The 60948-nt window shown below is 59.5% G+C and overlaps 2 protein-coding genes across 3 annotated transcripts in view; both read right to left on the minus strand.

Annotated features, from left to right (window-relative positions):
• Positions 1-1101, minus strand: part of EHD2 (EH domain containing 2) — a 17707-nt gene extending 16606 nt beyond the window's left edge. Inside the window, exon 1 of one of the 2 annotated variants that reach the window (XM_056135928.1) lies at positions 987-1101. The gene's annotated coding sequence lies outside the window, so the exon portion shown is untranslated. The remainder of the gene's footprint in view (positions 1-986) is intronic. The other variant, XM_056135929.1, reaches the window with a different exon arrangement.
• Positions 1102-9347: 8246 nt separating this feature from the next.
• On the minus strand, positions 9348-57291 carry BICRA (BRD4 interacting chromatin remodeling complex associated protein). Its single transcript, XM_056136223.1, is given in 16 exon segments — positions 9348-9595; positions 9597-10561; positions 10980-11082; positions 11175-11269; positions 11381-11529; positions 12069-12130; positions 12374-12468; positions 12637-12817; positions 12912-13550; positions 19639-19815; positions 20336-22279; positions 24268-24333; positions 25489-25531; positions 25664-25709; positions 26706-26807; positions 57039-57291. Coding segments are annotated over 14 exon segments (4674 nt in total). The 5' UTR covers positions 25705-25709; positions 26706-26807; positions 57039-57291; the 3' UTR covers positions 9348-9481.
• Positions 57292-60948: the final 3657 nt, after the last annotated feature.

Below are 60948 nucleotides of genomic sequence, written 5' to 3' on the forward strand. Positions count from 1 at the left end.
GACTGGAGTTCTGCATGGAGTGTCTAGGCACCCATTCCCATTCCAAGAATAGTGGAGGGCTCTCGGAGAAAAGACTTGTTAAGAGCAGTGAAAGACAGAGTGAGGGGCTGGATCGATAGTACAGTGGGAGTGGGGCGGAGGCATTTGCCTTGTACGCGGCCAACCTGTGTTTGATTCCCCGATATCCCATATGGTCCCCCAAGTACTGCCAGGAGTAATTCCTGAGTGCAGAGCCAGGAGTAACCCCGAGCATTGCCGGGTGTGACCCAAAAAGAAAAAAAAAAAAAAGGAACACAGTGAGCCAAGGGCAGCTGGGGAACCTTGGGGGCTTGTCCCAGGGACTCAGGACCCCTGTGGGCCAAAGAAGGGGCCATCTGAGCATGAAAAAAAATAATAAAAGTGCAAATCAAATCTGTTCAAAGTAATTTTTAAAAAGAACACATGATAACCTCGGGGTCAGAATGATAGGATAGCGGGGAGAGCTCTTGCCAGGCACACTGCTCTCTGGGTTTGATCACTGCGCCCCATAGGGCCCGCCAGCAGTGATCCCTGAGTGCAGAGCCAGGAGTCAGCCCTGAGCACCGCTGGGTGTGGCCCCCAAAACAAACAAACTAAAAAAAACCACCCCCCCTTGAAAAAAAGTCATGATAACCTAAAGCAAAGGGAGTCTGGAAGGTGGTGGGGGCACCCCAGGCTGCAAGGGGTCCTAGGTGGGGAGGAGCCCAGGTAAGCGTTGAGGAGACTTAGGGGTGTCCAGGAGGATTCCTGGGGGCCCAAGCGACCAAGAACGACAAGTGGGCTGGGGATGGTAGAGACCTCAACCAAGGGGTCCCCTGGTTGAGAGGATGGGGTGGGGAAGAGACTGGGGAGAGGGATTGGGGGGGTGGGGGACAAGGGGACCATCCCGGGCTGAGGGTCGCTTCGGCGCGCCCGGCGGGCGGGCAGGGGCTGCGGGCTCTGAGCTGCAATCTCGGGGCGTCACTCACCGCTGGGGCGCGCGGGCCGGCTGGACGGGGGTCCTCGGGGTTCCGAGGCGCCCGCGGAGCGGCTGGTGCTCGCGGTCCCGTCCGGAGCCGTCTGCGCCGGGCGCGGCCGAGCGCAGCGAAGGGAAGGGAGGGGTGGGGGGGGCGCAGGGGTGGGTGGGGCGGGACGAGGGGCGCCCCCAACCCGCGCCCGGACTCTGGCGCCCCCTGGCGGGTAGTGGGCTGCGCCGAAGAGGCGGGGAGGGAGTTTCCAAGTTCGGGGTTCGAATTCCACCTCCAGCTCCCCGGGGTGTAGCAGATGGAGGACTCCGGGTTCGACCCCAGCACCGCCAAAAATAAATTTATGTACAATGTATTAATTTAAATAAATATAAACTATTTTATAAACCAAAGTACATCAGTACATCAGGATCCTCCGTGAGCTGTATTACGGATTCACCACCAGGATCTCACCATTCTACAAGGAAGTGATCATCGAGGTAAAGAGAGGGGTTCGGCAAGGTGATACCATTTCACCGAAATTCTTCAGTGCCACCCTCGAGAACATCATGCGATGACTGGAATGAGAAGAAATGGGAGTGAAGATAGACGGTCGGCAACAACACCACCTCCGCTTCACTGATTGACATTGTTCTAATAACACCAAACATTAGCCAAGTGGCACAAATGCTGGTTTACTTCAACCTTGAGTGTGGAATGGTCGAACTGCAGCTAAATCTCACCAAAACAACGTTCATGAAAAACGAACTAGTCCCTGAAGTTCCATTTGCTCTCATCTCCGAATGCAGCAATTACGTGTACCTGGGTCAAGAACTCAACGTGAGGAAACATTTGGCGCCAGAACTGCGCAGGAGGAAGAGAGCAGCGTGGAACACCTTCAAGACCATCGAAGAAGTAGTTAAGAGGACAAAGAACCTCCGGCTCCGGGCACATCTCTTCGACTACACCATTCTTCCTGCACTAACATATGCCTCAGAGACCTGGGCCCTACAGAAACAGAATGAGAACATTATTTGGGTCTCCCAAAGAGGAATCGAAAGAGCTATGTGTGGAATATCACATTTCACTCAAGTGAGAGAAGGAATCCGGAGTTCCAACCACCATTGATGATCAAGAGTCAGGGACGCTGTCTCATTTGCCAAGGTGTCGAAAATCAGATGGGCCAGACACAAAATGCGATTTAGAGACGACCGCTGGATTAGAGCTGTTACCGACTGGATTCCATGGGACCTCAAAAGGATGCGTGGCCGCCCACCTACGAGATGGTCAGACTTCTTTGTCAAAACCCTGAACAAACGGTTTGAGGCTCTTCATGTTCCTGGAGCGAGCAGATGTCATTAGATTACACTAGCATGAGACAGGGACAAATGGAGACGTTACTGGCGCCTGCTCGAGGAAATCGAAGACCAATGGGATGACAAGTGATACAAGTGATACAAGTGGTAAATCAAAGTATTTTATATAATATTAATTTAAATGCACCTTGCTTTATTTAATATTAATATATTTATTTAAATAAGTATAAAATTATATATTGGGGCTGGAGTAATAGTACAGCGGGGAGGGCATTTGCCTTGCATGCAGCCTACCCAGGTTCGATCCCCGGCATCCCCATGTGGTCCCTCAGCATCACTGGGAGTAATTCCTGAGAGCAGAGCCAGGAGCACTGCTGGGTGTGGCCCAAAGACAAAACAACATATATTACAACCACCCCCCCATCTCCAGCAGTTCCTCTCTGCTCACTGCCTATGGTTCCTGTAAAGAGAAGGAGGACCTAGGGAGTCTATGTCGGTGGGCCTGTCTCTAAACAGCATCTAGAACATTCTCTCCGCAGCCTTCTCGTCCTGCTGCCCCAGTCAAGCAGACCTGGATTTGGACATTTTCTTAATGTTCCCAAACAGGGATGGCATTCCAGATCTGAGCTGGCTCCTTCCCCAGCCTGGAACTTGGGTCTGCACAGTCCTGGAGAAGTGAGAGACAGTCACATATCATGGTTTATGTATGAAGAATCGTGGCTCTTTGGGAAAAAGCTGGAAGTGGTTTCTAGAAGTTTCTGCACCAATCCAGGGGCTACAGGATGAAGAGATAATAGGTGGGGAGGCACCCCAAGCTCAGAGCCAGAGGTAAGCCCCTATCACTGCTGGGAGGTGACCCCCAGACCAAAGACATAAAAAAAATTCAAAAAGAGAAGTGTCCTGAAATCTCTTTACCTTTGTGGGATTGGTTCAAATCCCCTGAAAATAATAACCATTTTTAATGACTTTTCAGAAATATTTACATAGAAGGTATGGGCTTAAGTTTCTACTGTCAGACTAAAAAAAAAAAAACTAGACTCCAAACTCCTACATTTTATGTATTTATTTGTTTGAGTAAGCCCTGGCAGTACTCAGGGCTTACTCTTGGCTCTGTGCTCAGGTATCACTCCCACTAGTGCTCGGGGGACCCTATGGGATGTTGAGAATTGAACCAGTGGCAAGGCAAACGCCTTCCCCACTCTACTATCACTCTGGCCCCTGAAGTCAGATTTTACTCAGGTACATTAAAATATTTGGGTATTTGGGTACCAATGAGTCCTCTTCTTCTCCTTCATCTTCTTCTCCTTCCCCTTCTTCTCCTTCCTATTCCTCCTCCCCCTTCTCCTCTGGCAATGCTCAGGGGTTTCTCCTGGCTCTGCACTCAGGAATTACTCTGGGAGGTGCTCAGGGGACCATATGAGATACCTGGATTGACTGTATGCAAGTAGGTGCCCTACCCTTTATACTATTGCTCCAGCTCCCTCCTCCTCCTCCTCTTTCTTCTCCTCCTCCTCCTTCGTCATCTTCTTCTCCTCTCTTTTTCTCTCCTCACATCTCTAAATTTCTTTTAATAAAACTACTTTTTTTCTCTCTCATATTCCTCCGCTCCTCTTGGAGAGCCCGGCAAGCTACCGAGGGTATCTCACCCGCACGGCAAAGCCTGGCAAGCTCCCCGTGACGTATTCGATATGCCAAACACAGTAACAACAAAGTCTCCAATGGAGACATTACTGGGCCCGCTCGAGCAAATCGATGAACAACGGGAGGACGGACAGACAGACACACACACAAGCACATATTCTACAACACATTGAGAAACAGAATGTGGGGAGTGCAGTGAGTAAGGCACTTGCCCTGTGCCTGACCCGGTTTCATCCTCAGCACTGCATGGTCCCCTGAGCCCCTCCAGTGCTCAATCCTGAGCACAGAGTCAGGAATAACTTCTGAGCACTGACAGGTATTCCCCTATCCCCATCCCACCCCATAATGTTGTGAGAGAGATGTGGGTTTATTAAAGCCAGTTATGGTTATTCATATATTTCATTCGTTTTTGTTTTTTGCTTTTTGGGGTCACACCCGGCATTGCACAGGGGTTACTCCTGGCCTCAGGAATTACTTCTGGCGGTGCTCGGGTGTCCATATGGAATGCTGGGTATTGAACCCGGATTGGCCGCGTGCAAGGCAAACGCCTTACCCGCTGTGCTATCGCTCCAGCCCCTATTCATATATTTTAATGATTCGTGCTTAATACAGTTTTTGTTTGGGGTTGGAGTGATAGTACGGAGAGGAGGGGCACTTGTCTTGCATGTGGCCACTTGGATTTGATCTCCAGCATTTTATATGGTCCCTTGAACACCACCAGTAGTAACCCCTGAGCATTACCAGGTGTGGCCCATAAAGCAAAACATTTAAACAATAAAATAAAAATTCAGTATCTAAGGAGCTGGGGTATGACTCAGGGGTCAAATGCAGGTTCTACATGTATCAGTCCTGGGTTCCTTCTCCAGTAATGCAAAACAAAATTGTTTTGTTTTGGGGACAAACTCTGTGATATTCAGGGATTACTCCTGGCTTTATACTCAGGAAATCATCCCTGGTGGGACTCAGGAGATCCTGTGGGGTGCCAGGGATCAGAAACCCCCCCCCCCCCCCGCCTCTACCCCTGTCAGCTGCCTGCAAGACAAACGCCCTCCCTGCTGGACTGTTGCTCCAGCCCGGCTCTCAGCTCTCTGTTGCATATGCTGGTCAGATTCTCAGCGTAGCCCTCAGATTGGGGCTTGTTATCCGGGAGAAATGAGTTTACAAACCCAGAGAAGCTGTTCAGGATTTAGTGCCCCTATTGGACCAGAGCAGCCGCGTAAGAATTTCAAAAACTGACCCCTCAGTGTGCTGAACTGAGGACATGCTTCACTTCTGGAGGTCTTGGTTTGAACCCCAGCACTGCATGCTGCCCTGGGCACTGTGAGGAGCTTCCCTTGAGCACAGAACCAGGAGCATCCACTGAGCACCGCCGGATGCGGTCTCCTCCAGAGAGAGAGAAAGAGAGAGAACCCACATGAGCTGGTTCAGGGGAGATGGCTGGGAAGTACCAACTTCCATCCACAACACTGCGTGGTTCGCGGGTGGCCCCAGCATTGCTGGGCTGGAGCATTAACCCAGTGGATTAAGTATTGGCAGGGATGGCCGGCAGTCCAGTTTTTTCGACTAGACATTATTATGGTTGTGGGGACCACGCCCAACTATGTTTGGGCAGGTGGTGCTGGCCCTTGGCACGGGCTCACGGGCTACCCCCCCTTCATGGCTGCCCCTGACATTTGGATTTTAGCCCGAGATCCAGGTTTCCTGCGGCTGCAAAGCCTGTGCGCGTGTGGAACCCGATAGCTCTCAGTCCCTGGGTCTACACCGTGGCGGGGCTGTCTGAACCCCCACAGGCGCCCACCAGCTGCTCCCAGGATCTGGTGGGGAAACTTAACTCTAGGACCCCAGCCTCGATTTGCCCATTCGCAAGACGGGGTTACTAATTCCCAGGCAGGGGATAATGTGGGGGCCAAATAAGGCACCCCGCGGTGGCCAGGGTGAGCGTCCATCAGCTTTAGTGACCCTGCGCATGCAGCTGCGGTCCAGCCAGTGGGAAACAGCGGACAGCTCTCTGGCGCCACCGCGCGGACGAACAAGGCTGTTGCGCTCTTTCCTCGCTTGAGTGCACGCGGCGGCAGCAGGCCTGGGAGCGCTCCCGCAGAGACCCCCATATATCATCTCTGACCCCAACAATCCTCAAGGGGCCAGCACAGAACCAGGTCGCCTAGCCCGTCTGGCGGGGTCCCTCTCTTTCCGCAGGAACCCTGTCGCTTCCACATGCAGCCACCAGAGGGCGCCGCGGAACCCGCTAAATTTGCTCTGGGTGAGGCTTGAAACTCCTGTTTCACAAGTCATGGTTGAGGGGCGCAGACTAACACCTTAATTACCGCCCCCCACACCTTGTTCTCTCCGATCTCACCTCGTCCCCCCACCTCCCCGCCAGCCTCCAGATACCAGTTCCCTTTGCTTTTCCTCAAGGCTCACCCTGCTCCGCCTCTTACAAGCTCCTGCCCTGGGACCTTGGAATTGGTGAATCTTTTTTTTTCCCCCTTTTTGGGTCACACCCGGCGATCCACAGGGGTTACTCCTGGCTCTGCACTCAGGGATCACTCCTGGTGGTGCTCAGGGGACCATATAGGATGCTGGCAATCGAACCTGGATCGGACACGTTCAAGGCAAACACCCTATCCGCTGTGCTATCGCTCCAGCCCCCTGAATTGGTGAGTCTTTGGGGGTGCTCTTCCCACCCTCATATTTCCCCCATGGCTCCCTCCCTCTCTTCTGCGTGTCTCTGTTCAAATGTCCTTGCCTCACATCTTCCTTTTCCGCCAGCTCCTTCCTGTACGTTGGGGCCGGTTGTGCAGGTTGCACACTGCACCTGAGAGGGGAGGGAGAGCACGGTGGTGCTCTGCTCATTGAGCTCCTAGTAGCTGGGGGTGTTCCTTCGCTCACACGAAGGCTTTCTAGCGACAGACCAACAGCCACTGTGCCCCTCTTTGATGGATACATACCCTAAACGGATGCCCATGCCTGTCCCCCCAAACAAGATCTTATTTGGTAGTAGGGCTAAACAAGTTAAGATGTGGTAGTAATAAGACAGGTGGTGGATGAGGCGGGTGAGGGGTGGCAGTGCTTGGGGGACCATATAGGATGCTGGGAATTGAACCCGGGTTGGCCACGTGCAAGGCAAATGCCCTAACCGCTGTGCTATCACTGAGTCGCAGGGGGCAGTCAATGTCCTAGCTGAGGATTTCCAGATTCCTTCCCGTGAGTAAAAGTTTATTTCATGAGTCCAAAGATAGTAGAGGGAGGGGTGGGGGAAGGCTCCTTGCTTGACATGCAACTGACCCTTGGTCAGGCTCCCACACCCACATATGGTCCCTACCGGGGGTCATTCACTCCTGAGCACAGAGCTGGGAGTCCCCTCAGAGCACTGTTGAGTCTGACTCAACCCAGCCCCCCCCCAACGAAAATGCAATTCTGTCCTGCATTGTTGGGGGGGGGGCACTTCTGCACATCCTGGGGCTCCGTGGGGCTGGAGATGGAGCCCAGGACCTCACACACACGTGGCCCATGTGCCACGGCGGAGTCCCACCAGTCCCTGCATCTCTTTTCCTTCCAGCACCTCCCCTGGGGGATGGGGGTCTGGAGTCACAGCGAACAGGACAACCCCCCTCCCCCTCCCCCCGCTGGCTTCCTCCCTGTTCTAGTCTGACACCCTCCCTCCCCACACCAAACACACACGTTGGCATGGAGCTTGTGTCTTCAGAAGCCACCTGTGAGTTATCCTGTGAACAAGGGTCTGGACCCCCCAAACATTGAGTAGGCAGATTCTTCCTACTGTGGCAAGTAAGGGTCTGCTCTGAGCTTTAGAGTGGGGTGGGACCGCCTCTTTTTTTTTTTCTCTTTAGGTCACACCCGGTCGAGGTTGCTCCTGGCTCTGCACTCAGAAATTACTCCTGGTGGTTCTCAGGCAACACTATGGGATGCCAGGGATCGAATCCGGGTCAGCATGTGCAAGGCAAATGCCCTGCCTGCTGTACTATCTCTTCAGCCCCCTGGGGCAGCTCTTGTGCTCTTTGTGACTGTATTACTATTTATTGGGGAGCTCTGGGGGCCACACCCGGCAGTGCTCAGGGAGGCGCAGGTGGTGGCGGGGATGTAAGTGGGATCAGTCATGTGCAAAGCAAGTGCTTCCACCTGTCCCTGGGCCTGACTGATGTTAAATGGCCCTCGCGTTTAGGGTGTCATGACAGAAATGCCAATGGGTCACTGAGACTCTACGGACCAGCCTGGCTCAGACCACGCACACCACAGGGGTCCCCATCAGGTGTTACTGGGCCGAGCAGGTATGTGAAGTTCAGTGGACCCCCCTATGAGCCCGCACTCAGACCTCCCCACAATCCCACCAGCCCGATCTCTCACTCTGGGTGTGAAAGGGCCCCCTGGGCGGCTGGGGAGGGCTTTGTGGAAGAGCACTTGCTTTGCAGCCCTGAGGTCTAGAGTCAGAACCCCGGTGCCTCTTACATGCACTCAGGCCACAGCAAAGTGGGTCATCACAAGGACAGTCAAGGGAAGGGAGGGAAAAATGATACAGAACCGCAGACAGCGGGCTAGAGCGATGTGAAGTTCTGAGCATCATTGGGTGTGGTCCAAACCCCCCCAAAACAAAATGCAGACAGGTTGAGGAACCGGTCCAGCTGTCTGTGGGGCAGACTCTCGGCGCTGGGCCAGCAATACAGCGTGGAACCAGGAGGCTCTAAAGAAAAACGCAGGACCCCAAAGCAGGCTCGTCCTGCCCATGTGGGCTGCAGAAACCCTCCCCAAGCACCACCTCTCAGAAGGAGAGGGTCTTCAGAGCTCGTGGTCGCCTCTCCCCCACCTCCACCCCCACCCCCGCTGCATCCCCTGTGCCTGGCGGAAGTGGTCCTCGCGGCTCCCCACCCCCATCGCCAAAGACCCGAAAGCAGCGGGGCCAATGGGGTCGTGGGTACAGTTTTAAAAAAAGGATCGGCTTTTAATTTACAAGAGTTCTAAATGTACAGAATTCTCCCTTAAAAAATTGTTATACACAATAAATACAGTACAAAAACAGTTATTTTACAGTACTCGTTTCGACTCCGCGATTCCAAAATCCGGCGCAGGCGGCTGGCGGCACAAAGAGCCGAGGAAGACTGGAGGGCACTGGGGCCCTGCGGGGGCGCGGCGCGACGCTGGGAGCCCCACGGGGCGGGGGTGGGCCCGCGGGGGGCAGGAGGAGGCCCGGCTGCTGCCCCCCACCCCCGCAGGCCCCTGGACACGGATCCGTGAAGCCACAGGACCACCAGGAGCTCTGAGCTCCCGGGTGCCCCGTGTGCCCCACGTCGGGGCGCAGCGTGAAGGAGGAAGAACCGGGGCAGACCAGAGTGGCCCCCTCCCCTAAATCCGACCCCCCACACCCGGGGCCGAACCCTACTCCCCCACCCCCAGCCGGAGCACGGAGGTGGGGGGTGGAGGGAGGCCTTTGTGACTCAAATAACTTAGGCAAGAAACTGGGGGGCGGGGCGGGGGTTCCCAGCTGTGCCCCCGGAGGCTGAGGTCTGCGTGGCGGGCGCGAGGGTCCCCCCGCGGGGCAGCCCCCCGCTGTTATCTGTCCCATGTCCTGGCGCCCAGGCCGCCGTTGTGGCTGGCGGGCGGGTAGGCGTCGGGCCTGTGCAGGGGCGAGCGCGCGGCGGGTGCGGGGTGCGGGTGCGGGGCGGGGGGGCGCGGGCGCGCCGGCGGCGGGGGGCCGGCCCGGGGCCTGCTGCAGGTTGAGGATGCTGTCGATGGCGCTCTGCAGGTGCTCGGTGAGCGCCGCGTCCTGCGGGCTGTCGCTTGAGAAGCTCGCCTGGTCCACATCCGGCGACTCGGACTTGCGCCGCTTGGCGGGGGGCAGCGCGGGCAGCGGGGGCCCCTCCCAGGCCGGCTCGCGGCTGCCGCTGCCCTGGCCGGCGCCGGCCGGGGGTTCGGGGGGCGCCGTCTTCAGCATGCGCTGGTACAGCTCGTCCTCCACGGCGGCCAGCTCGCGGATCAGGCCGCTAGTGGCCTCGTCCACCTTGCTGGGCAGCGGCGGCGGGGGGGAACTGCCCGCGCGCGCCCGGCCGGCCGCCGCGCCCCCGTCGGCCGCGCCCGGCGCCTCCACGTTCTCCCGGTAGGTCTTGCGCAGGGGCAGGCGCGGGCAGTGCGGCGCCGGGGCCTTGCGCTCGGCCGCGGGCGGGTGCTCCACGGAGCCGTTCATCTGGCCGGGCGCGGGCAGCGGCGGCGGCGGCGGCGTCTCGGCCGCCTTGAGGGCGCTGGGCGGCGGCTGGTGCACGGGGTCCAGCGCCGTGTTGTGCACCACCTTGCTCAGGCCGGCCTCCTGCTTGATCTTGAGCTTCAGGCCGATGCGGCTGCGCGCCTCGTACGTCTTGATGGGCGGCCGGTTGCGCGAGGGCATCGGGCCGTCCTCATCGGCGTCCAGGGCCGAGGCGGCCGGTGAGGCCGCCGCCGCCGCCCGGGCCCAGGTGACCGATGGGCACCCGCCCGCGCCGCCGTGCCGGATCACCAGCTTGGTGGGCAGGTGCAGCGGCGGCGGCGCCGGGGCCCCGGCGGCCGCGGGCGGCGGGTGGCCGGGCCCCGCGGGCCGGGGTCCCTCGGAAGATGCGGTGACGGGGAGGCCGAGCGAGCGCGAGGAAGACACGTATTCGTCTGCAGGTGGCAAAGAGCCCTGGGTCACCGGGCGCCCTGTGTGCCAGCGTCCCCGCATGCCCCGGCTGCTCCTGCGACCCTCCGCCCTCCTCTCTCTGTTCTTTTTTTTTTTTCCCCTTCTTTTTGGGTCACACCCGGCGATGCACAGGGGTTACTCCTGGCTCATGCACTCAGGAATTACTCCTGGGGGTGCTCGGGGGACTATATGGGATGCTGGGAATCGAACCTGGGTGGGCCACGTGCAAGGCAAACGCCCTACCCACTGTGCTGTCGCTTCAGCCCCTCGCTCTGTTCTTTCCCTATCTGCTGCGGGGCTGGGGGAGCACCTGACACCCCCACCTCCCCTCACGACCCCACGGGAATGGAAGCAGAGGGCCAGGCCAGGCTTGGGGGAGCTGGTCCCCCCCGCTTGGCTCACCTGGCTTCTCCTTGGCCAGCTGCTTGTCCAGTGCGAGGGTGGTCTTCTCCTCTTGGATGAACATCCGGTCAATCATGACCATCTCTGCCGAGGGGCTCACCCTCTGAGGGGGAACAAAGAACCTCCAAGTGAGGAGAGGGGGCAGGGAGGGCGCCAGGCCTGCTGGAGGACCGGAAGGGAACCCCACAGCCCTACCCGGGACTCCTCCAGCAGAAGGAGGCGGTATTTATTGAGCATCGCCTGGGTCCTCTTCAGCAGCTGCGTGGAGACCGTCTCGAACTCCTCATCCACTGCAGAAGAAGGGACAAGGGCGGGTGGGGACAGATGGTGGGTAGGTGCTGTCCCCCTCCCCTCCGCCCCAACACAGGAGGACCCCAACACAGGAGGGTCCTGGGCCTCACCCTTGTGATAGTCGCTGGGGGAGGGCAGGGCGCCCTGGTAGACGTGGTAAGGCAGGAGGCGGTGCAGAGCATCCTCGAAGGAGGGGAAGGCGGTCTTGTAATCGGGGTGCAGGACGGAGCCCTGATGTTTGTGCAAATGCTCCAGGAAACTGGGGGGCAGAGGGTCGGGGGAGAGACCACGCACCGCCGGTGTGAGGACAGGACAAACCCCATCCTGTCCTGTCGTGTGCAGAGCAAGCTCCCTGCCCGTCCTGGCCCCTCACCCCCCACCATTTGATGGAGGGCGCTCAGGTAAAGGACCCACGTCCTGACTGTTCCGCATCCTGCCACTGGGGGGCAGCACCACGCCGCGCTGCCTCCACAGGGATGTAGTGGGCACTGGCACCCCCCCCCCCCCCCACACACACACACACAGGTTCCCACCCTGTGCCCGGGGAATCTGTCACCCTGGTCCTCCCCAGCTCTGCTGGGGATTGACTGTGTGGTGGCCGTGTGGAGGCAAACACTCCAGGGAAGTGCCAGTCACCAGCAATGAGGAAACATGCCAAGTGTTCCACCAATCCCCAGGGGCTCCCGAGAGCTGGGGGGTGTGGAACTGGGCCCACACCTGGCGATGCCCAAGACTGAGGCGGGGTCAGCCACCAGCCCCCAGGCCAGCATGTGGCCCTGCTCTCCCAGATGTACTCACCAGGCCTCCTTGCTGGGCTGCAGCGTGGGCTGCTTCTTGGCACTACCCAGCCGGCTCTCACCCTGCGGGGACAGCAAGTGAGGGCGTGGCGCCCCCTCCCGGGACCCCAGGAAGCCCCACCCTGGGGGCTGCCCTCCACCTGTAACATCTCCCAGGACCCGCCAGGCTCGCCTCCCTGCTCTAATGAGGGACCCTGCCTCAGTTTCGCTGCTGGGTCCCTCCCCACGCTGGGGTCGTCTTGTCTCCTCTCCCGGCATTCAGTGCGTCACTGGCCTGCCTTGCCCCTGCCCCCTTCCCAGACTCACCTGCAGTCCCGAGGACTTGCCCACCTTGGCCACACTCAGGGGCGCGAGGTTGCTGGGAAAAGACTTGCTCTCGGCAGGAAGCAGAGGAGGGTGGCCTGGGGGGAGGCGGGCAGACAGGGCTGGGGTCACTGTCCCCCCACACCTGTCCTCAGGTCAGGAGACGGTCCCTCCTCCTCCACCTTCCCTGCCCCAGTGTGGGCAGTCCCATGCCGGCCTCGTGACCCGCCCTCTTCCCCCCCACCTCTCCTGTGTCCCCCACCTACCTGCAGTGGTCATGGGTGATGGGGCAGGGGGATGGCTGGGGGCAGCGACAGTTCCGGATGGGACCTGCCCGCTGACCAGCACCGAGGCAGTGGGGCTGGCATGGGGCCCCAGGCTGGTGGAGGTCTGGGGGGCGGCGGGGGTCCCCCCAGCCTTGTTCTGGATAATGATTCCAGTCGGCACCTGAGGTCGGGGGGACAGGTGGTTGAGGGGTAGGGCAGGTGAGGGGCACAGGGAGGGAGGCAGGGACCGAAGGGGGAAGTCAGGGGCCAGTTACCTGGTGAAACCTTTCCAGAAGACCCTTGGGCTGGGGCAGCGCGGTGAAGGGGGGTGTCACCATCTGGAAGCTCCGAGGAGGTGGCGGTGGGGGTGCTGTGGGTTCGGGGACCAGGTGGAGGGTGGGAGGGGGCGTGGGGGACTTGTGGGGTCCCTGACCGGCTGGGAACTGGAGCTGGAAGTCGGCCGTTGTTGGGGCTGACAGCCTGGTGGGTGTCTCGGAGGAGGTGGCAGGTGTGGCAGAGGAGGTGGAGGCTGAAGGGAGGTGGGGGGCCGAGGGCAGGGGTCCCTCTGGGGGCTGGGACGGGGGGCGCAGAGGAGGCTGGGGTGGGCCGGGGGCAGTGGGGGCCGGGGGACCAGCAGGTGGGGGGACACCCAGCTGGTTCTGGATGACAAAGATGCCCGGCAGGGGGGCGGGGGCCTGGGGCGGGGGGCAGGGGTGCAGGGCGGGCTCTGAGGGCGGGCGGGACAAGGTCTGGGGCTGGGAGGGGGGCCGGGAGTGTGGGCGGGAGGGGGGCCGAGAAGGGGGTCGGGCCGGGTGCGGGGAGGGCAGGTGCGGGCTGTCCCCCAGGGGGGCCTGGTGAGGTAGTGAGGGGGACGAGGCAGGGCCGGGGCCCTTCAGGGGAGCCGCTGCAGGAATCTGGGTGAGGAGGGAGGCAGAGGGGAAGGGTCAGAACCAGCCCTCCAGGACCCCCTTTCACGCCCAACTGGGGCTGGAAGGGCTTCATCAGAGTGCTCCTTCCTCCTGGAACCCCCTACCCCCACGCACCCCTTCTCCACACCCCCAGCGCTCCCACAAGGCGAGCCCCGCAGGGTTGGGGGAGCAGAAGCAGAAGGAAGCAAGTGCGGGGGGTGCTGCGCCAGCTGCCCAGAGGGGAGGCGGGGGCGGGGCCAGCGCCAGGGGGCGGGGTGAGCGGTCAGTGAGCAGTACCGCCGGACCCTGCTGTAAGCTGAAGCCGAAGCCGGGAGCCCAGAGCCTGCAGCCAGCCCGAGGGTGGGGACAGGAAGACAGGAAGGAGGGCAGGACACGGCAGGGGCCCCCCTCGTGGCTCCTGCGCTGTGAGGGGCGTGTGTGCACGCGTGTGACGGAGGTCACGCCCACCGTGCCGCCTACATGTCTCAGCTGCAGACAGGTGCTCCCCACCCCCAGAGACCCTCACTGTGGCCAGACCCCACCCCCAGGCTCAGTGGCTGCAGTCAGTGCCCCTGTCCCGCCTCTGCTGCCCAAGGCCCCCCAAACTGCCCTGCTCCCGAGTTGGACTGTGCTCCAGGCCAGCAGTTGGCTGTCCAGGAGGCGTCTGACGGTTCCCGTGTGCTCGGGGCTTCTCCACCTCCCAGGTCCTTCCTGCAGCCCTGCCCAGCCGGAAACTGAGCAGTTCCGGGCAGTTCCAAACCAAGTGGCCCCGTGTCCATCCCTCTTTCTGACCCTCCAATCATCCATCCTCCATCTACTTCATTTTGTTTTTTGGGGGGCCACACCCGGCGATGCTTAGGGCTTTCTCCTGGCTCTGTGCCCCGGAATCACTCCTAGCAGTGCTGGAAGGACCATATGGGATACTGGGGATCACACCTGGGTTGGCTGTGTGCAAGGCAAGCCCTGGCCCCTGTCCTCCACCTGTTCACCCACCATCCTCCGACTTGCCATCCCCCTCTCTTACCCACTTCCCCTTCTATCCTTCATCCCTCTATTCACCCATCATTTCTTCTTCCACCTGCATCCCCTCACGGCCTTGATCATCCACCCCCCATCCCTTTGTACAACCTTCTCGTTCCTTCCACCCATTCATCCATCACAGCCTCCTCCTGGCCACCGTCCCTGCAAGTACTGCTTGGGCCCCTCCACTCATCTCCGAAGTCTCCACTCAGGAGGGACGAACGCACCTCAGCTTCCCTCACCCTGGCAGGAGCAACTCCCCCATGGGATGCAGCCATGCAGTGACAGGTGGGGCAGGCGCCTTCAGACCGTGTCGCCATGTGCCTGAGGGGGACATGCTCACAGGAGGGGGGCAGCTGGACACACCTCAGTCTACACCAAGGACTTCACAACCCTCCTGAGCCCCTAAACCCATGTCTCAGGGCTTGGTGAGGAGCAAGCAGAGAGTGGGAGATCCCTGCAGGACCTCCAGACCCACCCACTCACAAATCCTTTCATTGGAGAAACGCCACAGGCCCACACTGTCAGAACCACTTGGAGCTCATGATGCTCAAGGGTGACTCTGAGTTAAATTTTTGGTCACTGAAAATTTTTCGAAAATTTTTAACTGGGACTGGAGCGATAGCACAGTGGGTAGGGCGTTTGCCTTGCATGCAGCCAACCCAGGTTCGATTCCTAGCATCCCATATGGTACCCCGAGCACTGCCAGGAGTAATTGCTGAGTGCAGAGCCAGGAGTAACCCCTGTGCATTGCTGGGTGTGATCCAAAAAGCAAAAAAAAAAAAATTAACTGTTGACCTACAGTCATGACCTACAGTTTAAGAAGCTGGGTTTAGCTTAGTCCCACCCAAAGTCAGGGACAATTGACTAAAAGGAGCCAGAGGAGCTGTGCAGGGGTCCAGCACCGGCCTTGCATGAGGCTGACCCCGGTCCCATCCCCAGCACGACAGTCCACAAAGCACAGCTAGGCGTGAGCCCTGGGCACCAATGGATGTGGGGGCTTCCCCTGGCTGCAAAGGAGAAAAAAAACCCAGCTAAGGCAGGTGTTCTGGGCTGGGTGACAGCATGCTCCCAGGGACAGCTTTGCTGAACTGTGGCCAAATAAGGTCTCGTTCGAATAAGGACCAAAATTCACCAGGTGGGGCTGGAGCGATAGCACAGCAGGTAGGGCATTTGCCTTGCATGCGGCCAACCCGGGTTCAATTCCCAGCATCCCATATGGTCTCCTGAGCACTGCCAGGAGTGATTCCTGAGGGCGGAGCCAGGAGTAAGCCCTGTGCATCATTGGGTGTGGCCCAAAAAGCAAAAACAACAACAAACCCCACAAAATTCACCAGGTGAAGGGTGAAGGTAGATGCCTGTAACCAGCTCAGCAGGTCCTGGAAAAACTGTCCATACCAAGTCTGCTAGGGAATATACTGTCACTTTGTTCACCAGTGGCGGCCAGCTCCCTGGTGCCACGGCTCCTCCCCTCTGGTCTGGGGCAAGGCCCCAACAGAAAGGGGCTGAACAAGCTGGAGCAATAGAATGGTGGGGAGGGCATTTGCCTTGCACGTGGCCGACCCAGGTTCAATCCCCGGCATCCCACATGGTTCCCTGAGACCCGCCAGGAGCAATTCATGGATGCCAGGAGAACCAGGAGCAACCCCTGAGCACCGCCGGGTGTGACCCCAAACCAGGAAAAAAGGGAGGATGCTGGGGAGATCACAGGATCCTTCCCTGGGAAGATCTCACTTGCCCCCCCCCCCCCCCCCGCTGGCCCCCTCATTCTGGGGGCACCAAATGAGGGCAAACAGGCCCAGCTCACCGCAGGTACTTAATCCCTCATCACTCATAGGTCAAGAGCAATCACGAGCAACAACCAATGGGAAACGGGGCGGACCCAGCCCTGCACAGGGTATAAGGGAGGAAAGAGCTTCCAGCATCTCACTCCATGCTGCCCGCCTCAGCCTGGGCCTGGAGCCCGGCCACAGACCTGCTTGTGCCACCAGGAAGCAGTGGCCTGTCCTGTGGGAACACTGTCCCTGGGGACCCTCCTGAGGGTGGGGCGAAGAGTCAGTTTGGCGGCTTCTCCAGGGGAAAATGACTGGACAGCAGTCAGGCAAACCGCCAAGGGCACGGTGGCCCCGATCTGGCCGTGAGGCTCTGGGAAGTGACCGCCACCAGCTACACCGAGGGTGGGTGAATTCGCTCAGAAAGACACCATCCGTGGACAGGGCAGCAAGCCCCACCAACTGCAGAAGCATGGGTCAGCTACTGAAATTATCTCTGGGGGCCAGAGTAATAGTACAGTGTGGAGGGCATCTGCCTTGCAGGGTCGATCCCTGGCTTCCCACATGGTCCCCTGAGCATCACCAGGAGTTATCCCTGAGCACAGAGCCAGGAGTGACCTCCAGGGCACTGCCAGGTGTGATCCCAAACCAAATAAAAAACTCAAAGAAATGATAACTCTGTCCCCTCCCCTCATCTGCAAGTGGGCCATCATGCCGCTTGCCTGATATGACATTTAAACAAAAGCAGTCATGGGAGGGGCTACAGGACAGCAGGCAGAGTACCAGGCTGTGCCTGACCTGGATCCAGTTCATGGTCCCATGGCAGGGGCGCCTTTGGGGTGGCCCTACACATCGCGGCAGTGTAGGTCCTGACCCCCTGGCCACGTCCTGGGGCTGTCACATGGCTGCTGGAGAATCACTGGTGTGGCCGCACCAAAAAGTGAAAGATAAAAGGGGCCGGAACAGCCATACAGTGGGGAAGGAGCTCGCCTTGCACACAGCACACCTGGGCTCAATCCCCGGCACCCCATAGGGCCCCTGGATCCCCACCAGGAGCGACCCCTGAGCACAGCTGGATGAGGGCCCGCCAAAACAAAACTAAACTGCAAGGAAAGAAAACGCCTATGAGGTGCTTGGCCCTACAGCAAGATAAGTCTGTCCGCGACGGTGGCATTAGGACCCTAATACTGCCCCCTGCACCCCCATCTGGGGCCTCCAAACCCGACAGAGCTTCGAACAGTCTGTGCCTTCCATTTACTCCACTGCCACCAGGACATCTGGTCTTGGTGCCACTGCCATCTAGCCCCTGGGTGCCTCCACCAACCTCTTGTGTGTGTGTGTGTGTGTGTGTGTGTGTGTGTGCGCGCGCGTGCGCGTGACACTGTGCAGTGCTGGGCTTGGGACCTGGCACGTCCTCAGGTGAGTGTTGGACTTTCCCTCTTGTATGTCCCCAACCCCCCCTTTCGTGCGAGAGGGGTCACCAACAAATGCCAAAGCCCAGCTTCATGAGGCCCTGCCCACACATGGCTCCCAGGATGCCCCTCTTCCTATCCCCCCAATCAGCGCCAGCACTTCCCTGACTCAGGGCCTTTGCAAATGTGGCTCCAGCAATGCAGAGCAGCCCCTGCCCCTTTCCCGATGCCACCACGAGCTTCAGGCTCACTTTTGCCTCGGCTCTCTCTGGCCAGGCAGCCCCTCTCCTCATCCCTGACTCTCAAGACTGGCCCCTAGCATTGAATCGGACAATGGGCGTATGTGGATCCTGTGCTCAGCACTAACAAATCCATCTGCTCCTCTGAGCCCTGGAAGGAACTGGCTGGGCTAGAGCTCAGTGGGGAAGCCCGGGTTCGGCATGTCTGAGGCTCTGGTCTCCACCTTCAGTTGGATGCCCCTCCTAAAGCTGTTTCTATTAATTTTAATCTAAAACTATTTCTGGAGGGGGAGGGCACACCCGGCAGCACATGGGGCTCTGTGCCTAGGGGGGTGGGGATGCTGGAACCCACAGTATCCTGGACACACGGCCCATGCTCCAGCCCTCAAGTTAAGCCATCTCCCCAGTCCTTTCGCTGGTTCTTTGGTTTGGGGCCACACCCAGCAGTGCTCAGGGCTTACTCCTAGCTCTGCACTCAGGGACACCACAGTGCCAGGGTGAGAACTTGGACTGGCTCCATGCAAGACAAGGTGCTTCTTGCCGTGCTAGCTCTCAGGTCCTGGGTCCCAAAGACACATGACACCCACCTTCCACAGTGTGCCCCCACCCCCGACGCTCCAAGATGAAGGCTGGGCTCCGGAACACGCAGAGACAAGAAAGCAGCCGGGAACTCAGATGGCAAAGGAGTGGAGCGGAGCTGACAGGCGGGAGCAAAGCAGACAAAGTGCTCACGTGGTGGAAAATCCACAAAACACGTGCCAGTGGAACAGTGCAATGAAAACACAAGGGCCAGAGTGATAGTCGAGCAGGAAGGGCATTTGCCTTGCATGCACCTGATCCGGGTTCAAGCCCCAGCATCTCACATGGTCCCATGAGTGCTGCCAGGAGTAATTCCTGAGCATCGCCACGTGTGACTCAAAAAGCAAACACAATGAACAAAAAACCCACAAAGAAATAAGGGGAAGATACTTTCACGCCTCCACCAAGGCTGAGAACAAATGCACCCCAAGCATCTGTGGCTGTGGACAGCCTCTAGCTAACCCAGCCACTCCACACCCGCCCCCCGCCAGACTCTACCTGCAAAGGGGCAGACCAGGGGTGGGGGGGCAGGGGTCCCAAGAGCCCAGAGACGACAGCGATAGGAATGCCGAGCAACAAGAATCAAAGAATCCGTCACACAGGAGCACGGGCATGCCCTGGACACACATGGCCTCCTGGGAAACCTGGGGCGACCACACCAGCTCCCCCGCACTGAAGGGAAGGACACGGGACGCAGCCCGTGTGCACAAGAGCCAGATGTGGCGGAATGAGCAGAGATGGAAAACGGGAGCTTTACAGGAGATGGGGGCACCAGGCGCCTGCAACAGCAGGGGGCGGAGAGGACCCCACCGGTCTTGTTTATGTGTACGAGGGAGCAGACGCAGGCAGTGCTGAGGGCGGCATGGGGGTGGGTTCTGCCACACGAAGGTGAGGGGACACTGACACCGTCCACTCCCCGCCCGGAGCACCAGGACCTCCAGCACCCAGGCAGTCAGGAGAGCCCCCCCGGGAGCGCAGGGGGCCCATCCCAAGCCAGCGAGGCAGAGCGGCGGAAGGGCAGCCAGAGCGGGGCGGGCGCGGGCTGTGCGGGCAGCGGCTGCAGCGGCTCTACCTGGGGGCCCGATGCCGGGGCAGCCTGGCTGTCGGGGGCCTGCGGGCCCGGGCCGGCTCCTGTGCTGGCGGGGGTGCTCGGGGCTGGGTCTTGTGAGGGAGGTGGGGCGCTGACTATGACCGAAGCGGGCACGGAGAGGTGGGGGCCCTCTTTGGAGAGGGGCTGCTGGCTCCTCTCCTGCAACAGGGAGGCCGTGCTGGGGTCAGACGGCCCCTCAATTCCCACCCCCGCTGACTCCCCCCACCACCCCCGGTCCCACCCTCAACTCCTGCCAGCCTCCCTGACTCCCAGGCCCGCACTCCCACCCCCGACTCCCCCCAGTACCCATCATCCCCCGATTCCCACCTCCCGACTCCCCCCAATGCCCAAACTCCCCCCCAACTGACCCCTTCAACTCCCACTGCTCCCTCCCTGCCTCCCCCACCCTAGATATACAGAGGGAACAATGGGTCCTGGCTAGGGGGACCCTTTGATACAGGTGCAGAGGCCGGAGCCTCTCGATCCAGGCCCCAGAGCGTCCCCACCCGCCGTCTGTCCATGCCCGCCCCCTGCCTGACAGCCCCCGTGCCCCGTGGAACCACTCCAGCAGGGCAGCCTTCTCCTGTCTGTCCACTCTTGGGCTCCTGCCCCACACCCACCAGCCCCGGCGCTGTTATGCCCCCCTCCCCACCCAGCGCCCTTTCCCATGCCCGGGTACCTGGGGCAGGAACATCTGCAGGGGCTCCTGAGTGAGAACGGCCGTGGCGGGGGCCCCCGATGGCGGCTGCCCCAGGACGATCTTCTCTGGGCTGGCCGCCAGGCCCGGACTGGGCTGTGGGGTGGAGGCCTGAGGCGGGGCGGGGGCCTGCGAGGGCGGCGGGGCCTGCGGCTGGAGGCCCAGCGGCAGCGGCGTACTGACCGCCGGGGGCGCTTGGGGCGCCGCCTGCACCGCCAGGACTGGCGTAGCCTCCCCAGAGGCGGCGGCACTGGCAGGTGGCACCAGCCCTTCAGGGGTGTTGAGCATGGCCACGGCGCTGGGGGGCAGGGTGACCCCCTGGAGCACAGTGGTGGCGGCGGGGCCAGCGGGGGCCGGCTGACTCTGGGTGGGCAGGCTGCCGGCGGCCAGCGACACGGGCATCTGGAAGAGGGCGGGCTGGCCCACCTGGATGGGGGCGGCCGAGAGGATGTGGGCCGCGCTGTGCGGGCCCGAGTGGGGCGCCAGCACGGGGCCCAGGCTCAGGGGGCCCGCCAGGTTCTGGTTGGTGAGGATGGGGTTGGCGATGATCTGCCCGCCAGCGTGGGGCGCGGCGGCCGCCAGGATCTGGCCCCCCACGTTGGCCGGCAGGGCTGAGAGCGGCTGGGGCAGCTGCACGGCCGAGGCGCCGGGCAGCAGAAACTGGTTCTGCCCGGGCAGCACGTGCTGGGCCGGGATGACAATGCTGCTACCCTGGTTGAGCAGGTGGACGCTCATGGGTTTGCTCAGGGCACTGGGCGGCTGTGGCGGGGCGGCCCCGGGGGTGCTGGCCGGGGGCTGCTTGAAGACGTTGGCAGGCAGGGCGGGCGCAGGGAAGCCCGACAGCACCACGTTCTGGCCCGCCTTGCCCGCCGCCATGAAAGTCAGGTTCTGGGGGGCCTTGGGCTGCGGCGGCAGAGCCCCGGCATCGCCCTGGATGGTGAGCGTGGCACCCGCGGGGGCAAAGGGCTTGGGAGTCAGCTGGTAGAGCTTGGAGGACAGCACCCCGGCGGGCTTGGGCTGGATGGGCGTGGGTGTGCGGTGCAGGATCACGTTGGGTGCAGGCACCAGCGGCGACGTGCCGAGGCCGGGGGCCACCGCCAGCGGCTGTCCTGAGGGCGCCCCACTGGCCGCCGCTGTGGCTGCGGCTGCTGCCCCCGCGAACACAGAGTTCCCGTTGAGAGTGGTGGCCACGGCGGCTGGCAGGCTCTTCTGAATGACCAGGCCAGCTCCCTGTGGGGAGACGCCGGCCGAGGCCAGTGTTACCGGCTCCGAGGGACCGGCCGCCGAGGCCAGGTAGCCGCTGACGGGCACCTGTTTGGCCAGGAGCTGCGAGGCAGGCGGGTTGAGGGCCATGACCGGCTGGCCCACCACCTGGATGGGCGCCAGGCCCAGCGTGGCGGCTGCCGTGCCCCCAGGGCTGCCATTGGGCAGGCCCTGGAGCCCAGGGATGGGCTGCAACGTCACGTTGCCCAGGCCCATGGGCTGCAGGAAAGGCTGCACGCTCAGCGCCTTGTTCACCACGTCCGCCGGGGGCACCAGCGCCTGGTGGGCCAGCACAGTGGGGGGTGCCTGCAGCCCCAGCAAGTCGGCGCTGCCCGGGAACAGGGCCTGGGGCCCAGTGGCCACGGGGGCTGCCCCTCCAGCGCCCGCCGCCCCAGAGCCGGCGTCTGCGGGCTGCAGGGCGGGCAGCTGGAAGGGGCCCAGGTCCAGCTCGGCCTCGGCCTCCAACGTCTGTTCGGTGATGTTGGCCTCTTGCAGGCTCTGCTGTAGAATGTCACATGGCTGCTCGGCCGCTCCGGCGCCCCCGCCGCCCCCCGCGGCTGGCGAGCCCAGGATATCATCTTCCAGGAAGTCAAGGTCCACGCTGGGCGCTGGCTGGCTGGGCTCTGGGTTCAGATGGTTGCCGGAAGCTTCTTGGACATGGAGCTATGGGATGGGTGGGGGGAGTGGGGGGGGGGGAGGAAAGGGCAGAGGTCAGTAGGAGGAGGCAGCAGGCACAGACTGGGCTCTGACCCTGGCCCTGACACCAGCTGGCGTGTTTGGCCCCGCGGTCCCCCTGCACATGGGGGCTGGCCGGCGTGGACACTGGCTCACATAGCTTCACAGGCCCTGAGAACTTTGGGGAGGAAGTTTCCAAACTCAAGAGGCCAGAGGCAGGCAGAGGGGGAGCTGCTCCCCTCCCAGGCAGGGCACAGCATGGTGTGCAGGAGGCTTGGATTTGTGCCCCGAAGTTGCCCGGTACTACAGCAACATGCCAGCAGCCCCTGAGCTCTGAACACTGCTGGGCCTGGCTGCCACCCACACGACGGGCATGACAATCTCCCACCCCAGATCCAGCAGCCCCTAACAGCTGCGCGAGTTCTTAACTCTTTGGGTGATGAACCCTGACCAGAAAGGATGGGGGTACCCTTGGGGAGAAGCACACTTGTGCCTTTCAGAACTTTCTGGAACATTCTTCCTGCAACACACAAGCAGCTTGCGTCCCCTTGGAAGAATCAGCAGAATCTCTGGGTCTGAAACACGCCTAGCCCCAAGGTGCCAGACACGTGACTGGTGCCCGCAGGCCTGGGAGTTGGTGGTCACATGAGTGCTTCCTGCTGGGGCCCACTCCGGGAGACAGTGCTCAGGGCTGCGGGCCTGTGCGGGCAGGTATGGACGGGCTCTGCCACAGAGCTGCATCTCGGCCCAGCCGGCAGATGCCTTTTGGGGCTCCCCAGCTGCGCCCAGGGACAAGGGGTCACTCTTGCCAACCCTCTGTCCGGTGGTGTGGTCCTGAAGGGCCAGTGCTGGAAGCCAGCTGGGAGCTGCTGGGACTCAGGGGCAGCAGGGGGACTATAGTGTGAAAAAGCCTCCTTGTCAGGGTGTCGTGAATGATGCTGGTAGGTTCCAGTGCAGCATCCACGGGCCCTGAGCAGGGACCTTAGCAACTCGGACACCGACCCATACCGCCACCAACACCAACACTGACAAAACATCAGTGAGTTTCTGGGCAGGCAAGCTGGCTGCTCAGTGAGTGCGGGTCTCCCTTAAGTCAGGCCTGAGGCTCAATCCCAGGAGGCAACAGGCGTTGCAACCCGGAAATGCACCCAGATCCCAAAATATGAGTGAAACTTGAACAATAAACAACATATAGCGGGGACTGGAGAAACAGGAGAACAGGCAGGGCACTGGCCAGCACGCCGTATGGTCTGAGCCCCGCCAGGGGCAATGGCTGAGCAGTCAGTAACCCCTGAGCATGGCTGTGTGTGGCCCCCAGAACAACTATATAACATGGCAGCTTCGCTAAGAGTCATGATAGGCTGGGAAATGGCACAGGCCTGGCACATACCCGACCTGGTTCGATCCCTAATACCTCATGATCCCTGAGCCCCATGGGGGGAAAATGGTGGTCTGGTGACCCTCAGGCCTGGCACTGAACTGACAACCAGAGAACACCCTGTGGGGCCCCAGGCCTCCTGGGAAGCCCTGGAGAACCCCAGAAAAGGCTCATGATGGCACACAGAGATTGGCCTTCCCCACCTGTCCCCACAGTGGCATGACGGCCACCTGGGGCCTGTAGCCACAGCCCCTGTGATGGGAGAAGGTGCTGGGGTGTCTCTGGAGTGTGGGAATGAAGTGACGACCAAATCTGGCCCAGGGCAGGAGGGGAGTCATCCCCTAGGGCCCGCCCCCCCCGCCGCCAGGCGAGGCCAGGCGGAGCAGAAAGATCCCCTCTTGGGAGTCCCCCATGATGGCTAGGCTGGCAGGACTTCAGCACCCCCTCCCACCCCCACGGTCCCCGAGCAAACCCCAGAGTTGGGGTCTACCTCAACCCTCCAGGCCACTGTGGTCCTCCAAGCCCCAAGGCAGCCCTGTCCTGCAGGGGTGTCCCGGCACGGGCAGCCTGGAGCATGCCAGGCGCCGCGGGCACTTACCCCAGGACCTTCATAGAAGGCACTTTGGGGCTCCCCGGGGTTATCCAGGAGGTCATCACCATCGAGCTGCAACGAGACCCCCCCCCACCCCGGTCAAAGGTCATCCAGGCAGGCCAGGCTCGGGCCAGAGACTTCTTAGGGGCAAAAAGCAAAACAAGGCAGGAGGAGAGGGGGTGTCAGGAAACTTCCCCCAAAAGAGCCCCAGAGGACAGCACGGTGGCTCATGGGAAGTCCCAATGCCCCCATGATGCCCCCAGCCGCCCCCATACCTGCTTCAGCCCCAGGACCTGGCTGGACCCTGCAGGACAAGCCCCGGGCACCTCCCTGCCAGCTCCCTCCCAGGCCAGCAGCATGGTCTGGCCTGCAGCCAAGGCTCGTTCCTGGGGCACCCAGTGATCAAACATTGGTCACGCGGAGGTCCCCTGAGTTTCCTCTCCCGCCAGGTGCCCTTCTCAACTCCCCATGGGGACATTCACAACCCGGCCTCGACTTCCCCGACCTGTTCCCAAACCCCTTTCCCTGCAAACATCCAGTGCTCAGGCCCAAATCCAGGGTGCAGAGGGACACCATCCCAGACCCCGACTCTGGGACTCCAGCCCCCCTGTGCCCAAGCATGGTCCAATGGTCCAGCAGCCCTGAAGGGACCACCCACGGTGTGGGGGGGTGCATCCCCACCCCACCAGTCCTCATGGAGGCCTGCGGCCAGGGGACCAGACAGGCCTTCATGGAGCCTGGGCCTGCACATGTGGGCAGGACCAGTCCAAGACCCCCAGATCTGCAGCACTGCGTTACTGAGGGCGGGAGAGGATCACAACCCCTGCCCAGGTCCCTCTGAATCCAACCCTCCCATCTTCTCCCCCATCTGCCACCCTCACAATGCCGAGGCTCTTGCCGGCCAGGCACCCCCACCAGGCTGAGTGTCCCTTTTCGGCTGGCCCCGCCTGCTCCTCCTGACTGACCCGCAGGCCACCGGGCCACACCACAGAGCCGCCTCCACACTGTACCCCATTCACTGTCTCTCAAACCACCTTCCTCTCTGCTCTGGTGCTGGGGGTGGACCCGGGCTCATGCAGGCCAGGGGGTGCCTGGTCCGGCCCCTGCCCTGGCTCTTCTCATGGGCCTGCATGGTGCCCCCCACCACAGGAGGGCATGTATGTGCTGGGTGCAGGGCCTTGGTCGCAACCCCCCACCCAGAGGTGCCCGTGGGGCCCTGGCACTCACCTTCTCGGATCCATGTAAGAAGTCATTGAGGGCCTGGGGGTCACTGGAAGAGAGAATGGGGGACAGATACTGAGTGGGAGGGGGGGCAGCACTTGGTTAAGGTGGGGTCAGGGGGCAGGGGCATGGCCAGGACAGGCTGGGGGGAGGGGCGGGACAGGGGGTGCTGGTCACTCACCAGATCACGTCTAGTAAGCATCTCCCGTCCTCATCATCCATCGCCACTGGGCGGCCGGCGGGGGTAAGGGGACAAGGTCAGTCTGCGGGAGGCACACCCCGCCCCCAGTACCCAGGGCCAACCCCCCAACCCTGGCCAGCCAGGGGGCCTCTGCGCCCTTCCCAGCCGGGTCACGCCCACGATTCCCCGCCACGTGGAGACGTGTGCAGATGCCCTGAACACGTGTGGCACCCCAAGAGGCGAAGCCCCCAGATGAAGGACAGGCCCAGGGAGCCCTCACAGCCCAATTCAGGCTGCCCGGCATCCCTGGCCTGGCCTGGAGCAGTGGGTGGGAGCTGGGTGCAAAGGACACAGTGGGTAGGGCGGCTGCACCCAGGTTCTGGAGGCTGGGAAGGGCCCTGTGGGCTCCCAGGAAGGAAAAGGGGCAGGAGGGAGGCTGGCGAGGCTGGCAGGCAAGCTGGAGACAAGGATGGGGGCAGCTTGCCCTGAAACAGCTGCTCCTGCCCTGGCCCCTGACCCCAACCCTGGCGGCCGGCCTGGCCCCTCGACTCAGCTGAGGTGCCCCCCTCAAGCGCCCCCCACCCCCAAACACACAGGCCCCCAAAAGAACTCCTTCACCCCTGACCCGTTCAGGCTGTGAATGCCTGTCTTTTTGGGGGGAGGGGGTCAGTAAACCTCCCTGAGGATGTGTCTTACTACGAACATGTGACCTCGGAAGCACCCAGAGCATTCTCAGCACCCGCAGTGTTTCCCCCCAGCCCAGCTTCCCGCTTCCCCTGTCCCTAGATGCTTAGGGGCACTCTGAAGGAGCACTGTGGGGGAGTTTGGCTTAGACCCTCCAGTCTCAATGCGAGGACTGTCCCCCAAGATGCTTGCGGCAGGCCCCCACCTCTGCCTCCTGCAGCCTACGGCACCCCCCCATTCCCACCCCTCCCCAGCCCAGGGAAGGACCAGCAAGGAGAAAGCAGGGGTGAGGGGGGCTCTGATGACCAGGGAAGGTCCCGGAACACGCAGGGCCGAGTGGGGGTCTCGGCCTGGTTACCTGAGCTACGAACGGATCATGAAGGGAAGGAGGGGGGCGTCCACTCCAGCTTTACACGGGGCCCCCGGCTGGGGACGGGGGGAGGGTGCTTTCGAGAGCCAGCTGCAGAGAGAAGGAGAATGGGGTGAGGAGGGGGGATGGGGGGGTGCGTGTAGCTCCTGCTGGAGTCGGACTCACGACCTGCCCAGGAAGGCGCTTCTCCTCCCGCTCCACCCCAGCACCACACTCGGCCCCCTGCTCTGCCAGAAGCAACCCTTGAGCACCGTGGGGGGTGTCCTCCCCCACAAGCAAGAAAAGAGTGGGAGAGGGAGCAGCAGTGAGTTTAAAGGACACGCACTCACAACATGAGCTGTCACATCTGGCAGGTTGCACACACAGATACACCCCGCCAACACACACACCCTCACATGCACAGATACATGCACACGCGTACACATATCAACACACACATACCCTCATATGCAGATACACACGCATACACACACATCAATACACACCCTCACATGTACACACAGGTACAAACACATACCCTCACATTCATACAAATACACACATACCCTCATGCGCAGCTACATGCATACACTTACGTATGATCACACACACACCCTCACATGCACACATACACACATACCTTCACATGTACGCACATATGCCCTCACATGCACATACACACGTACCATCATGTGCAAACATGCCGACACACACCCTCACATGCACACACACCAACAAATGCACACACATACCAACACATACACATATGCACATCGACACATACGCTCCCGGCACTCCCCCACACCCCCACTGCAGCACATGGCAGTGTGCACAGGTGACTCCGTCTTTGACACTCGGGCAAAAGTGGCCCGATACAGGGCCTGGAGCGGGGACCGTGTCCAGCCATGGGGAATCTCATCTCTCAACACCTCACACCAGCACAAGATGCTGCTTCAGTGCCTTCATTGCTTGGGAACATCACCAGGGCACAAAAAAAAAAAAATGCAAACACTCAGCAGGTGGGAAAAGACACCCAGGGCTGCCCTCTGGCGCCAGAAGGCGGATCTCCAAGGGCCTCTGGGCTGCAAATCCAGAGTCTGGGACCACAGCCTGCTGGCATGGGGCTGGCCTGCTATGGGCACGGCAGCCCTTCCTGCAGCCCTACACAGAGGCTGCAGCTGCTCGGCAGGGACCCGAGTCGAGGCTGGCCACCCCGTCACACTGGTCCTTCATCACACACCAGACACTCCGTACTCTAATTCCTGCCGAAAGTTGGGGACACCATGAGGCTGATACACTAGGATCAAACCAGCACGTGGGTGGTACTGGAGATTGAACTCACAGCCTGGTGCTTGCGAGGCACGTGCTGTACCACTGAGCCATCCCAGACACCTTAACCTCCACCGGCAGGAGCCCTGGTGGCCTTTGCCCCCCACCCCCACACAAGGGCAGGGTCTGCCTATGGGGGAGCTGTCTGTGGAAGAAAGGACCGTGTCTGCAGAGAGGAGGGAGCAAGTGTGCACACTCCCCAGGAGCCATGGGAAACGGCCTTCAGCGAGGCTCCCCATGGACAGGCCAGTCCTGGGGGGAAAGCCAATGGGGACCATCGCGCCAGCCCTTTCCTCAGAGGGGAGATAAAACAACTGAACGTGGCCCTGAGGAGTCCACAGGTGCCGCAGACCCCAGGGCCCTGGCGTCCTCCTGCATGGCCCGCCACCGTCTGTGCTCACTGTGCGATGCATGAGGACGCAGGGCCGGGCCAGAGGTGTACAGGGACTGGGCCACCGGGGTGCATGCCAGAGGAGTGCAGGGAGTCTGGCCACAGCTCCGAGCTCCGGGTCTGCCTGTCACAGCCTGGCCCACTGGGTCGCCAGTGAGGCCCTGGTGAGGCATGAGCTGAGGACCCCCAGGAGGCTCAGGAAGGAGGGAGCCGCCACACTCACCCCGCCCATCCCTGCCCGAATGCTATAAAAAGCCAGAGGGCCAGGGCTGGCGGGCTGGCAGCCAGCCCGAGGGAGGGGCCAGGAGGGACAATGACACAGCGCCCACATGTCCTGAGGCACAGGCCCCATGGAGGAGGTCAGTGCCCGTGATTGACCCCGACTCAGCCAGGGGTGCCCTCTGGGGGTCTCTGAGCGAAGGGCTGACAGCTTCCAGATGCTTCCCACACCCACCTGCCCGCAGTGCTATCCAGTGCCAAGCCTGTGGGTGACGCTCACCAAAGGCCACATGGACAGAACAGCACAGAGCCAGCCCTTCGCAAACTCTGGGGTGCAGCTCTGAGGGCGCCACCAAGCCAGGGGTCGGGAGTAGGGACTGTCTTTTTAAGTGGATGGGACGGAGTCAAAGGGACAGAGGCAGCCTTGCGGTCAGCACAAAAGTCAGTGTGTGACACTGCGGGTCCAAGTGCGGGGACCTGAACAGAACCAAACACATTGTGGGCTGGAGTCATGCAGCTTTGGAAGGATGCACCACGGCAGGAATGCGGTGTGGCCTTGCCCATCAGAGGCCCAGGGCTCAACAATCCAGTTCTGTGCTCCCTGGCACAGCAGACAAAGGACTAGGCTGAGACAGCGGCCTCCTGTTCCCTTGATTCAGCCTCCTGGCAGCGGAGATAGCCAGGATTCTCAAAAGCCAAAGTTTACAGTTTTGGATTCTGCTCAGTGAGACTTCCAGGGAAGTCTGGAAAATAGGGTTAAAGACAGAGCTTCTCTAGAGAGAAATTCTTGGCTCCCTGCTTCCAGCTTTGAACAGAGCTGAAATGACTGGCGCTGTGGCAGCCACTCTGCCATCAGGAGACAAACATCCCAAGGCAGGTAAGCACACCTGCCCGTGGACAGCTGAGAGTACAGGCCGAGGCTGTGATCGCTTCCTCTCCAGTCTTAAGACCTTGCAATTCTTTCAGCTGAAGCCATGGTTTGTTTCTCCATTATCTGCAGCACAATTAGACATGAATAAGGTTATCCTTCTAGATATCCTGCAGCCCCTGTCCAGGGCTCTCTCCTCATTCAGTGGAGCCAGAACCACATTCAGTGGATCACCAACAGGTCGGTGATGGGAACCAGGAAAATAGGTCACTGAGGCCAACTGCAAAGGAGGCCAGAGAGCCTCTAAGTCAGCCCCCCTAGCAAGAGACACGACCTCTAGCAGAGACACGGGCCTCGAGACTCCCAGCCTTTTAACTTGGGCTGCTTTGGGCCAACAAAATGTGGCAGACAGGATGGTACAGGGGCTCTGAGCTGGGTTGCAGGAGAATGTGAAGCACTTTTCCTCTGCCCGGCAGTCACACGGAACAGCTGGGTCATGGAGATGGGAGCGCAGACTCCAGACTGGCCCCCAGGTGCCCTGCCGCACCCCATCCCAACCCCAACCCTTGGAAGCCTGGGGTGCTGAAAGCAGTTTCACATTTTTTTTTTGTGAGTGGGGCGGGGGAGTTGGGGGGGGTGGGGAACCAAACCTGCAGCACTCAGGGCTTACTCTGGCTCTGAGCCCAGGAGTCACTCCTGGTGGGTCTCAGTGGGAGGACGTCTGGGATGCCCAGGATTCAATCCAGGTCAGACGCATGCAAAGCAAACACTCTCCCTGCTGAACTATTGCTACTTAAAACTGTGGGTTGCAACCCCATTTGGGGGTCACATACTTGAACGCGGGGTCCCGTATGATAAATTCCTTTACCAGTTCCTCTGCATAAATGTTTGATTTGCACTCCTGTGTTAGTGATATACCAGGGACCACGTGAAAAATCCTTCTGTGAAAAGGGGCTGGCTGATGCTCTGAGGGCAGAGTACATGTTTTATATGCAGGAGGCCCAGGTTCAAAGCCACAATGCTGCACGGCTGCCTGGACAGGGTGCAGTCCCCAAACACTGATGGAGGAAGCCCGAATGCTAAATAAATGTAAAAATAATAATAATTTTTTTTTTTTTGCTTTTTAGGTCACACCCGGCGATGCTCAGGGGTTACTCCTGGCTCATGCACTCAGGAATTATTCCTGGTGGTGCTCGGGGGACCATATGGGATGCTGGGAATCGAACCTGGGTCGGCCATGTTGGCTGCGTGCAAGGCAAACGCCCTACCTGCTGTGCTATCGCTCCAGCCCCAATAATAAAAATTTTTAAATTTAAAAAAATTAAAATTTTTTTTAAATAGAGAAGGGGTGGGGCTGGAGTGATAGTACAACACGTAGGGCATTTGCCTCACATGTTGCTGACCCGGGTTCGATTCCCAGCATCCCATATGGTCCCCCAAGCACCGCCAGGAGTAATTCCTGAGTGCAGAGACAGGAGTAACCCCTGTGCATCGCCAGGTGTGACCCAAAAAGCAAAAAATAAATAAAAATAGGAAGGGGTCACAAGTGCAAAGTGATTGTCCTGTTTAAGCCACTTTGAGTCAGCATGAAAGACCCAGTTCTGACCCATCCCATCCAACCGGGACGACCCCCATAGGGACAAGGACACGCGGCGCCACGTAACTCCCAGGCCCGTGCTCCCCCCCACCACCCTTCACGTGGTCCGCCGGCCCAGACTCCACAACAGACCCGGGCTCTGCACCGGAAGTTCAGGTTGGAGAAGCAGCGGCAGCTGTGCGGCGAGCCACAAGGGGGCGCTGTGGCGGGCTGCGGGTCTCCTCGGAGCCCGCGTGCAAGATCCCTCAGCCCCTTTCGGGTCCTGGGGCCAAGAAGGAAACCCTGGTGGTGGGTGCAGACCCATCCTGACACGTGAGAACCCATTGGCACAAAGCCACTGTCCCTCCTGCTGCACTGCCCTCGGAAGTAACTTTTCACCTTTTCTTTCAAAAATCGTGTTCTTCATTTTATTATTTGAGAGGTAACTTTTTTGTTTTGGGGACAAACCCAGTAGTGCTCAGGGATTAGTTCTAGTTCTACGCTTATGGGATGCAGGCAGGGATTGAATCCAGGGCAGCTGCATGCAAGGCAATGCCCTCCCAATTGTTCTATCAATCACTCAGGCCCAGACAGCCACATCTGCAGAGGAACTCCATCATGAGCTTTTATTTGTATTTTTTTTCCTTTTTGTGTCACACTCAGCAATGCACAGAGGCTACTCCTGGCTCTGCACTCAGGAATCACTCCTCGTGGTGCTTGGGGGACCATATGGGATGCTGGGAATCGAACCGGGGTCGGCTGCGTGGAAGGCAAATACCATACCCACCCAGCCCCCACCATGAGCTTTTAAATAGGCTGAAGTGACATCAAAGGACAGGTCGGAGCCATGGCCACCACCAGGGACACTGTGCCCAGCCAAAAGCAGATCTGGCTGCAGTGTTGGTACCTTGATTCTGGACACCTGATCTTAAAAAGAGGAGGGTCAGAGAGATAGAACCACGGGATGCAGCCAACCTGGGTTCGATCCTCAGCACCCTACATGGTCCACCGAGCCCTGTTAGGAGTAATTCCTGAACAGAGTCAGAAGCACTGCAGGGGTGGGGTGGGTGGGGCACACTGTAAGTAAACACACACACCCCGCAAAAAAAAAAAAAAAAAAGAAGACCTCTATCTTCTGTTACAAATAACAGAAGATAGAGGTCGTGTGTGTGTGTGTGTGTGTGTGTGTGTGTGTGTGTGTGTGTGTGTGTGGCCTTATACAGTGGCAGGAAATTAACACATGTAACTTAATGGAAGCACCAGTGCCCCTGGGCTGTGGACGCAAAGGGCCCTGGACAGCTGCCCCTGTTGTTCGCTACACGAGGGTGTACAGTGAAGGGGTCCGAGTTGTGAGGGCTCCAGTCCAGCCCGGGCTTCATTCACAACAGTGAGAGCATTCGGAGTACCTGTCAGGGCTGTTTCACGCAAAGCCCAGGAGAAGTGGCCAGTGGGTGTGGCCAGAGGCCTGGGCGCCTACCGCTGAGCCAGAACGCTGAGCCAGAACGGAAGGCAGCGAAGTATGGCTAGTTCCCCTCCCCCTCCCTGCTGCCACACCCTTTCAGGGGACGAGAATGAGCAATATGAAGAGCAATGAGGACCTCCACCATCTCTTCTTCCCAGTGACCTTCAGCGCTCCTCTGCCGTGGAACCCGTTCAACGACATAAAAGCAAGCACTAGAAGAACTCTAACAGCTTGGCAAGAAACTTGCTCCTGGCTCCTAAGAGCCTCGCTTGTGCCTTTTTCCTCTGCCCCTTCTTGGCCATTCGCTGTTCTTCGAAATGCGGCTACAGAGCTACAAGCTTGTGGAGAAAACCGAGCATCTCCAAAGGTCTGGATTTCCTTTCTTCCCCAGGTTGGAGGCTCGAACCTGGGGTCTCCCGCATGCGTGGCTGTACCACTGGAGCATTCGAGAGAACGGTCGATTTTTTTTTTAATGGGAAATCCCGAGAAGGATTGCCGAGAGCATGGGGTGGGAGAGAGGATGCAGCTGACCTGACGCGGGTCTCCTGCCATCTCAGACTGAGGAGGAAGCTACAAAACAGAGCTAGGAGAGGCCATGCAGGGCCCACTCTGACCCACACGCACGTGGTGCCACCCATAACCATAACCAATCGGAAGGCTCCCATGCAATGCTGCTTTAGGTAGCCATGCTGCTCCGTGGACTGTGTAAGTTCACTCACTCCCAGGCCCTGTGAGGCTCCGGAGCACTGCCGGGAGCGACTCCCCAGCACACAGCCAGGAGTAGCCCCCGGGCCTTGCCAGGTGTGGGCATGAAATGAAAACAAAGCACATCAATGAAAGACCTAGTTTCTGGGGCTGGACAGGATGGTGCAATGTGTCGGGCACCCGCCTTGCCCATGCCCCTGCCCAGTGTGATCCCCGCTACCACACGGTCCCCAGCCCTGGAGGCCCCCAAGCACCACTGCAGTGGCCTGGTCCTTCCCCAACACTGTAGGGCCTGGTAGCACACCCTCACCCTGCCCCAGCAAATAAATAAAAGGTTCTGAACTGGTAGTTCTGGGAAGGGCCCAAAGGGACAATTCTTTGTTACCGTTCTGCCTCTACTGGCCCAGAACGACTTTTTAGAACTGGCCCCGCCTCCCCCCCCACCCCCCCGCAAGTCTGTTCCTTCATTTTCCTTCTGGGGCTATGGCTGGGACGCCAGTTGCACAGCCTCTCCATGGCTTGAGAAGCCACAGAGTTGCCCGGAGCCCAGCAATGCTCCTGCCCTGCTTGCTGGATAGTATGCACGTCAGTGCCCCATAGTCATGTCCCCGCCCAAGAGTTTGGGTATGGGAAAGATTTTTCCATTTTGGTGAAGAGAGCCTAATACCACCAGAAAGATGATTGACCCGGCTTCTCGTTGCCTGAAAGATGGGTGTGAAGCTCGGGGGTGATGGCTGGTGCTGTGGCAGCCACTCTGGAAGGCTGAAGGGAACCGTCTAAGAGGACTGGGAATGTCTACTGACCCAGCAGCTTGGCCACACTGAGCTGCCACAAGGCCCTGGAATGGCCCTGAGCAGACATCTCATTCCAGAAGACAGTAGAACGCCAGGATTAACCCAAGCTAAACACACATTTAGTCTCTGACCCGGCAACAGCACTCTGGCATTTTTAAGAGAACTAGAAGGTCTGACTGCAGAAATATCTCCAGAAAAAATGTTCTAGGCATCCTTCCCCATAGAAGCCCTGACCTGGGAGCAGTCCAGGCACCCATGGGCTGTGAAACGGATAATAAACAAGCTACAAGGACTACCCAGCTCGGCCGCGCAGGGCAAGGACTCCCAGCCAGGGGGCTGACAGCAGCCACACTTGAGCACCAGCTGAGCCGCCAGATGCAAGAGCTCCGGCTGCGAGGTTCACGGCCAAGTGCAGCCGAGGGGAAAAGGCTGTGCAGCGCAGAAGCGTGGGAGGTGAGGGGGCAGGAGGGAAACATCAAGCAGAAAGGGCCGTAAGGGGCCTGGGGGGGGGGGGGGGTAATGGGAATGCGTTCTCTCTGGAACTCCATGACAGCTGTACAGACAGTAGCTGGGTTCAACACACTGCAGCTGAATGTCAAGGTTAAGGTTGTACAGGAAAGACAACCAGGCAAAGCACGCCCGGGTCTTGCTGGTAAAACCACCTGTGTAGGGGCCAGAGACAGTGCAGCAGCTAAAGAGCATACCTGGCACACAGTCCCCCATCACCACCAGGGTGACCCCGGGTAGCCCAGCACCACATCCCTGGGCCTCTGCACTGAGCTGACACCTGGTCAGCCGAGAATCTCCTGTGCCTCCCCATCTCCTGACAGCTGCCTGGGAGGGACCCCAAGAAGACAAAAAAGAAATGAGTAAACAAATAGGGCAGGAGGGAGTATGGGGCGTGCAGCGAACCCTGACACTGCGTAGGATCCCCAAGGACCGCTGGGGGGTCCCTACTAAGTGCAAAGCCAGGAACAGTCGCTGAGCACTGCTGGGAGTGGCTGACCCCTTGCAAAGTAATATTAATTATGAACTAAATAAAACAAAACCCACAAAAAGTCCTCAATAAATCTCAGAGGATTGGGTGTTGGAACCGCGGCTTTGGCTAGCTCCCCTGGGCCTCAGAAGCCCGCCTGATGGGAGCGACACCTCTCAGGCGCCTGCCCTGCCCCAGCGGCCCTACCAGGTTCCTTCCCCAATATCCTCCACCCCAGTTCCGCAATCCGGTCACAAGGCCCCGCCCTCCTCGTGCCCGTCCAATCAGCGTCCCGGGACGTCACGGGCCGCGGGCCCCTCCCCCATCGGCCCCAGGACCTCTGCACGTGCCCGTCCTTCCGCGACCTGGGCGTCACCGGCCGCGAGGCCCCGCCCCGCGCCCTCCCGCCGCTCTTCAAAGGCGGAAGCCGATCGCTATCTCGGGCCAAGAGAGGCCGCGTTTACAGCTTACAGACCCGCAGTCTGCACCGCGGGGCGGGTGTAAACATGGCCCAACGGCCGCTGCAGAAGCCGCTGCAGAAGCTCCAGCGCCCAGGGACGGCTCGGGGCTAACCGGGCTGTAAGGGAGGGGCCGGAGAGGGGCCGGGCAGGCCCGGCTCAGAGAGGGCATCGGGAGTCGGTGAAAGGCAGTGGCCACCGTGGAGCCTGATCTCTGCGGGCGGTGACCCGGGCCCGGGAGACGGGCAGACACCCCACAAGGACTGGTGGGCCCTGTACCACCGTGCACCCCCATGAGCCAAACTACCCCCCCTCCACACCCCCAATCAGGGCAAACAACAGACCAATATGCAGAATGCCACCTGGGGGGTAACACCATCGCCGTGATCCCAATCCTGGACCACCAGGCGGGCACCCCTCCATCCTCCTTCCTGCCCCACTGAAGCCACCCACCAAGACACCAGGAGAAGGTTCCAGAACATGTGCTGTGGGCCATAGCTAACATCCACCTGCATCCGATTGCGCCTGGGGCTACTCAGCATAACTTCATGTGCTGACATGTTCTAGAATGTTCCCAGCACCCTGAGTTGGAAACCACCCAGGTGCCCGTTGAGAAAAACACCTCTGGTGTTCTGACTGTATTCAGGGGAGCAGCCAAGAGGCAAGTTTAGGGAGAGAAAGGAGAAGAGGGGGGAGGGGGCGGCTAAGAAAGAAGGGCTGTTTCCTGGGTGGCAAAGGCTCCCCAGGTGGATGTAACCCACAGGAGCGGTCTTCACTTTAGTCTGGGGGCCACACCCAGTTTTGCTTGGGGCTTCCTCCTGGTTCTGAGCTCAGGAATCACTCCTGGAGCGCTTCAAGGGACCCCATGGGACGATGGGACAGAACCCAGCTTAGTCCTGTACGCGGCCAGTGCCCTCCTCACTGTGCTATCCTCCCACCCCACGTCTTCAGCCCCCGAAAGGCCTGTGAACCGGACATCGGCAAAGCCGTGTGAAACAGAAACACCGTGTGACTTTCTAACCACTGGATGGCACGGGCCCTGCTCCCTGAGAACCCCTCCTGACTCTAATGAGAGTGGGGCCGAGAGACGGAACAGCGTGGAGTGCTGGCTTTGGACGCACACGGTTCGATCCCCCGAGCACTGTGGGTGCAGCCTGAGGGTCTAAGTCAGAGCAGCCTGCCTGCCCAGGAGTGGCAGCCCCTAAGCACCACCTGGAAGCCCCCTGCTCCCCTCCCCACCCCAAAAGGGAAAGGAATCCTAAGCCCAGGGCCCCACGCATCGAGTGCATCCCCTGAGCAGGCCCCCACTGACTCGGGGCGCTGTCATTTCCAGGGTGGGCCCACACCATCACTCCCATTTGACAGCAAAGCCCCACAGCCATGTCATGGAGCCCCAAGGCCAGGCTCCTTAACCTGGGCAGGTTCTCCCAAGATCCCACTTCATTCTGAGGGGGAGAAAGGCACAGCATGGTGGGGCTGTGGGGGCCTCTTCCTGGCCATCCCCCACCACTGTGGATACCTCCCAAACCCAGGAAGATCATTCATTCATTTGCTCAAAAAGACCGAATATTCTCAAACACATCTCACACCTGAATTTCTTCAGTCACTGCCTGGTGGTTTCCCACCATCCTCAGAACCGTCCTAGGGAGTCTGTCTCACACAATGTGCTCCCGAGACACAAGCTGCCTCCAGGCCCTGTCCTACCACAGGGCCTTTGCTTGGGCTGTTTCTGAGCTGGAACGTGGTTTCCCCAAATGACCACGTGACCTCTTCCCTCTGCCACCTTAGCAAGCGCACCTTCCCTGACCACTCTCCTCACAGCTGTAGTCCACGCCCCCAGCCCTATGGTTACTAAGTGCACCCCACTCATTGTCTGCCTCTGGGGAAGATGCATGCAGAAGATTCGCTGAATCGCCGGTGACCATGCACAGCTGGGCAGGATGTAGGCTGCACAAGGTGGGAGCAGGGTGCAGTTATCCGAGGACACGTCACCTGGTAACGATAGGACAGCGGCTGTGTTTGTATTGAGGCCACACTAGGTAGTGCTCAGGGGCTACTCCTGGCTCAGTGCTCATGGGGACCAGGAGGTGCTGGGGATCAAACCCAGGCCTCTAGGCATGCAAAGCATGTGCTCCAGCCCTGGGAGTGGCTGCTGTTCTCAAACCCTCTGGCTCAAAATACTAAAGTGGAGAGAGAAGGGGTGGGTGGCCAAGCGCCTGCTCTGCAAGCACGAAGCCACGAGTTCAATCTCTGGCACCACCGGAGATGCACCAAGCGAGACCGTGTCACCGTTCTGTAAAGGAGATACCAGGCATACCACAGCCAAGTGGGCAAGAACCACAAGCCCAGGGTCCAGCAAGACCCGCCCTGCCCCTCACCATAATCAAGTGTATAAAGCAAGTCGTTGAAACAACATAAAGTCACTTAAAGCACAAAAGAAAAGAAGTCATTGAAAACAGCAACGAAAAGGAATTTAAAAAAAGGGGGGAGGGGGAAGTAACACCATTTTCAAAAGTAATAAATGGGTTCTGACATTCTGTAGCAAATGACATAGGAACAGAGCATTTTTTTTTCTTTCTTCTTTTGGGTCACCCCCGGCGATGCACAGGGATTACTCCTGGCTCTGCACTCAGAATTACTCCTGGAGGTGCTTGGGGAACCATACGGGATGCTGGGAATCGAACCTGGGTCGGCTGCGTGCAAGGCAAACACCCTCCCCGCTGTGCTATCGCTCCAGCCTGGAGCAGGGCATTTCTGGAGGATGTGTGGGGCTGGGCTCACCCATCTCAACAGGGCTGGGTCCTTGGGACCCCGAGAGAATTCAGGTCTCCGAGTCCCTCATACAGAATAGTGCAGGTCACAGATTCTCTGGGCCAGTCGGATTTTAATCTTCGAGTCTCTCCCAGGTGCTTTGGGGCTCAGGCAAGGGAGAAGCAGCAAGGAGACTGGGACAGGCAGCGGCAGGGGAGGGTGGGGGGACCCTCCACACACACCACAGTCACTTCTGTGTTTTCGGCATTCCTGCAACTTCCCACGCACTCTCCTAGGTTCCTCTAACCTTGGAGCACTTTCTTCGGCTGCTGATTGTTTTTCCCTTCATCATCTGCCCACAGCAACATCCCCCAGCGGTGGCAGGTCAGAGACTATGCTCCAAGGCCCCAACCCTGGAGTCAGGGAAGGGAGGTGCCCCCAGAAGGACCCTGCAGAGTCAGGGAAAGCCGAGCACAGCGGAGCTGGGAGGAAGGGAAAGTGATGTGCCACCTCGACGCCACGCGTCACTGCAGCAGAGACGGTCCCAGAATGGGGACGGGGAGGGCAGACACTTCCTGCAACAACGAGAGACCCTGGTCCCAGAACCAGTATCAGCATCTCTGTGGCCCAGGCGACCTCAGAAACACACCCAAGAAAAAGGGTGGCTCACTTCTCAGGGTTTGGGGAGATACAGTGCAAATGCCGCAGCGCTCAGGGGTGACCCCCTCTCCAGATGAGGAAACAGACAAGCCAGCAGAAAGCCTTTTGCACCACTGGCCCTCGAAAGGGAAAGAGAAAGAGAAGAAAAACAGGAAATGCGGTAGAATTGAAAGTGGGTGAAGCTGGATAAAGAACTATCTATGTTGTGTTGGCCCTACTTGTAGAAATTTGCAACTTTTTCAAAGCAATTTTGCCCCATCTGGATCCATTATGCCTGGATATGCACCCTCAGCTTCCTGCCCTGAAAAGCTCCATGGGCTGAGGGCATGGTTCGATCCCCTGCACCGGAAAGAGAGATTCCTGAGCACAGAACCCAGAGCCCTGAGCACTGCCGGGTGGGGTCCCCAACCCAAACAAATCACATCAAAACCTGTGTAGGAAGGCACGTCCCAGAGGACACTGAATGGCTTCAACTTGTATGGGGTTTGATGATGCAATTGCAGTTAAGGCAGAAAATACAGATTTTATTTTATTTGGGGGGCGGGGGGGGTTGCCACACCTGGGATGCTCAGGGGTTACTCCTGGCTCTGAGCTCAGGAATCACTCCTGGCCAGCTCAAAGGACCATCTGGGATTCTGGGAATCAAACCCGGGTCACCACGTGCAAGGCAAATGCTCTCCCCGCTGGACTATGGCCCAATATTTTTTTTTTTTTAAACACACACTGAAGTTTGTGGAAAGAAAAGGACAGATCTGGGATAGGATTCTAAAGTGAATCAACAGTTGTTTTTTCCTTCTTCTTTTTTTAGGTTTCAGGATCACAACTGGTGGTACTCTGGGTTTACTCCTGGCTCTGCCCAGGAATCACTTCTGGTCAGCTCAGAGGACAATACGCTAGGGCCAATGCACTACCCTGTAGCCATTAAAACAAAGCCAGTGAAAACGAAACCAAAAACCACCTTCCCCTACCACCAAACAGTATTCTGAGCAGGGGAACCCACAGCCAAGAGCCCACTCACGCCGCTGCTCTCCGCTTCGGGAAAGGGGCATCATGGTTTGTTGTCTTGTGATGGCCACACACTGTGATGTTCTGGCGTCACAGTTGGCATTAGGAGCATGGACAATGCTGTGGCCTGGTCAAACCCGGGGCCAGTGCTTGCCAGCCATGAGCTCTACCACCAAACCCAAGACTTTTTTTTGGGGGGAGGGTGCTCTCAAACAGTGCTTAGGAAGCCTGGGGGAACAATTCCTGGGTTGGCAGGATTATCCAGGCTACCCCAATGGTGCTGAGGGCCGCCAGGGTCACACCTGGTGATGCTGGGGGACCATGTGGTGCTGGCGAGCTAGCCAGGTCAGCTAGCCAGGTCAGCTGCATGCAAGGCAAGAGCCTTAACCAGCGCTTTCATCTGCCACCCTCACTTTTTCTTTTTAAAGTCAGTATTACAAGGGGCTGGAGCAACAGTGGGTAGGGCGTTTGCCTAGCAAATGGCCGACCCTGGTTCGATCCCCGGCATACCATATGGTCCCCCAAGCACCGCCAGGAGTGATTCCTGGGTACAGAGCCAGAAGTAACCCCTAAGCAACACTGGGTATGACTCAAAAAGTCAAATAAAAACATAAAACTAAAATAAATATTATGAAAAGTAAAGAAACATGTACAAGAGAGAATGCAATGTGGGCTTTTCCCAATGAGACGAAAGAGCCGCATGAAATAAAAGGAACAACAGCTGGGATGTGGGGTGATTCCTGAGTCTCGTGGTGGGGTACCGAGGGAAGCATGAGTGGTGACAAGGTCTGACCCAGGGTCGCTGCATGCCAGGCCAGCATTGTGACCGCTCCACTCTCTCTGCATCCCCATTTTGTGATGTCCATGCCAGCCCCTCTCTGGGGCTCTGAGAGGCCTTCTGACACCCTAAAGTCCACGGTTACACAGTGCTCACTGCGGGACAGGCTAGAGCAGACGGGGGTGCACCCGGTGCCAGCCAGGGCTCTAGGTTAGGGTTGAGTTTTTGTTTTGTTTTGTTTACTTTTTGGGTCACACCTGGCGATGCACAGGGGTTTCTCCTGGCTCTGCACTCAGGAATTACTCCTGGTGGTGCTCAGGGGACCATATGGGATGCTGGGAATCAGACCTGGGTTGGCCATGTGCAAGGCAAATGCCCTACCCGCTGTGCTATTGCTCTAGCCCCCAGGTTTTTTGTTTTGTTTTGAGCCACACCCAGCTGTGCTCAGGGATTACTCCTGGCAGGGCTTGGGGACTATCAGGGGTGCTGGGGATTGAACCTGGGTCAGCCACACGCACGGGGAGAACCCTCCTCAATGCGCTGTCTCTCCAGTCCCTAGAGTCTCTGAAAACGCTGTGGCAAAGGCTGGACAGAGAAGCCGGAACTGCCTGGACACATTATTAAAAAGCCAGGCAGAGAGCCAGGGGGAGGGCTCCAGGACTGGAGGTTGTGGCTTGCAAGGTTGAGCCCCAGGTTCAAGCCCCAACACCCCAGAACACGGTCAGAGTGATCCAAACGCCAGAAAAATAAACGAGGCGTCAAGAGTGTCCAAATCTGAACACTCTGGAGCTAGGAACGACAGACTGCATGACAGTTCGGAACCTTGCCTTGTACGCAGCCAACCCGGGTCTGAACCCTGCCACCCCATACGGTCCCCTGAGCACAGAGCCAGGAGAAAGCCCGGAGCACCGGAGCACCACTGGGTGCAGTTCCCTCCACTCCCTGACCCCCAAAACAAAAACATCTGAACAACCCCTCATTAGTGGAAACCACAGGGCAGGGTCTGCGATGCTCAGACATGCTCAGAGACGCCTTTGGGAGGCAATGTTCCCCCTCTCCGGCTAACCCTTCCACTGCTGGGGAGAGCACATGGACGCTGCCCTGGGCCCCAGCGCCCTGTCACAAAACACCAACAAAAGCTGGTCCCGGCAAAGACCTGAAGATCAGGAGCTTCCCAGGAGTGGCAGGGGCCCCAAACATAACCAGTGCCCCCCCCCCCCCCGCAGTGGCCAGTGACAAGCCCAGGCTGAGGCCTCCTGGGGGCAGGACCCAGGGCCCCACCGAAGGCACCAGGAAGTGACCTGTACTCAGGAGGGACTAGCGATGTTCAAGACGTTCAGCGTTTGCAGGCAGAGAGAGGGAGCAGGCAGCCTGGAGGAGGAGGACAGGCAGGCAGGGGCACCTGCCCTGAATCCTGACTGTGCTTTCCAGGAGTGGCCACAGCAGGCTGGCCCAGAGGGTAGACAGTGGATAAGAGGCAACAGGGTCTGGTGGGGGACCAGTACTGGGTCTCCCTCTGGGAGGACGAGAATGTTCCGGCAGTAAAGAAGATGAGAACTACAAAGCCGTGTGCTTCCGTGGCAGAAACCACAGACCTCTCCACTCACGGGGGACGAACAAGCTGGGCAGGGTGAGCGCCCCCAGCACCAGCGTGCCAAGAATCGCCAGGAAAGGCCCCAAATATAAATCAAAATACAAGCGGTGGGTGTTGGGGCCTCACTGGGACCACGCATGTGAGTACAAATGAGACCTGGGTTCGAACACCCCACAAAATTCTAAATTTTATAGAACATCAATATCAATGTGAACAGAGGTTGGGGTGCTCAGGGTGAGAGATTTTTCAAAGCAGTGAGAGATGACAGGAGGTCATGATAGTACTTGCGTTTCTGTTGCTCTTTTTCTTTTTTTTTTTTTTTGTTTGTTTGTTTGTCTTTGGGCCACAGGGGTTACTCCTGGCTCTGCACTCAGGAATCACGCGTGGAGGTGCACAGGGGACTGTATGGGATGCCGGGGACTGAGACCGGGTGGGCTGCGTGCAGGGCAAGCACCTTCCCCACTGTACCAGCATGGCACCCCAGGAGACTCTCATTTTAAACTGCAGTAAGAAAGGCCACCTTGGCTGAGAGGGAGGTGGAGACCGGGGGTGGGGGAGGGGCAGTCAAGGCGCTGAGGTAGATACATGTCCCACACCCCCAGCCCGGCCCCACAACCAAGGGTGCTCGCATCGCACTGGAGTGCGGGAGCCCATGAACGGAGCAAGCTGGAAAGGGAGAAGGAAAGGGGCAGGTGCAGGACAGGAAACTGACTATGGCCCCTTCCCAATCAGGGCATGCAGGGAGAACACCGCGTAGAGAGTGACGCGACCCAATACAGAAGGCCAACGGGTGACCCGATCCTTTGCAGGAGGTACCTGCTATGGGCAAAGTCCTAGCATAGGAACTGATCGACAGATCAGGCCCGAAACCTGGAGGGGAGAAAGAGGAGCTGGGCTGTGGCCGGGGCAGAGCTCCTGTTTGGGATGACGGGGACACTGGACCACGGTGGCAGTCATGTGGCCGGGACTGCTCTTGGTGCTATGTCCTTAAGAGGCACAGAAATGATGGGTCACTGCTCGTGGCGAGTGTAACGCCCACCCCCGCTCCGCCCTGTCACACTGGGGGTGCAGTGTCCCACATGTGTTCCCTAACTGGCAGGGGAGATGCCTCCGCCTGGGATTGTCCTGCTTCTACATGAAACTTGTAAGTTTCCAGAGGGGACAGCCAGGTGACCGCCAGGGACAGTGAGGTCACCAATGCCAGATGCAAGCCCGACTGTCCCACCAGCTGACCGGTCCTCATCACTCACTCTGCCCCTTCATTCTCAATCCTGACTCTGAGGACCCGGGGCCAGGCACAGGCTTTGCAGGCAAAAGGCCCAGGGTCTATGCCCGGCACCTCAGAGTCCCCTGAGTACCACCAGCCGTGGCTCCCTCACCTCTGAAAACTCGACGGAGCAAAGGGCTCATTCTAAGCCCCTCCTGGGCCCAGGGTGCCCGCAGCAGACTCTGGGTGGCGAGAAGGGTGGACAGTATGACTGAATTGGATGGCAGGACCCACAGGAGTACATGGAGCAGTCAGCTGACCTAGCAGGGTCCCTGGGACTGCAGGAGAGGAAGGGGACGGGGGGGGGGGGGGAACGACACAGGGTGGACAGATACCCAGAGGAGGAGGTGATGGGGGGCTGAGGTCCTGGGGGGGCTGGGGCAAGAGGACGCCAGAGGAAAGGAGGGCTGGAAGTCAGGAGGCAGCCCCGATGCTGCCACCCAAGAAATGTGACTCTGTCAGGGTCAGAATGTCACAGGGTGTGACAGCCAACACCTCGTTGGCCCCACCCACTGCCCTCCCGGGCCACTCTGAGGAGCCGCTGCTAAGCAGCATGTGGCTGAGTGTCATGTGGTTCAAGTGGACATTTACGAAGGGGCAAGAGGGGTTAGGGAGATGCTCACGGGGCGGGGCGGGGGGGGGGGGAGCAGCACAGGCTTCGCATGGGGGAGCCCCAGTTCATCCCCAGCACCACCATCCCCTAGCACGTCTGGGAGTGACCACTGGGCCCCAGCCAGTGTGGGGTGCCCAAGCATCACCCCCTGCCCCCCCAAAGGATTCCGAGCCGCAGAGGTGACTCAGTGTGATGAGCTTGCCTCGTGCTGAGGGCCGGGGTCAGGCCCTGTGCCACACCAAAAAGGGAGTGGTGCTAAGAGTGATATATTTTGTTTTGTTGTTATTTACCAGAATAAGAGAAAATTCCAGGGAAGAGGAGCTGGCAGGGGAGAATGGGCCGGGCAGCCCCCGGGAAGCCAGGATAGACGGCCACCGATGTGGGGTGGTGAGTGGAGGTTTTTCAAAGTTGAGGTTCAGAGCTCTTGTCAGGAACCCAGTGAGACTGGACACAGCAGGAGACCCAGTCATCACCTGGGCCAAGACAACCTCCCTCCACCCGCCTCAATTCCTCTTTTTTTTTGTTTTGCAGGGTCTTTTTTGGTGGGGGGCTCAGGTGGGGAGGGACCCCTGACTCTGCACTCTAAATCACTCCAGGCAGGGCTCGAACCCCAGTTCACCATGTGCAAGGTGAACGCCTGAGCTACTACACTATGGCTCCAGCCCCCTCCTTTATTTTCACTGTCACTGTCCATGGGTCACACGAGACCAGGGGTGCAACCCAGGGCCTCGAGCCAGCTTGGCAAATGCTGTACCACTGAGCGTCTCCAACTTGGCTTCATCGGCTCTGGCCATACTGGTGCCCCTGACACCAAGGCTGGTCCCACGAAGAACGACCTTCCCCTGGATGCCACACTGCACACCCCACCCCAGCGCCCGGCTCCCAGCTCCCCTCTGCAACTCGGCAATGGCTTATTCTGAACGGGGGCCAAAGAGTGGAGGACAGAGGCATGAACCCCACACAGAAGAGGCCAAATGAAGAGCCAAGAGGGGGGCTGGGACTTGTGGGGTGTTCGATCCTGTGAGGATTATTTTTTGGAGGGACACACCCAGTGATGCTTAGGGGTTACTCCAGGCTCTGCTCACTCCTGACGGTGCTTGGGGACCATAAAGGATGCTGGGGATCAAACTGGTTTAGCTGTGTACAAGCAAATACCTTCCCTGCTGTATGTACTAATGCTCTGGCCCCAAGGTGAGAATTTGGGGGGAGGACAGCACAGGTGGTATCCCGTGGGTGACTCCTGACTCTGTGCCCGGGGGGGACTTGCAGTATGGGGATAAAATCCAGGCCTTCTGCAATGCCAGGCCTGACTCAGTTCACCAGGCCATCTATCTGGGCCCTCAAATGCCATTTCTTAAAGAAAAAAAACCATTCTGCCAGGTGAGCAGGAGGTCATAGTTCTGTACTGGAAGTCCCTTGTGGGCTTAGAAGTGGCACCCCCAAATCAAAAGCTACTATTTCCACTGCCCAAACCACAAGCATCGTGCAATGTGAGAGAAATGAAGAGTATAAATATCCTGGCTCAGGTCAGGCCTCATCTGCCCCTATCACTAATGAGGTGGGGGGACTCCCACAGCACTCAGGGCAACTGCGTGGGACCTGTGAGTTCCCCCAAAGTGGGGAGAAGGGCAGGAAGCTGCGGATCAACCTGGTTCCAGACCCCAGCCCTCCCCGACCCTCGGTGACTCAGTCTCTGGGGGTCTAGTCCAGGGGATGCAAGGACAGGACTGCATGGCCCTAACAGTGACAATCGGGCTACCACCTGGTAGCCACCACCACGGCATCATGTTGGCCTGACCCAGCCAGGGCGGTGCCCCGGGCACTGGCATCTCACAGTGACCCAGGCAGCTGTGGGCAGGCACAGGCCTGCTGGTCTTCGTCCTGCACTTGCTGCAACGGCCATGGTGGAGGCCACGTGGGGAGGCGGGTGGGGGTCAGGGGCATGGGGATGGGCCGGGGCCTGTGTGCTGCCACGTGAGCCTGGGGCAGCAGGGAGCTGGGGCCTGAATTCAAGCCACTCTCACATGAACTGGGGTGTCGCGTCTGCTGCCAGGTCTGCCAAGCTCCCCCGTTGAGCGTTATGGATGTGGGGGGAGGGGTGGCAGCACCCCGAGGAGGCCCACACGAGCCCCAGGCCCCTGGAGCGTGATGCTCACCACCACCACAGCGCCTCTGACATCGGCCACTTGTCCCACTGGCCCCGGAGATGCGACAGGCAGTGACTGGCCCCCGGCCGGGTCCTGAGTGGCCACTGGCTACACCCCAGCTGGGTTGTGCCAAGGAGGCGGATGGCGAAGGGTTTCTGGAATGCAGCTTGGCAGGGCTCCCCCAAATCCAGAGGCAGACTCCCCTCTGCCCTCCCCAGCAGGCGCTGGCCCAGAGACGCTGCTCTTACACAAGGCGTGGGGGACAGAAAGGTCAGGCCAGGCACCCCGCCCACACACCAGGCCTCATCTCCCCCCAGGTCCCAGCCCAGACTTGGCAGAGACTGCAGCAGGAAGAAGCCGTGGAAGCGTCACCTGCTTCTCATGGGGGGATCAGAGGGAATTCGGCGACTGGAGAGTTCCGAGCTGAGCTCAGGCTCTGCAGAGGCCAGTCCCATCCCCAGCACCACATGGCTGCCACCAAGCAAGGAACCAGGAGGAACCTCAGAGTTCTGGCAGGCGTGGCCAATACACCAAAGAGGAACCAGAATGATAGCACAGAAGAAGGGCACTTGCCTACCACATGGTGGAGCTGGGTTCAATCCCTGGCACCCCAGAGGGCCACCTGAGCCCCACCAGGAGTGACCCCTGAGCACAGTGCCAGGAGTCAGCTCTGAGTATGCCTGAGTGTAGCCCAAAAGAATCCCCCAGGGGCTGGAACGATAGCACAGTGGATAGGATGTTTGCCTCGCACGCAGTGGACTCAGGTTTGATTCCCAGCATCCCATACGGCTCCCTGAGCACCGCCAGGATGAATTTCTAAGTGCAGAACCAAAAGTAACCCCTATGCATCGTTGAGTGTGACCCAAAAGAAGCAAAAGAAAAAAAAAGCAAAAGAATCCCCCCAAACAATCAATAAAATGAAAAGGAGAGAAACAGTGGCAGCACGATGGAAAACTGCACTTCCACCCCTACTCCAGCACGGTGTCATCACGACTGGGCCACACACCCAACCAGGCACCGGAGCCCAGGCGACATGGAGGCTGAGAGCAGACACAGGAAAGGCGTCTGCCCCGTGGGTCTCACCGCCTGCGACCCACACTCCTCCTCAGGGCTTCCTCAGGCAAGGGAAGGAGAGGCAGCAGGAGACAGACTTTTCTTCCCCTGCACCCCAACTGGCTTGGCCCTGCCTCACGCTGGCGGCCCCAGATGCTAAGCGCCAAGGAGTCTGCCCCAGCCTCAGCATTCAACGCCTCACCCCACCTGCACAAACAGAAGCACCCTGAAGGCCCTCACCCCATCTGATCTGGAGCTGTAGGGTCAGGCTTGGGCTGGGGGGGGGGGGGGGGGGAGATACTTGTTAGAACAGTGTCCTGGGGGCCAGGATGTGGTCTGCGTGTGGGTGCACCCTGGCAGGCGCAAGGCCCCGGCTCCCGCCCTGAGCTCATTTCACAGGTTCCCACAGCGTGTCCATGTCCATAGGTCCTGCCTCGTGGCTAGTACTAGCTGGGGCAGCAGACATGTGGCAGGTCACACACGAGGCCCCCCCAAGCCACAGTTACAACCCTCGAAACTTGCACACCCAGTCCCTGGCAGCACATTTGCAGCATGCGCTGCGGGGATCTAGGGGGGCGGGCCTGAGGTGGGGGCTACACACTCCAGCCCCTGCCTGGTCAGAGTCCCCTCCCAGGATGGAAGGCCATGCAATGCTGCTCCTGAGGATGCCCCAGTGTAGACACGTGATGTCGCTTCTCTAACTTCCAGGAGGAAGGCTGAAGGCCCTTGGGCTGAAGGGGAAACCGAGGCCTGCAGTCTGCTGTGCTTTCCTGAGCCCACCTGGCCGCCTGCCCAATGTCACCCTGGGGTGTGTAAGAAGCCAAGATGCCGCTGTGACAGGATGAAGCTCTGAGGGCAGCCTGGAGGTAGGGTCTGTGCTTCTGCCCCGGCAGCACCCAAGAGCAAGTGGGGGCAGAGGGTGTTGGATTCCAGCTTCCTGCCTGGCCCAGAGCAGAGACGCAGCCAAGGCATTATGGGTGCGCCCCTGTGTGCTGCCGCCAGACCCGAGGCATGTGAGGTGGGGGATCTCCACACTACCAAGTGGTGTGCGGCAGCTGTGAAACGGTTGCACATGGCCCCACCTCTCCGGGGCCTTGAGAACGGTCTGCGCAGGGCCCTGAGGCACTGCCCGCTGTCCTCTTCATTGCTATGGGCATGGTCTGGGCGGCCTGTGAATGGGCACAAGCCCAGCAGTGTGCCCATCTCTCTGTTCTCTCCCCCTCTCAGTTCTGCCCTCCTCCTGGGCGGCCCCTAATGTTGACACTCGGCACTTCCTGGTCCCTGGTCCCACCCAGGGAGCCATCCCCTGGCTGGGACTTGGTCATGCCACTTTCTGGGGGTCTGGGAGCCCCCCCACTCATTCTCAATCCCTTCGCTCTGCCAAGACATGCTGAGATTTGGACTCTCTGGAGCATGAATTACAGACCCCTGCATCTCATTTCAATAAAGGGTCCCCACACCTGCCCAGCTGCTCGGGCCCATGAACTGGGAGCCCTCTGACACCACAGAAGGGAGGCTCAGGTCTCAGCTGTGGCTCCAAGCTGGAGGTGGGTAGCAAGACCACCAACCCCCACCATGGGGAGGGCCCCAGAATCACTGAGTGTGGGCCCAAAACCAAAAATGGGAGGAGAAAGAGAAGGCTGCCTGGGGAGAGGCATGGAAATAAAGGGGAGCTTAACAGAAACAGTTGCACACTTGTATATATTTAGGAGGGCAGGCCTGTAATACCTGTTAGTGTTGAAGGGACACAGAGTGTGGAGGGGCCTCTTTCCTAACGTTAATTCGGGAGCTCCCAAGTGATGCTCAGAGACCCTGCACACAACACCTGGGGGTCAGGTACATGCCGGGAAAGCACCCTAACCCTGGTCCCTATGTGTTTGTTTTAATTTGGGGGCCTCCATACAGTACTCTGGAGCCCATTGGCACTCTGCCAATCACTCAAAGCTCAGGCCCAGCAATGAGGCGCTGCCCAGGGACTTGGGGGTGGTGGGATGGGGGGCTGGAGGGTACATGTAGTGGCAGGGATCCAATGCAGGTCCTTCCAGTCTACAGTCAGCCCAGATCGTGCTTCTAAAGCAAACCTAGGTTGGGGCTAGAGTGACAGTACAGTGGGGAGGGCGTTTGCCTTGCACATGGCCGACCCTGGTCAATCTCTGGCATCCATATGGTCCCCTGAGCACCACCAGGAGTAATCTTGGAATGCAGCGCCAGAGTAAGCCTTGAGCAACACCTGATGTGGCCCCAGAAAAATAAAGCAAACCTATGTGACGTGTTGAGTTTGGCTATGGGCTGTGACTAAACTGGTTCAGAGTCCCCCACGATGTCTCCATGGGGTCACCCACAGCCCCTGAGGGCAAAGGGTGTGTTCCCATCTGGGAAAAGGCAGAGCTGCTCACTGGGCATGCAGATTCCATGAAACAGTGTCTTTGAAGACGCTGGGCCAGTTTCCACACGGGGCCACACTCTTCCTTACTGGGCAGGGCCAGTGGGAGGGTTTCCCACCCCGGCACTGCAGAAAACGGGCTGGGGTGGGGGGGCTTCCTGAGTGCTCAGGATGGGCCCGATAAGGCTGCGGGGATCCCCAGGAGAGGAGGAAGGCAGTGGGGCTGGCAGGGTCCAGGTTCCCTCACAGCGGGGGGCCAGGATCCCAGACAGGGTGTGGGGAGATCAGGAGCAGGTGGGTGACTCTGAGGGGAAACAACCCCCACCCCAGGCAGGCTCTGCCCCCTCCCCAAGGCCTGCAGTTTACAGTGCCAGCCAGGACAACAGCACTGGACAGTGAACGGGAAGGTGGTTTCTGGCCCAGGCAGGTCTACGAAGGTAGCCCTGGGGGTGATAAGACTTGGGTGCGGCATGGACTTTTCTACCCCGGGAGGAAGGAGGTGAAAAGCTTCCGGCCTGGCTCGTGACAGAGGGGGACCCCCTCACTCCCCTGGAAACCCATGCACGATGGCTGGAGCCAACACGCTCAGAAGGGTGCACACAGCAGCAGGCACTGGTCAGGAGACCCTGAAGGGAGATCACATAAGGGGGTCACACAGCAACCATCCCATCAGGACTCAGGCAGTGGAAACCCATGCGAAGTGCACGTCTACTTCGCCTGAGGACAGGGCAGGCGAGCATCAGGCGGGAGGGGCCAGAGCTTTCCATACTGAGGGAACCATGCACCCTTCCTAGGGGGACCTCCCAGCCTAATTTGGGGGGTTCAGCATATGAGGCTAGGGAGAGCACCTGTAGGCCCAGAAAGGCAGCAGAAGTTGGGGAGCTGCGGGCATCTGCTTGCCCATTACCCCCTCCCCCCCCAGTAGACAGGCAGGGCAGTTTCGGGGCTGGAGCCATAGCAGCAGGGAGGGAACTTGACTGGCATGCAGCCAATGTAGGTTCGATCCCCAGCACCCCACAGGGTCCCCCAAGTACTGCCAGTAATGATCCCTGAGTGAGTGCAGAGCTAACAGTTAACCCTGAACGTGACCAGACGTGCCCTCTTATCCCCAAAAAGGAAGAGGAGCGCTTCCACTAGAGGGGGGTCTCCTGGGATGTGGATCTGGGGATGTCCTGGGGCATGGACCACCCTAGCCCCTCAAGCAGAGTCCCACCACGGGCTTTCTGCCAGAGCCTTAGGCTTACTAGGGCCAGACTGCCATCCTCCCGCATGGCCGAGCATGGGCATGGGTCACAAGCCACATAGGATTCAGCTGCCCCCTCCTGCCCCTCCCAGCAGGAAGCACGGCTACTCAGTGGGGGAGGGGCGGGGGCGCTACTGGGCAGCTGCCCCTCCCAGACCCTCTTTCCCCAAAAGCGAGTCTTTGGGGAGGCCCTTAGAGTACTCAGAGTAGGGCTGACTGTGGGTACCAAGCACATGTCAAATCCTTCCATGCAGGACCTAATGGAGCTGGGAAAAGCAGCTTCCACTGAGGGGCGGGGAGAGAGGTCAGCTGCTGAGCACAGGTTTTGGCACCCTGAGCTCTGCCAGGAGTACCTCCAGAGCACTGAACCAGGAGCAGCCTGAGCACCCCCAGGTGTGGCCCAAACACCAAACTTTGACCCAGGCTTTGAAAACAAAAGTGGAGGGGTCCCCCATGCCCCTCCAGACCACTGGCCTAATTTCTCCAGAGACAACCCTGAACCCATACTCTCCACTCTTAGGTGGTAAGAACAGGGGTACGAGGCGTGGGGTGAGCAAGACGGCAAAGGGCCCCAAAACATCAATGCACAGAAAGGACAACCTGGCCAAAGCCTGCTCTCAGCCTCAGTTTCCCCACCTGTAAAACGGGCTCAAGACCACCCCCACCCCATGGGACAGGACAGACACCGCAGCTGCAGAAACGGCGAGAGGAAAAGCGTTGGGGTCGACAATACAGTGGAATGACAGAATGTCTCAGAGCCAGAGCAAAACAGAAAAGAAAAGAAAGCCCGCGGCAGGGGGGCGGGGCAGGAGCCAAAAAAAAAAATATTTAGCAGCGGGCAAATTGCTGAAGCGGCTGGGTGAGCTGGGCCAGCTGGGTGCTGGGAAGCGGCTGATGAAGCTATTCTCCAGGTTCTTGGGGGGGGCTCTCACATTTCCATGACAAAGAGGGAAATAATCCTCCTCCTCCTCCTCAGCAGAGTCAGCCTCACCGCGTGTCCTGAGCAGCCGGGCTCTCCGGTCTCAGCCCTAGATGGGCAGGTCCACGGCCATGAGACCATAGGGGACCAGTTTGGACCTTCTCTTACCGCTCGAATGACATCACCGATCGCTGAGCGTAGGGGACTGTGCCAAATGGTTTCTGAGCGGGGTGCCCCACGTGCTCCCGCATTCCCTGTCACCCGGTTTCTTCCAGCTGTGGACAGAGACTTGAGCAGGGCTGCCTGCCCAGGGCCCTCTGCCGCCTCACGGGGCTCCAAAGCCAACACCATGCCCTGGGGCGTCCCCCCCCCCGGCCCCCGCCCACCCCCGGGGAGACAATGGGGATCTTTGCACACAGGGGAGGTGCTGGGATTGCAAAGGAGACCACAGTCTTTTGGGGCCCACTGTACAGATCAGCAAACTGAGACCAGACTAGGATCGCCAGCTCAGGGTTGTGCCTGCTTGGGTGGGGTGGGGGACCTTGTCCCTCCTGGTTCCAGACAGAAAGAGTGGGGCGGGCTCCTGCCCGGAATGGCAGCTAACACTGAGAATGACAGATGACATCACTGCCCGTGAAAAAGGGGACGGCCACTGCCCTTCACGACATCCTTCCCCAAAGCAGGTGTGAAAGGAGCCTGTGAAATGGAGCGGGAAACTGAGGCTCTAGCACGCACATCCAGGGGCCAGTGCACCTGGCAGCTGCTTGCCAGCTACTGGGAGGGACAAACCGGATATGCCTTCCTATGGGAGCAGGAGCAAGTGCCAGGGACGTTGGTGGACGGGTTGTGGGTCCACGGAACAGCAAACAGCCAGGAACAAGGTCCGCCCCTCTCCCGGCCAGTCCCGCAGGGGGCTCCCCCAAGACAAGGAAAGAGGAAGCGGACAGCTGGGCCACATTGGGCAGCACTCGGGGCATCCTCCTGGCTCTGTGATCACTTCTGGCAGGAATGAGGCAGTGGCGGGGATGGAACCCAAGTCAGTCACATACAAGGCAAGTGCCCTGCCTACAGACAAGTAGTGGATTATGGGCACATGCATAATGGATGCCCGGGGGAGGGGGGACCCCGAGGGGGATGTTGTCAGGGGCCAGGGGCCACGGGACACTCAGGTATGCCAGGGAGAGGGACTTAGTAGCCCCTATGTCTGTACTGCTGAGCAGGAGGGGCCAAGTGTCAGTGTCCGTCTTGCACCTTCTCAGCCTGTGGGCCAGGGATGGCCCAAACCCAGGCTGCCTCTTGGGCTCACCTCCAGTCACTTCTGGGAGCGGGCCTCGGCCTTGTAGTGGGCAGAGCGCCCCTCAGGGGTGCTGGCACCTAGCGGGCCCTTGAGAAGTCTCAGTGGGAACAATTAAAGAGACAAGAGGCCAGAGGAGAGAGGGAAGAGGGGATGAGGCACTTGTGTGCATCAGGCTGATCCGTCTGTCTGATCCTTGGCACTGTGTGGTCCCCTGAGGACCACCTCCAGCGACCTGACACCCCTGAGCACTGCTGGGTGTGGCCCAACTACCCCCCCACCTCTTGCCCCGAATAAACAAAAGCCTGCTCTCCAGCCACTAGCCCCAGAGTCACCAAACTCATACACAAATCTGATTGTCACCAAAGTTGAAATGCCTGAGAAAGCACTCCAGGGAGGGGGAACTTGCTTGTCACCGACACAAAGGCTGCAGTCAGCGGGACCCAACTGGGGGCCCTCCAACAGGGATGGGGGGAGTCCTGGGGGGCCACTCAAGCCAGCAGTTCCCACGTGTCTCTGTGGTGTGACAACTCAATTCAGCAGGGGTGGGGAGGGGCAGGGTGTACATCCGGGATATGTAGCCCAGGTAACTGGGGTCCTTTCCACTTGGGGAGCATCCCTGGTGGGCAGAAGGCCCACAAGAGGTGGGGGGGCAGATGTGCAGAGCCTGGCCCCTCTGCCCTGCGGGGAGAAGGCGCCCCCTGCACCCCCCCACCCCCCTGCAGTGGTTCTGCCCTCCGGAGCTGGCTGCCTGGGAAGGAATGTTTTCCTGTTTCCAATTAACTTCCCCCACCCACAACCCTCTGCGCTCTTGAGACCAGGAGTCAAAGGCAGTTACTCCATGAGAGGCAGGACTGGGGGCAAAAAGGTGCCCCCCTCCCAGAAGCTGAGGGGGGGGCCTCACATCTAGTCCTAAAGCTTCTCCAAGGCCCCAGAGCTGGGGGCAGTCAACCCTGGGCCCTTCCTGGGTCTCTTGGAGGGGGGGTAAGATCCCCACATCCTGAGGGAAGGCTGGGGAGGGCCCCAGAGGCGCCTGGGAAGGAAGTCAGCAGGGATGGGGTGGGGGGGGCCGGGTGCAGGCCCGTTCCCTGCTGCCTGCTTCCCGGACCCAACCCGCAGGAAGCAGCCTGCAGAGACACGAGCATTCCCAGGGGCCACCCCCACCCGGTCCCAGGGTTCAGGTCAGGAAGGAAAACCACTGCTCAGCAATGGGGGTGGGGGAAGATGGCTGCTGGGGGCCTGGGGCTCCCTCAGAACCCAGGTGCCCAGCTCTGCTGACAGACAAGGAACCTCTGGCCCCTGCAAAGAACTGTTTCAGCCCCACTCTCTGGTTCCTCCCAGACTCAGTTTCCCCACCTCTGAAATTCTCTGGACTGCCACCCTCCAGGCCCCACTGACCCCCGCCCCCCCCCCCCCCGCAAGATGTAGTTAGGCCAGGCCAATGCCAAGGGTCAGGACCCTGGTTCAGAAATGGAGGGTGTGTGTGTAGAGGGTCCTGAGTTGGGTTTCATTTGTGGGCTCCCCTCCACCCCAGGGAGTTTCCCCCAGTCCCACTGGAGCCCTCTGCTTCTCTCCTTGAAATGCACAGCAACCCCCTTAGTCCCGGTGAAGGAGATACAAAAAGCAACCTGGACACATTTCACTTTCACTCCCGGAGGAGTTAGGGAGATGGTCCGGTCAGGAAACTCCAAGGTCCCGCCTGTGCCCAAAGAAGGGGTGGGGGCACTCAGGCCAAGGGGAGAAGGGGCAAGAAGCACCCTGCCCGCTTTAGCCAGGATGCAGGGAGCTCCCACTCTTGGATGTCCACTCCCCAATATCCAGGTCTTAGGGATTCCAGGCCCCTGAGCCACACTCCCTCCACAAGAGACAGCCAGCTCTCTGGGAAGCTCCTCAAGCCCTCCCCCTCCCCCCAAAGCCAGCACTGGTGCTGGAGGGCAGCTGAGCGCCTGGGGGCCAACCAAAAACCCAAGACCAAGTCAACCAAAGCCAAAGAGACAATGTGTCAAAGATGGGACAAGAGAGTCCAAGGGTTTCAATCTGAGTCAGAGAAACCTGTACCAACACCTGCTTGGTACTATGTGGGCCTGGGTCAGTCGCTTAACCTCTTAAGCATCCGAGGGCCTTTCTGTCAAGAGACTAGTAACTGTCCCTCCCTCCTCCACTCGTGCCTGGTGGGTAGCAGGCTCAGCAGGAGTCAAATTCTACTGCACCCTGGTAGGGAGACACGATTTCCCACTGCAGGCGCCAGGCTGCTCTGGAGGTGATGGCCCATCAGATGGCAGGCACATGGGAAAGTAGGTGGCTCCTGACCTTCCTTCCGGGTTCACCCTACTTCCCCACCCTCGCTGGAGGTCAGAAGGGACAGGTAAAAAGCATGGGGCACTGATCCTTGACCCCAGGCCTGGGAACCTGGGGGAGTAGGAGGTGTCCCCTACGATTTCCTGCCAAGGGCCTGGGGAAAGGTCTGGGGACACAGATGTAAATACTCCACACCCCCAGGTCTGCTGCCCTCTCAGAGGCCCTGCCGAGTGTCCAGTCCGCCCACGGCCGGCCAGCAGTCCAAGATGTGGGAGTCCCTGAGGGCCTGGACCTGTCACCGCAGACACAGGGCCTCTGACCTGCCCTCCCGGCAAGTTCAGCTGCTCAGAACCACAAAGCAAAACAAAGGGGCGCTCTGGGGAAGGAGCGGGCCTCCCCTGCTCTGTGGCCAGCGCGCTCTGCGCCCCGCTTCTCCGCGGGCCACCACCGGAGCAACGATCGAGCGGGAGAGCAAGGCCTGGGCCGGCCCAACCCGGCAGTGCGGGCCCTGACAGCGCCGGGGCCGGAGCCGGGGACAGCGGGCGCCTCCGTCCCTCGCCTGCCACCTCCATCCTCCTCCGTGCCCGCTGCGGCCCGGCCGGCCCGGCCCAGCCCAACCCGGCCGGCCCGGGGAGAGCGTTGCCTTTGTCTAAAGGTCACCACCCGAACGCCGTGCCCGGGCCGGGCCGGGCCTGCCGCCTCCCGAGCCGGGGCCCAGCGGGGGTGGCGATGGGGGGTCGCCCCAAAGCTCGGGAGGTGACAGTGGAGGGGGGACGACACCCGCTCGACTCCCTCCTCCCCCCCGCCCCCCGCCTCCTAACGGCCCCCACCGGGACCAGCCGGCAAGCGGGGAGGGGGTCACCCCCGTTCACGGCTGGGGTGGGGAGGGAGCCAAGTCAACTCCTTTCATTGTTTCGGGGCCGTGGGGAGGGGGCGCCCCGGCGGCCACCGGCGGCACCCACCCCGCGCCCCGGGTCGCCGGGAGGGAGGCCCAGTCCCTCCGCGGCCGGCCGAGACAGGGCCCGGGACCACCCTCCGCTGCCCGCCGCTGCCCTCTCCTTCCCCGAAAGGCGGGGAGCCGGCGCGGGGAGGGGGTCTCCTCCCCTCCCCCCGTGGAACGTTCGGCGGCGTGTCCCGGCCGCTCCATTGTATGTGTCCCCCGGTCGCGGCGGGAGGGCCGGGAGGCACCGGGCGCCGGGTCCGGGCAGCCGCGCCGGTGCGGGGAGTGGTCCCCCCTTCGGATCGGGGCGGCGGAGCCGGTGGGAGAGACGCCGAGGTTTGGGGGTGGGGTGGGGGGGCGCCGCCGCCGGGGGGTGGTGGGCACCGACCACGGGGGGATAAAAAAAAAAGAGGAGGCAGCGGGCGCTGCGCCCCGGCTGGGGGGCTGAGAGAGTGAGTGTGGGGGGGTGGGTTCGGCCCCGGCTCCGGCTCCCCCCGCACACACCCTCGCCGCCAGCCCCCACTCCCCCCCTCGCTTTTGCGCCCTGTCACAGCCCCGACTCGCAGGTAGAGAGAGTTAAGAGATTTAAAGAGAAATTGCTACATTGTGAGAAACTCACCCTGATGTTTGAGCAGCCGTCGGCGCGGGGTCTCCGAGACGGCCCCGCACGGGCTGCACAGGGAGGACCCAGAAGGGGCCGACCGGCCGGGCCGGTCAGCGCACTGCCTGATCGCATGGCGGCCGCCCGGCAGCTCCGCCAGGCCCCTGCCGCCGCCCCGCGCCGCGGCCCGGCCGCCCCGGACCCGCGCCCGCGCCGGGGAGGACCCCTCGGGTGCAGGGGGGAAATTTTTTTTTTTTTAATTAAATGCCAAAGAGGAGAAGAAAAAAAAAAAAACAACCCTTGCAGGTTTTGTGTTCCGCCCCCCCCCTTTGCCGCCGCCGCCGCCTCCTCCCTCTTTCCCTCCCTCCGCCCTCGCCGGGGGGACGGGCTTCGCCGAGGCTCTGCCCCGCGCGCACGCCCAGCCAGTCCCGGCGGAGCCTCGCCGAGCGGCGGCCGCGGAAGCCAATGGGAGGCCGCGGAGGCCCCGGGAGGCCTCCGCCCGCCCCGGCCCCGCCCCCGCCCCCGCCCCCGCTCCGGCCCGGGTGGCTGCGGGGCGCGCCTGCCCTGGGCTCGGCCGCGCTAGTCGTACGACGGCCGCGAGCGGGGCGCGGGGTGGCCTGGAGGCCCAAGGCAGCCCGCGTGCCGGCTCCCGGCAGCGGCCTACGGCCCGGCTGGGCAGGGGGGTGGGGCGCTAGCCACCCCCGGGCGCGGCCCCGACGCGGCAGGCCCCCAGCGGGAGGACGCGCCCCGGGCGAGCGCCGCGGGGTCGTTAAAGGTAGCGGGAGAGGAGGAGGGCGAAGGACTTGGGGTAGCCGCAAAGGAACCGGGAGTCGGAGGCAGAAGGGTGGGGAGGAGAGCGATCGGGGCTCTGGGCGATCGCTCAGGCCTGGGCCCGGGGCCTCAACCCCAAGCGGCCTTTGCCCAGCAGGGCCCCGGCCAACGCCGAGGGTTCCGGGGACGCGGGTCCGCCCTGCCTCGGAGCCTCCGGGAGCCCTAGCGGGCGCCGGTTGGGATTTCCAAAAGCTACGAAGCCCCTTTGGCGGGGCTAAGTTTATCTCCGGCCCACCAGGCCGCGAAAGCCCGGTGGGCCGGACATACGCTGAAGATTCATGGGTTTTTCCGGGGATGCTTCTTGCCCAGCGAGGCCTTCAGACAGCCCGAGTCTACCCCTCCCCGGAATTTCTGTTCTGCTCTCTACTGTCGTCTGTCTGTCCCGGGTCCAGAGACAGCTCTGTGCATGCAGAGAAGTGTTCAATAAACGTGTGTTGACCAAGTGAGTGGTGGAAACATGTGGTTTTTATTGTTTGTTGGTAGCTAAGGCCTGGTGCCTGGTTTTGGCCACGGAGCAACATCTCTAACCTTGACATCTGATTCCATTTTTCTCTTCCTCTTTCACTCCAAGTTGTAAGAGGATTGGGGAGGTGAAGGATCCTGATTCCCACCCCTAGTTTACATCTGGTCTCCCCATTTCCTTGCTGTGTGACCTTGGCTAAATGACTTCTCTCTGTGCTTCTGTTCCTTCATGTAGCTGATAATGAGTTTCACTTGAAGGAAATGGGCTCTTTGGAGAGCAGCACCAGATGACTGCTAGTTATTAATATTTTATAATAATTATTAAAAAATAATTATTTTATAATATTAATCAAAGGAAAGTGGGTTCCGGAAGTGAATACAATGTGGGTTACCCCAAGCGTGAAGACATAAATCTGGACTCAAACAGCGTCATTCCCAGTAAGTGTAAGACCCATGAAGGTCTGCAAAGGCACTTTTCTTTTGGGGTGACATTGAGCACATCATGATTCGGAAGGAGGTGGAGTGACAGTGATGTGAACCCCCATCTAGACACTTTTGAGTATACCCCTCTTATACTGTACAAACTTAAGTTGACTCTCAGAAAGGGGAAGTGTTTTGTCCAAAGTCTTAGAACCAGCAAGTGGAACCTGATCTTAGCCAGGTGACTCTTGTGTCTGTCATAAGTCCTAACCCTGGAGAACTCAGCACTTGGGGCTGAGAGAGCAGAACCCTGAGGCTGGGGAGGGGGAGAAGGCAGTCCTACATTTATTCATACAGGAAATGCAGGTGGAGAATGTAGTGTTTGTCAGGGATATAGAACACAGGGAAGAGCATATACATTCCTGTGTTCCTTTGGGGCTCCCATTCTGTTTAGGGACAGAAAGGCAAGGATGCAACCAAGGTGCAGAGCACTGGTCCTTGCAGTGTTCCACCAAGTGGGGAGGTAAAGTCAACAAAAAAATAAAACCCTCCCTCCCTTCATCCAGCCCACGTCTCCCTTGGAATGAATGGTGTGAAGGCATTTCACTGAAGAGCTTGGCTGCAGGACTAGGGCAGTAGTTCAGTGGCTAAGGCACTTGTGTGTGGCCAACCAGGTTTCGATCCCCAGCACCTTATATGGTCCCCTGAGCGATTCCTGAGCACAGCCACGAAAATGGGTCTGTTATTTCAGGGCTGGACAGAGTACAGGGGGGGGCGGGCATTTGCACTTGGCTGACTTGAGTTTGATTCCCAGTGCCCCCACAGGGTCCCCTGAGCCCCGCCAGGAGTAATTCATGACTACAAACCCCCAAGCATCACCAAGTTCTTTTCAGTCTTTATTTCCTTTTATTTTTAAGGCAAAACAGGTTCAGAGAGGGTAAGAAACTAGACAGAGTGGACTGGGGACAGCTTTAGGAATGAGGACCAAAGAAGCACATGATTCTCCCTCAACCGGCAAAAATGCTGCTTGCCCCCTGGTTAGCAAGCTGTTGGTACTGGCCCTTGCTGGCCCAGGCCAATTTGGGCCTTAATTCCATATGGCTCATTGTACTTTCTCTCCTATGGGAGCAGAACACATGTTTCGTGAATGAATGGAGTTCCCACAAAACTAGCTGGGGGTCAAATGGCTTCATCTTACATTCCTGCAACCAAAATACAATGAATTGCCCTCACCCAGATGCAGGACCCCAACAGGAGGTGGGGTTGATTTCCTTAACAAAATGGGAACTCCTTCTTGGAGTACCACAGCACTTCGGAAGAGTGCTATGGAGGCCCCTCCGGTGTTCAGGATGCTTTCGGTTCTGTGCTCTGGTGACCTCTGACCGGCCTGAAGACTACTGAGTGCCAAGGTTCAAACACAGTTGCAACATGCAGTTTGCAGATCAAGGCCTTTGGACCATTTACCTGGCCCCAGAACTATTTCCATGCTACCGCTCTATTCATTCTCCAGCTCTCCCACCCAATCCCAACCACTTTAACCTCCAGAGAACTCTCACTTTTTTTGTTTTTCTTTTTTATTTACGTTTTGGGCCGCACCCAGAGATGCTCAGGAGCATACGGGATCACAGAGATCGACCCCGGGTCGGTTGCATGCAAGGCAAAAGCCCTACCCTCCGTACTATTGCTCTGGCCCCATTACCAAATTTTTCCTTGGGGGAAAAAGAAATTAAAAGTAAACCATTTGTGTCTCTGGAAATCAAAACGCCCTTCAGCAGCTCTTGCCATTGACAGCAGCAAAGTGAGAAGTTTTGCCGACCCCAACTTTGTTTTACTTATTTGAAGGGAGATGGTATTTTCTGTTTTCAGCTGAGCCCTACACTTCTGATGGGAGCATTTTTCTGGTAAGGAGGAACAAAACAAGATAAAGCCTCGCCCAATTCAAAAATGCTCCCTGCGGGCCTCTAGGTTCCCTGTAACCCGCTGGAGGGGAGCAAAATTCCATAGAAGATCCCACAAGGAACCAGATTACAGCCGAAGGCGGGAAAGGAAAGGGGATAATAGCAGGAGCGGATTCCGAACGACCTCCGCCCTCTGACCGCGCCCTTCAGGGCTGCGGGCTTGTGCAGCCCTACTCCCAGCCAGCCAGCCCGGCCCGCCAGCTCAGAAAGCGGAGCGGAACGAGCGCGATCAAATCAGGCAGCTGCGAGCCCAGCCC

The sequence above is a fragment of the Sorex fumeus genome, unplaced genomic scaffold (genome assembly GCF_029834395.1).
Source record: "Sorex fumeus unplaced genomic scaffold, SorFum_2.1 ptg000122l, whole genome shotgun sequence".
Lineage (NCBI taxonomy): Eukaryota > Metazoa > Chordata > Mammalia > Eulipotyphla > Soricidae > Sorex > Sorex fumeus.